The sequence below is a fragment of the Amia ocellicauda genome, chromosome 23, assembly GCF_036373705.1.
Source record: "Amia ocellicauda isolate fAmiCal2 chromosome 23, fAmiCal2.hap1, whole genome shotgun sequence".
Taxonomy (NCBI): Eukaryota; Metazoa; Chordata; class Actinopteri; order Amiiformes; family Amiidae; genus Amia; species Amia ocellicauda.
The window spans coordinates 12,130,385-12,202,473 of NC_089872.1; the positions used below are offsets into that span (position 1 = coordinate 12,130,385).

Below are 72,089 nucleotides of genomic sequence, written 5' to 3' on the forward strand. Positions count from 1 at the left end.
GTGTGGTGTCTTGCCAACCAGATGTTTTTGTAACCTCAAATAATATAAAATAGAGTACAAAAGGCCAATGAGTAAAATGAATTCTTACCTCCTACAAAGACAGATATACAAAGTCCCTTTTGCCAGTTTAAAAAGGGGTGGGCTACCTCACATCGGTGTAAAAAACAAAATAAAAAAAGTATAATTATTCATTTTCTGTAGACTGCAAACATTTCATTCAGCCTGCCAGTATCCTATTGAACACAGCTTTTCATGTACTGCTCATCAACACCTACTGACATCATCCACCCTGGGACCTGTAGCATCTGCAGCATGGAAACCCTTTGCATCCTTTAATTAAAACCGAACAGAACGATACAAAATCGACAAACGCTATGCAATAAGATTCAAATTGCACTACTTGTTTAAAAGGTGGGTTTCATCATTGACGGGGTTATGTTTGATCTACATGCACTGCATTCTCAAATTACAAATTAATTCAAAATTAATTATCTTCTACAGGGTCTATAGGAAGTATCCCTCAGGACTTTCTCATGTTGTGTTGTGTTGAAAGTTTGACACATTTGAAAGAAAACGCAAATAGACAAAATATAAATGTCCAGATACGTTGATAGGTATAAAAAGTATATATTTTATTTAAGCCAAAAAAACAAGCCTAATATAGAGGTATTAATTAAGGTATTAAGGATGATTAATGCCAACAATGTACCTTCAATTATACCAGAAATGACACATTCTTAAAAAATCCTTTCCAGTGCATAAAATACAAATCAAAAAGTAGAGTATTATAACTTTCTAATAACAAGAATAAAACGCCACATATTTTTGGATTGAACACATTACCTACATTCCAGTGTTTCGTTTGTTTTAAAGCCAAGATAAAATTATAAAAAAAGTAGCAATAATGCAGTCTTCGTGCCTCATTTTCGTCTCTTGATAAACTCTTTAGCTTCTTTCTTTAACTCTGTAACATCTTCTGTAGCACTGCCGTCAGACTCCGGCATATAGTCAGAGTCTTCATCGGTGTGGTCAAAGTCCTCTTCTTCTTCGTCATCTATGAAGCTGTCGTTTAGGTTGTAGTCATTGGGCTCTCCATCATCGTCATCATCACCATCTGCAGCACTCTTCTTACCTAGAGATTACGAACACCAAAGAAACACCACTCCACGTCAGCTGCGTCTCACTCGTTCACAGTGTCCGTTTAAGCACCAGGTTTGCAATTTCAAAAATAAATTGACTATAGTTTGAAATAAAGTCTGGTAAAATACAACATGTATACTCACAAAACAAAACAAAACAAACAAAAATTTGTCGCAGTCGTGACATTCCTTTGATTTTGTAGAAGGTGAGCGAAATGTTTGTTGAGTGATGTAAGGATGCTCCCATAGCCGATGTACATACACCCACATCACATAAGTTAATAATGTACAAGCAGCTGGGAGGCAATGCGCCTTATTCCACACTGTGACTCAGTGATGTTAAAATAAGGATCAGACCCGTAGTCCTTGACTTTGCTAATAGGAACGACTCGGCATCAGTGGTACTGTTTTCACTCCACTGCACTGCCTAAGGTGATTTTCATGTCAAGACCATGTTTCAAAAGTCTAGATTGAGTAAGTAGACAGAACCACAACATCAGGTTCACTTTAGCATTAATAATACTAGTAATACTACTAATAACAACCACAATGGTCTGGAGTATGTATTTTGCCTCTATACTGTTACCCTTCATCCTGTAATGAACTGAGAACAGTTGCATTAACTTCCCTTTACTGGACGACCGACATAATTAGGTTTTTAATTAGCTTTTCAAGAGTTGCAATATGAAAAAATTGAAAAAGTAGTTCATTCTGATTATGTCCTTCTTGAAAATATCAAAAAGACTCATCTGAAAGACCCTCATCTTTCTGCTTTTCCTCCTCTCTTGACAAATCCTTCCTGAGTCCCATAAACACCATTACAGCAAGTGTAAGCACTCAGACCATTGTTTTTTGGGATTCTTTTGTTTCATGTATGCGCCTCAATAACACCTACCTTTTAAGCGTTGCAGAATCTTAAGGTCAATTATCCACAGGGAAGCTGTTTTAAAGCCTCTTAATATCTCATGGCAATATCAGAACAGGCATTAACTAAACATGTCCTCCCACACTTGTTCACTCGCATTCAATGGCCATAATGCAGCAGAATCAGAGTAGCATTACATTATGTATAGGAATGGTAAATAAAGAGCATAGACTTTCATAAATGACAGGCACAACTTGACAACAAAGGCTAAGTCAGTGTGAACACCGTGCAACCTTTTAGCCAAGGTAAAAAGAAAAATCCTACTTCAGTCTACTTAGTAAACAAAGATCGACTCGCTTCCTACTGAACGGCAACAAGAAAATAAGTAGCATATTTTCAACACAAGAAGTGTTCTGTATTAATAAAGCCATTACCTCTGGTTCCAAGCATTATTCTGTAATTAATTAAAGGCAAATGATATTAACCTTACACGGATAGGAAAAACGAAAAGTGCAAGGCTATGCTTGGTAATCCCTTTGAGCACATTTGTACGTAATGCAATGTAAAGCTCAGAATACTAATCAGAAGATAAGCAGGAGACCTTTTCTTTTGTCAGGAGTTTTCATTTCCCCAAAAAAGCCAAGTAGCTTAATAAAGTCCCATTAATCATGTTGCGTTTTGCTAGAAAAAGGTCAACGTGGCGAAATTGGTTTGCGATTCCCAATCCTGGCAGCCTGGTCAAGGTGGTGTTACAATAATTGCATCATACTTCACAGACATGCTGGTGTGAGACGCCCAGGATTCATCGAGTCTTTAACCTTCTATCACCTGAGTACGCACTGAAAAAATGCCATCCTCATCTGGGATTTCCTTTTTTAAGGATTTGCTTTTCAATGCGGAGCAATTTAATTAAAAAATCTCTGCGATATCACTATAATATACAACATGCTAATATGGATGTTATGTGGATAAATTCTTAATGCTTTTTCATCATAGCTTTATATTTAGACATTTCATAAAACTGATCATAATATTATTGCAGCCGACAGGTACTAAGACAAGTCTCCAGAGAAAACGCATTCATATAAAGAGTTAAAGCACTTTCTATTGAAACTTGGTTTCCCATGACTACAGTTCTCTCTGGAGTTTGCCTCGTTTACGTGACTATCGCCACATGAAAATACACTGCTGAAACAGAAGATCCAAACCTGTACGTTTGTGGCTAAATGTGTTATGAGACCATAGGCAGGGAAGTACTGTATTACCGCATTTAAATGTCAGTTATAGTGAAAAATTCCTGCCCTCGATTGATTTATTACAGAGTTAGCATTCTGATGATCTGGAAATGCACTGAATTAAATGTGTAGCCCTTAACCACTGATCTATAGAGAATTGTTAATGGTGGTGCCCTTACCGAGACAATCAAGAAACTTACTTCTAGTTCAGTAATCCAGAGAAAATGACATTTTCCAAACTCAGATCTATTTGTCTTTAATATGGCTCGTCATAGAATATATTATAGGTTAGATTCTGCAATCCATGAATGCTGATGAATCCATATTGATTATTTTATGATTTCCATCAATCTCCACTATGGACAAGCATACACTCGGACAAGTGTCTCTGGTTTTGCATATTTAGCTTTCATTTTTTTAATCCTCCCAGAATATGCTAGGTATTTTATATTTTCATTCCAGTTTCCTGGATTTTGCGAATGTCAACCATATCAAATAATACTTTGATGAAAGAAAAAATTCAAACAGACCTTTCTGGGCACATTTCCGTCTGGATCCCCTTCCCTCTGTTTCTATAAGCAAATGTCAAAAGGAAATATGTTAATGTTTGAAATGGACATGGAAATGTGTCAAAACCAACACAAAGGTAGACTCTCTGTATGAATTAATTAGCTTTCCATAAACAAATCCTGAAGTCAAAAGGCATTATCACTGTCATTTTAGAGCAATACATGCACAGAATAGAAATTGAAATCAGAATTAATTATTTTTTAAAGAGACAAGGAAAACCTATAAGGATGGATGTCACTAAGGACAATGTCTGTTTGCAGCAACTAAGAAAAAAGTTTTAGTTACCTGGCGTTTTGGTGTGTTTGTACTCCTTCCTGTGCTGTGGATTTTTCCTGAAAGGCATTTCAATCTCATGAAAATGTAATTGTTTGCAACCACTTCCTCAAAGCCAGTCAACAGGAGGTTGAAAGTCATGCCTAAAGTCTCACAATGAGGCTTGGCCTCCCACAGCATTCAAACTGAAACCTGCTGCCCATATCAGGCTTCTGCAGTCCCTTTATGAGGGACTACAGAGGCATGACAAAATGTATTTATACATACATTCCTTTCTCACATCAGATATTTTCTTCACATATTGGGGTGAAACATACATACATTTTCTCCTGCACCCAAAATAGACATTTATTTGAATTATACTCTTATACAACTTCTATAACTTCTACTAACTGCAACAATTTATTAATAATAATAATACTATTCAGTTTAAGAGTAATCCCATACTTTTTACTGTGTGTTTTGTGATAAAAATCAGTGGCTGCTATAGGATTGTCTGCTATAGATCCTGTTTTGAAACTTATTATTTGAGGGGTTGAGAATATTTTCAAGAGACAGCAGAGAAAATGCAACAGACAGTGAAATCCAGTTTGTATGACAGGAGCGGCAGTTAAGACTAACTATGGACTAGTTTTAATGTATTTAGTTAAACCCACAAATGCTCACAGCAATAAAACCAAGTTATTGCTCTCATGATTAATTTAGCATTGAATACTTTATTGACTTTAACCAGAATCTATCTTTCAACTGCAAATGCCTATTCCTAAGAGATTGGTGTCCATGCCTTTCCAAAACAGCTCTTAAATAAAGGCAACACATCAAGCAAGGAGATTTAAAGTAAGGTAAGTATATACTATTTTGGATAACAATTATGCGTAGACCAAGTCTACTAAGACAAATGGAAAGTTGCAAATTTGAAGGTATGTATACAATTAAAACCGTAACAATGTAACATTCAATGTGTGATACAGGTAAAGGTAGGAATGGTCTTGCAGTTACATTTAGGTTGGTTTTAAGAGTAAATATTTCACTAATTAAGAAACTCATAAAAAATATTTTCCATTGCAAATCAGGCAAGTCTTGATATGAGTCAAGACAATAAAAACAATTATGCAGAAAATTTCACTTTAGTGCCCTTGTGAATTGTTTAATAACTAGCACAGTGCTCATAAACTCATCCGTTATACATTACAAAGCTTTTATCATATCTGAATCACACAAAGTTTTTATTATCTGTAGATCTATTGGTTCTTGCAGAATTTAATTATGTGTTATTTAATTACAAAAATCAATGAATGCTTTGAACAAGAGTCCAATGAATATGTAGCACTTGCAAAGAGGTATCTTAAGTCTTAATTAGTGCGATCTGTCATATAGGACAGATTGAGAACTAAATGAAGGCTCCTTCATGATGTAACCTCGCTATCCTTGAAATAGTGCTTGCCCCAGAGTGCCAGACACTTAAATAAATTGTCAACATTCAACATCAATGAACACTAATTAAATCACAGGTTTATTCATTACAAAGGGGACGAGTCGTGCCATCTGTATACATGCTTTGCTTTGTGTCCTTACCAAATGACCAAGTAATAAATTAAGCACTGTCTTTAAGCCCTGGTGGAAGTCAGACATACTACAATGTTCTGCGGGTCCCCAGGAGAAATATCTATAAAAAATGACAAGGACACGGTGACTCATAAAGCCACAGAGGAAAGAACGTTATTTTTCCAAAGCCCAGTCATAGTAAACAGCCATTTATTAACCTCCTTATTTTTTTTCAACTTTACCTCAGCTGCGATTTTGCTCAGGAGGAGATGAAATATACACTTATGTGTTTGTATTTTATATATAATGTTAAGAGGGGAAACCCCCCTCTCTACCACTTCTAATGACTTTCACACTCATAAGAGTCTGTGCAATCACTCGTCTTTAAGAGAACATCAGTAAAAGACTGAGAAAAGATTATACCGCAGCATGAAACTATTTTTTGAGTAAAGCAGAAAGGAAGTAATACACAACGCCACAGATGAACAAAGGAAGCAATGAAATAATGTAGCCACAGTGACAGTTACAGCCTTTAATTCCTTTAAAAGAGGGTTCAGAGGTTAGCAAAAGGCCATACATGATTACTGTTATTAGGTTATATCTATTACTTTCAACAAATCAGTCCTCATTTGAACAGTAGGACAAGCATCAGTCCTCCCCACATAAACGACTACCATTAAATCATCATTTAAAATGTCTGTTTTTTTTTTTTTATCTTACACAAAATGACAAATGTATCATTTTGTAAAACACCCATTATTCATTTTCATTTAATTAATGTATGCAAAGCATTTAGTAAATGCAGTGAAGAGCTAATCGTGTACTTTGAGTGAACTTCTATTCTTTTTTTCATTCCCATAAATGCATACAATTCCAGGCAGTGCTTATGCATTCAATTTGCCTTGCCTTTGCTGAATGCACTATGATTCTCTTCAGCCCTTTTGTTCCTTCACACTTTTTGGTATTATTTCAGTGCCTGCTGCTGTGTTGTGTGTGCAGGAGGAAAACTTTACAACAGGTGTCCTTACATCCACTTTTTGATCACATGTACTGATTTTCTATACTACTCCATGCGTCTTCCCCATGTATGTGATCGGTAAAATAAAAGCTTGTTAATGTGGAGCTCGTTAATGTGACCCTGATGTGCCCATTAAGACCTGATCTGTCCTTGCTAGATCCATTAAGAGAATAAGCACGAGCTTCTTTGATTCAAAGACGCTATGGAAAATGAATTGCTCTGCTGCTGCAAATAGGCTAATTTGAAATGGCAGTTTAAACATCTGTGGTTGCCTATAATTAAGAAAGCCCTTGAGAGATTAAAAATATGATCCAGCTTATCATAACCTGCTGAGATCAAATGTTGTTCTTCTTCAAATGCCATTCAAATCTTTACTCCTTTAAGGGAACATACACTAATGTATATTCTTGCCTTCATGCACTCACTTATGTATTCAACAACTGAAATCATGTGTTACGGATTCAAAAGGAGCACAGTGTGAATGTTAAGACATCCCGGCCCTGCCAAGATTAAGTTTACATTTGAGAAACTGCCTGCCGTTAAAAAAAAAAAAATAGCTTTTAAAATATATATGACAAATCAAAGTATAGCTATTGAGTCAAAGGAAGCTTTTTCTTGTGTTGATTTCATTTGTTTTTCTCACAGCAGACAGCTATGGGTTTTAGTTTTTTCCCCAAGTGCTACTTTTAAAAGTATTTCTGACAACATCCTCAAACCTGGAAAGGAAGTCGCACAGAACAGCCATTCAGAAATATCCCTCACCTATAACAGTCTGTTCCATATGGACATTCAGGCCTGTCATCCACCTCCTCCTCACTTGATGAGGACGGTTCGACGTAATCGCTGTCACCAGGGTGGCTGAACTCCTGAAAGTGCACTGGGTTTTTCCTAACAGTGTAAAAGAAGGGAAAACGCTAAATGATGGTTTATGTTGACAAAAGCAATTGGTTTAGTGCTGTTTACACAATATAGTCAAATGAGTCATTGTCAAATAATTCCGGTGTCCTCCTCAGAATTTATTTTTCATTGTCAGATACCAAACACTGTGAGCTGCTCTTTACCTGTAACACTCCTTTCCGAACAAACAGGGTTTTCTGGGCTGTGTCCTGCCAGCCCTGGCCCGAGCCGAGCTAAGGGCTGCGGGCTGGGACTCCTGTCCCCCGGTTGGCTTGGGTTTCTGAGACGGGCCTTCCTGTGCTTCACTGTCACTCAGCTCCAGGTCACTGGACCTAGTATTGGCATCGTTCTTCTTCTGACGCTTGATGTTGACCTCCTCATCCCCACTGAGCTTCCAGTCCACACTGTCCGACTCTGCACTCAGCTCCTCTTCGCCCACCATCCTGATGTCATCCGCGGGTGAAGAAAGAGCAGTCTGTGAACACAGTTGGATTGTTAACAGACACAGTGGTTATGCCAGTTAGTGTTTCTTTCACTAAAAATGTAAATGTAAGCTTTCCAATCTGCCCGGTCTGCAAAGAAGGTTTTCATTTGCAGACCTCAGGTTCCCTCTGCTAGAGAGCCACCTACCTGGCCAAGTCAATAAGCTCTAAGGTGTGGACTACAGTGTAATGGGTAGAGTGGTCTTTTCCTGTGCATCTTTATTTACATCCCCGGGACACTCCTGTTCTCAGGAATGCTTGGAAGGGGGAAGTGACCCAGTTAAGCCCACTTGCTCTTTTATTTTGAAATACAAAAAAGACAAGAAATATTAGGAAGATCTGTTTCACAGCAAATGCACAAAGCTGTTACTGTCATGTTACTTTTTATTTGGAGCCAATCACATTTTTTGTTATTGAGTTTTGTATGACTTTGTGCTGCCACTGTGCAGCAGCATTTTTAGAAGTCACCCTAAAACTTTGCTTTATGAGGGGCCCTCCCAAGAAGCAATTTTTCTGAAATGTCCTGACCAAACTTGGTGAGTGTTGATAATTATAAATTGAAGAGATTCATAAATCAAATGAAACCTTATATGATTCATTTGCTTGGTATTCAAAATCACTATTTTGTATTTGAAAATATAGATTTCGTGAGTTTCCGGAGTGAGCACAGGACACTGTCAGAGTGATGGTCACACATGTAATGTTCTATCAATTATTATAATCTTAAAATTTAATTGCTTTTGTCATATCGGATTAAAAGGAACAGCACCCTTGAAAAGCCTATTAGCACATGGCTATAAAGCAGAATAATTATTTAATTTGTCTACCAACAACAATGAACATGGTCTAATGTATTTTATTTATTATAAAGATATTACACGTTTACATTAACTTTATACAAAATGACTGAGGTTAATTTCCCATGGACCACTGTTGTTCTTAATAAGCCCACTAAGCCCAAAAACCATTGCACATTAAAAAAAGCCTTACATTAATTAATATTACTCAGTATACATCCTTTAAATTATTTAACTTAACTACTTATCTTATTTTCATTATGGGGACAAAATGGGTAGGCAGAGAAAAAATGATAGGGACTGCAATAACATGATGGAAGCTTGCTGCGAATTTTGTGTGGATCACGGATGGAAAGAGACTAATAATTTTCAAGAGTATTTTGAGAAGCTGTTTTTGCCAAACATGGGGCTGCCAAGAGTTTTAATTTTTGACGGTCATGCCTCAGATATTTCCCTGGCACTTCTGACCAAAGCCAGAGAAAATGGGGTTGTGCTTCTCCAGCTCCCATCTCACCTCACCCACATCCTCCAGCCACTGGACGAGACTGTGTTTGGTGAAGTCAAAAGTTGGTATGATTTGGGCCGATCCAATTTTCATATAACAAGATTGGCCGATACCGATATGTTTCTATTATTTATTGGCCTATAGAACGAGAGCAGTTCTGGGAGGGGGGACTGCATTGCAGTTCATGTGCATCATTCATATTTTGTTAAAAATACACAAGTAGAATAGAACAAATCGGATGCTTAGTTAGACGCAACAAAAGCAGCACCATCAGAGAGAAATATCGGTCAGAAATATCGGCCATTTTAAAGCAATCAGCCGATATAGTAATTTTCTGTCTTTTCGGACAGATACTGATCGGTGGCCGATCGATCGGTGCATCCCTAGTCAAAAGGTAATGTGTACTGCCATTCCTGTGTTAGCAGGGACACAATTTGAAAGGAGGAATTCCCTGTGAATTCCACTGCTCTCAAGCCAGAGAACATCATTGGTGGCTTTGAGAGCACTGGAATATTCCATGTGCCAGAGCCGGGTGCACAGAAAAGTGTTCACCAATCATGCTGCTTTTTCAGAAGCACCTGTGCAGACTTCCACAGCCCCAACAGCCCCGGCCCCGGCTCCAACCCCATCAAGCAGCAGAGCAAACTGCCTCTATAAGTGCAACAATTCCACGTGATGGAAATTAGTCTCAGATAATATAAAAATACAATTTTAATTGGTTAGGTTGGTTATTTGAGGTCTAAATTCAATAATCTATAAATTATTAAGTGCTTAATCAATACAATTTGACGTATTTACTGTTAAAACTCTTGTGGGCTTATTTGGGACACGTGGGCTTTAAGGGTACATATGTACCTTATAAGCCCACTCCAGACTTTTCACTTTTGCAATTAAATAAGCTAATTTAGTCAATTTATGTCCAAATCTACCACAAGTGTTTAGATGAGAGATTAATATTTAATACCCACTTTATTGGAAAGAAATTCACATATTTTTAAGAAAACATGTAAAACAGATTTTGGTGGGCTTAATTGGGTCACTTCCCCTGTAGACTGTAGATTCCAGACTAGGTGTCATGCTTCACCTCTGGTTCATATGGCTGTTTGGGAGTCCTGGGATGATAAAAGTAAGGTGCCTCAAGGCAGATAGCACAGGCCATGGGCATCTCACTGCTCACACTCGACTATCCACATTAGTCCAACTGCAAAAACTGCCTTTTAATTAAAATATGAAATTTCCATTTTGAACTCCTGAGTGTTAGGACTGTTCCCCTGTAAAATCAGAGGAGACAGTTCCATGCGCAAAGGTTTATTTTATTGTTTTATATATTTATTGATTTATTTATTTCACTATCCTTCTTGATCTGGCTTTTAAAGCCCAAGCTGAGAGCTTTGAAGACAGAAAACAGTTTAGCCCATCAATTATTTACAGCAGGTAACGTTGCACTTAAGAGCTGTGCTGTCAAGGGCACATAAAACAGGTCAGATTCTATGGTAAAAAGCAGCTTAATTTCTACGAGATTTTGAAGTCGGAGTTGTCGTCAACTGATTTTCTGAAATAAACAACATCCAAACGATCTGGCCCATTACTGATACAGGGCACTTCGCTTTGGTAAACTGCAGTAAAGTACACTATTATCAGTAGATACAAAACTTGATAGTCCTTTCCAATTAAGGCAGAATTAACACCAGTCCTGCCTTTACAGTAATTTAAAACTTGCAGAGGAAAAATACAAAACATAAACTCTCCTTTTAACTAATTTAAAGTACTGAATCTACCAGATCTACCTCTGACCTATGAGCATCACATATTTGTTGGCCAAAACTGTCTTCTACCTCATATTTTGTCTGGTAATGCTTGTTCATGGAAACTAATAAATTATACACAAACCTAATCTTCTTCAGCAGTTTAAAGGATTAAAGGAACGATGCATACATTTCACTGTATAATTCTCCTATAAAAAAATCAAAAAATCATCAGGTATAATTATGCCCCGAGTACCACTAAGTCTACAATTCATATCAATAACATCCCATTGCTAGAGCACTCCACATACTCACCCAAAAAAGACCTTAAAGAGAGTCTGGAAATTAAAATTAAGCTTCTAATTAATCATCATGATTTTAAGAGTGAAGGGCATGAAGATACAACACTCGCCATGGAATAATTTTGAGTGCAAAAACTACATATGATTACAGAGCACCTGTGTCTTATCGCTTCTGATTATACGGCACTCATTTCTGCTCAGTTATATTTGAATATGAGCTTCAAAAACTTAGCAGGTAAGTAAACGTTCTGGATGGAACCACAGACATATATATATATATATATATACATATACATATATATACACATATATATATATACATACATACATACATATATATACATACATACATATATATATATATATACATACATACATATATATATATACATACATACATATATATATATACATACATACATATATATATATATATATATATATATATACACTCACCTAAAGGATTATTAGGAACAACTGTTCAATTTCTCATTAATGCAATTATCTAACCAACCAATCACATGGCAGTTGCTTCAATGCATTTAGGGGTGTGGTCCTGGTCAAGACAATCTCCTGAACTCCAAACTGAATGTCTGAATGGGAAAGAAAGGTGATTTAAGCAATTTTGAACGTGGCATGGTTGTTGGTGCCAGACGGGCCGGTCTGAGTATTTCACAATCTGCTCAGTTACTGGGATTTTCACGCACAACCATTTCTAGGGTTTACAAAGAATGGTGTGAAAAGGGAAAAACATCCAGTATGCGGCAGTCCTGTGGGCGAAAATGCCTTGTTGATGCTAGAGGTCAGAGGAGAATGGGCCGACTGATTCAAGCTGATAGAAGAGCAACTTTGACTGAAATAACCACTTGTTACAACCGAGGCATGCAGCAAAGCATTTGTGAAGCCACAACACGTACAACCTTGAGGCGGATGGGCTACAACAGCAGAAGACCCCACCGGGTACCACTCATCTCCACTACAAATAGGAAAAAGAGGCTACAATTTGCACAAGCTCACCAAAATTGGACACTTGAAGACTGGAAAAATGTTGCCTGGTCTGATGAGTCTCGATTTCTGTTGAGACATTCAGATGGTCAGAATTTGGCGTAAACAGAATGAGAACATGGATCCATCATGCCTTGTTACCACTGTGCAGGCTGGTGGTGGTGGTGTAATGGTGTGGGGGATGTTTTCTTGGCACACTTTAGGCCCCTTAGTGCCAATTGGGCATCGTTTAAATGCCACGGCCTACCTGAGCATTGTTTCTGACCATGTCCATCCCTTTATGACCACCATGTACCCATCCTCTGATGGCTACTTCCAGCAGGATAATGCACCATGTCACAAAGGTCGAATCATTTCAAATTGGTTTCTTGAACATGACAATGAGTTCACTGTACTAAACTGGCCCCCACAGTCAGCAGATCTCAACCCAATAGAGCATCTTTGGGATGTGGTGGAACGGGAGCTTCGTGCCCTGGATGTACATCCCACAAATCTCCATCAACTGCAAGATGCTATCCTATCAATCCTTTAGGTGAGTGTATATATAATTAATGTCTCTCTCTCTCTCTATATATATATATATATATATATATACACTCACCTAAAGGATTATTAGGAACACCATACTAATACTGTGTTTGACCCCCTTTCGCCTTCAGAACTGCCTTAATTTGTAGTGGAGATGAGTGGTACCCGGTGGGGTCTTCTGCTGTTGTAGCCCATCCGCCTCAAGGTTGTACGTGTTGTGGCTTCACAAATGCTTTGCTGCATACCTCGGTTGTAACGAGTGGTTATTTCAGTCAAAGTTGCTCTTCTATCAGCTTGAATCAGTCGGCCCATTCTCCTCTGACCTCTAGCATCAACAAGGCATTTTCGCCCACAGGACTGCCGCATACTGGATGTTTTTCCCTTTTCACACCATTCTTTGTAAACCCTAGAAATGGTTGTGCGTGAAAATCCCAGTAACTGAGCAGATTGTGAAATACTCAGACCGGCCCGTCTGGCACCAACAACCATGCCACGCTCAAAATTGCTTAAATCACCTTTCTTTCCCATTCAGACATTCAGTTTGGAGTTCAGGAGATTGTCTTGACCAGGACCACACCCCTAAATGCATTGAAGCAACTGCCATGTGATTGGTTGGTTAGATAATTGCATTAATGAGAAATTGAACAGGTGTTCCTAATAATTCTTTAGGTGAGTGTATATATATATAAAAAGAAAAGGATAGTCTTGAAGCTCAAAAGTTCACAATATAACACCATTGACATAATGATTACATGTCCTTCTGAGTTATGCTTTATACATTATGTTTCTAAAAAAACAAATTATGTGTCATCCAGAAAACCATTTTATATGCAACTTGTCCAAATTGGCTAGTAAAACGGAGCTTGACAACTGCTATAAACGCTACAGCTGTCAAAAGCCTTATTAATACGTTTCAAACGCTTTCCCCGCTGGTTATCAGCTTGAATTAGAGGGTTTCATGACAGGTAACACAACAGAGTAGAGTGAACCTTTTAGTTTTAAAATAATGCATGAGATGTGGCCATGTACGTTTTTAAAAAGTTAAAAGCAAGAAAAACCTATAAGCTTACAATCAATCAAACGGTGAGGTGAAAACAAGATTTGTGGGCTATTTCTGGGACTACCCGTGCCATTATCTCTGCTCTGAATGACACCGCAGCTGCAAGATGGTTTGCTCCTTCCATTCATGACAGAATATTATCTACTGAGCATCACGTTTCCTGTCAGGCCTGTAAGGAGACATGGCGACTGACTTTGTTAATGTTATCTGACAGATGGTAAAACAGAAAACGTTTTTGTTTTTTGCACTATATTCCATAAGTTGTCATGAAATAAAGAGAGCAATGACTTAGGTTAAATCTTAGGTATCATCTTAGGTTAAATTCAGATACAGGGAGATTTCCTTGAATTGCTCCCCAGTCCCTAAAAGCCATCATTAGGTATAGAGAGACAAAATATACATATAAACACATACCAATTGAATTACCTGGGATTTATCTTCTCGGTCTTCACTCCTCTTCCGCTTTGCCTTTCTCCCGGGTGATGCCTCTCTAGTTTCCATGCCTTCTGATCTCTTCGAGTAGGGCACTTCACTCCTCTGTTTTGGAGTACCATTGTTTTTTGGTTGTCCAGTATTTGTTTTCCTTCCTTTCTTTGCATTCCCTAAAAACAGAAGCATTGGGTTTTCTATGACACGTACAGAAAGCCAAATCTTGGCCATTACCATCACTGCATCAAAGATCTGCTCTGAATTCTTTGTATTATTTCTCAATGGATTTGAACTGTCAGTACCCATGATGTATGTGTTGCTGTATATTTATTTAATCAATTAACCATACAGAATTCTCAGAGAACAAATTTAGAAGTTAGGCAGGTTTGTGCATCCATGAGGATTTGGGACTAACACGGCAGTTCGGTGATTTTGACCTTGTTGCGATTTAAGATTCAATGTGTTGAATGTCAATGGACCTGTGCTCAATTCTAAAAGGTTCATAGAAGAGAGAAATTGATAGGTGTGTCAGGTTCTCGGAAATATTGTGACCTTTAACCCAAAAGGAGGATTAGACTGATGCACTTCAGAGACGTTCCCCTCCACTCCTTCCCTGCGGATGTACAAACGTCCCTTCTATTGATGTAGCCTAGCCAATTATTGATACTCTATGCAATGAGGGGACACAACCGGAAACAGTGGTCTTTTCACCTGCAACAAAGGCCGCAATATACACTAACAAAAATCATACAGAATAATTTTATCCTAGAAACAAAAATAGCTAAAATAGTATTATTAACTAAGAGGACAGGACATGCAAAGGGTACATTAAACAAGTGAGCGGATATAGCCTATGCCATTGTTGCAGAGCCTGGACTAACCAAAATGGGAGCTACATTTTCCATCTCAATTTCCCTAAAAGCATCGTTCCACAACACTGGATGATGATCATAACCACAGCCTATCAGGCCTTTAGATTTGGAAGAAACAGCACACTATTGAAAGGAAATTACCAAGAAAAAAGTATTTGATCAATGCATACTACCTGTGCCCACTCGGTCACGAAATACAAAAATGACACAGAAACTGCAAACAACACAAAGACGCATGAAAAGATGGACCAGGCACATTGCAAGAAGGACAGTACACAAGATGGACAAAATAAGTTATATAATGGATCCATAAAGACCTGGAAGACAACCACATAAAAGAAGGGAATATTAGATCAGAAGCTTTGCTGGCATGTTACAGGAAACAAGTGATTTCTGATGGTTCTGATATAAACTGCTCCTCTAGGTCACCACAAATGAATGAAAAAATAAACGAAGAATTAGCAAACCTCAGAGGAAAGACTCCAGAGTGCACAACTAGCTATCAAGTACAGAACAATCGCACATTGCCCTATTCATGCACCGTGGTAAACTACCATTCAAATACATTAAGCTATCAAATGTATAAGATGACTTGAATGACTTTAGTCCATTAACATTTGAGAAAAAACATTCACTTAATTAAGACTGGGCTCTGGTACTTTAATAAGAAGCACATTAATGTATATGTTTGCCCCCTGTTACCACTGGCAACACATTTTGAAAACATTCCATTGCTATTATCCTCGACTAATAATGCTTAAAACCCTATTATGAGATGCATCCCTATACTACTTCAGCAAAAGACTGGACTGAATTTAAAACTCCCAAGAGCTTGTAGATGTATTGTAATTAAAGCCATTCTGAATGATAAACTCCTGTGGGTTTCCACCATAACTAACTATACTAGAGGACCGCTTTTTCCCTTCTGTACATTTCAGAATCAGCTTACGTTTCTCTGGGGAATCCCACACTTACAGAAATAAGTCTTCAAATTCAGACTTTGATTTGTCAACTTCAGAATCACACAAGATAATTACTGGTCTAATTACTGCTTCCAGAGTTCAGCTCATTCTTTTTCTATTCATTTTTAATCCTTGGAAAAGTGTGCATCTCAAAGAGAATTACTCCAATAGTACTAAAACTTCATACCACGTGAAACAAAAAAGACAGTTGTAACACAAAAAGAAAACAAGAAAATAAAAAAACTACTGTCAACTGCTTCTTTGTCTGTTGTTTTCCTGCAACAGCATCTTCTGTCAGTGTGCCATATCGCCTGCTATGTTCATCTCTCACACTGTATTATGACACCAGCCACTTTACAATTGTCTTGACAATACAAGCCCTTAACCATATAGACATGTGCAACCTCACATTGTATTTGTCACTGGGGAAATGTCATTGTCAGTTTTTGAGTGACTCCTTTATTTTCTCCTTGAGAAATATAATGAGGAAAAATAAACAAGTCTCGTGTCATTCACTTATAAAACTACAAAAACATCGGACTGACAAACATGTCTTTAGAGTGTCCCATTCCAATAAATTGATTGTCTGTAAAAGCTAGAAATAAGTAAGTCAGTTTACAAATGTGCCACCACACATAATGCCTCTTTATGAAAAGCTCCAAGGAAATGCAGTCATGAGAGGACACTAAGTGCATCAACAAATGTATTGTTAATCATATTTAAACAATTAACCTGAAGGTTACAAATAAATGTGCTTTCCTATAGAGCAACACACAAAAACAATATTTTAATTTGCAATAACTAGTTGCCTATTCAATACATTTGTCTACAGAATACTTTTCATTTAGTTATCGGACCTCGTCTGAAGCTGCTGTGTTAATGAGTGCTTTAGTTACTTCGCATTAAAGTGCAAGCCTTATTCCAATCATGCACTTTGCTAATGTGCTTCATGAACAGCCTATATCACTAATCAGTAATGAGGAGCTTTGTACTGACAACCTCTGAAGCCAGAAAGGAAAATAAGCCCTCAACTCTTAATTGCAGCTATTAAAAACTTTACCTCGAAGCTTCAACTCCTGTAAAATGACTGTACTGTTTCTCTGTGCTGTTATATCCGGGAAAGGAAAAAAAAAACACAAGGATGAAACTAATTCAGAAGATAATGACCTGTCCAGAGACCCATGTAATTACCCATCAGCCCATTAATAAATCCCATAAAACACATCTTGAGAATTATGGCATGATTATGCAATGTAAGACTAGTGCCAACAGCTTGTACAGACATGCAGGTATTCTCTTTATTGACCTTTGCACTAATGTCCTAAAAGAACATATTCCTTCCTGGTCATTAGCACATTTCTAAATGACATAACTTTACTCTTTCATGCTTCCATACAGTGCTGGCGGACCTAACATAGAAAAAGTGAATTTAAACCAAGTTGGCAGTGATTATGTTGCAATACTGTGAAAGCGCTGTGTAAAATCGATCTCCAGTAACTCTAGTAGATATTTACTGAACTGGTAAATGCATGCGCTGTGCTCTGTGTTAGTTACAGTCACGTCTAGCAAGCACAGCTTAACAAATTCTCCAAACTGAATCACTGAACATAAGTTCAGATTCAATTCAATTTCACTTTGGAAACCTTACATTAGATAAATGTATTGCTGGTGATTAAGAGCATTTTTATGTGAAGTAAAGCAACGGGTTTTATATAAATTGAAGACACCTGCTGTCCATTTACAATCTTACAAAATATGACACCGTGAAAATGTTCAACAAGGCCCATTCGCTGCCTTGAACCCATGCAAAGATTCATGATCTTATTAATATATTCACTCGTAAAAGCCACAGTGTGTCCAAGCTCCATTCGCAATGCACGTATGCTCTTTTTACTGCAAATGTATTGAAAAGCAATTAAAAATAAACACATTACACCTTTACCCTGGTTGGGCGCACTGTTTGTATTGTTGTTCTCCTTAATCCCTAAATGCATTATGCCTTCCACAAAGAAATTATCAACTCACTGCTGCTTCAAGCACATTTAATTAATTGTAATCCTACCTGGGGAAGTTTTACAGCACAGCAGCATTTGAAACCTTGCCCTTAACCTGGTGCCTGTTGGCTTGTATATTCTATTAACGTCCAGAGGAGGGGATTTATGTCACGCACTCCCAGGAACAGTACAGACACATCCCTAGGGCTGGAAGTTATTAGGGCATTACTTCTGATCAGTGAAGACTTGAGCAGACGACACAAGACTACAAACAGCACAACATCAAATAAACGGGAGCAGCTCGACGAACAATCATTTAACTGCTTCCCACCCCTCCTTTGTCTTGTCTTATTTTTCTGTGTTTTTTTTTTCAGCAGGAAAAGGATGTCAATCTGGACAGCTACTTCACAAGCCCAGCAATTACCATGTTTTTCCAGTGCCTGCTGATTGAAAGTTAATTGCAGTTTGTGGCTCATCTTTAATGGACCAGTGTCACATTATGGTTCACAACCATAAGTGTTGGAAAGGAAAAAAAAACATTGGCATTGATTGTTGATGATTTCCCTGCTCCAGATATCTATTAAGAAACACAACAACAGAGAAGTCGTCTCAGTCTCTTCGCTAAGCCACAGACTATAAACGTTGATGATTTGAACAAAGCATGTTGTCAAGATTCCCAGAAGGTGACAAAAGCTCAAGTACCATTGGAGCTTTTCCCGCTTCATTTTAATCTACAGCGTACTTTTCATTAACTGCAACAATGCCATCAGCTTGCTAATCTACCTGGCATTCAAAAGCCAGCACCAGTATACAGTAAGTGCATTGTGCAAGTAAATCTTAGCAACCCCCCCCCCCCCGACACACACACACTTATTTCAGGGTTCTGGTATTAAAGAAGACAAAAAAGGATACAATACGGGCTTAGCTACAGCACAAAAAGGCAAGAACAGAAAAACAGGGAATCTAAGTCAATATATTGTGGTATTAAGGATGGTATTAAGTCAATTATTTTGTGTCAGGGTCCAGATTTCTTGGTAAAGGTATAGTCAAGGTCCAGACATTAGAGGGGGGGAATCACACCTTCAAATGTCCCTTTCCAACAAACACACACACAAAATTCTGTGAATTAGTAATATGCCTAGTTGCTTATATTTAGTACATTCATTAGACAAAGTACAAAAATAAAACATTAAAATAAATGTACATGTTAGTATTAAAATGGTTTCAGACCACTTTTAATTTTAATTTGTTAAAGATTATTTTAGGCATATAGATAATAGACATAATAGATACTTTCAAGCATTTTGTGTCTTATTAGATTCAAGTCTTTACCATTTCCCTTTGTCCCACTGCGCACTGCACAAAATGAATGTTGAAAAATGAGGGCAGAGAGGATTGAGTAATTTGGGGGCGGGGGGGGTCTGGGGGTCCTCCCTGATAATATTTTGACAATTGGAGACCTGAAATGTGCAATTCTAAGTCATAGCTCAAAATCTCCATGAAATCTGGCAGATTTGGACTCAAACATATCTTTGCTTCACATCCACATATCACCAGCAAACAATCACATATCAACTGACATTGTGCAGCAAACTAGACGCGGTTCCTGGTGCTTGTCAATCACAGAGATCTATCTCGGTGGAACTCTGTAATTGAAAGGGGTGAGGATGCACAACTCTCGATTTTTGCGCCTGCTAGAAATATGTCTTCATTGGAAATCAGCTTTTTCCGCCGCTGATGCAGGAGTTTCTAGGTGAATACAACCTATGGTACCGTGCCCCCCCCCACCGGTCATGTGTGCGCACTTTTATATTTTGGAGGCGATGTTGAAATATTTCCACACGACAAACGATCTGCAGTTTAGCTGTTTATTTATAGAAATCAGGAAAACAAACTAAATACCAGGTTTTTTTTGGGGGGGTGGGGGGTTTTAGCAGTACAAAGTGATGCTCTTGCCCTCATCCAGAATGTGTACAGAGTCGCCCCAAACCGGGAATCTGCGAGCAATCAACTAACAGGAGCACAAGCTCTATATCCTATTGGCTAATAACCAGGAAGGGCTGCTACTAGGTTCAACACAACAACAAGCACTGAGTGCAAAATAACCTCCATAACATTAAAAATAAAAATAATAAAAATCATGATAAGTTAATTAAAATTATTCTCGCGGTCGAGTCAAAAGCGTCTGGCGGTCCGGATTTGTCCCGCGGTCTGCCTACTGACTACCCCTGTATTACGGCATTATCAAACCTTTATTGTAATTATAAAACTGTGGCTGAGGACATAAACAGTGTAGCAGAATGGTCTTAAAGATGTATTTTAAAACTGAGTTTGAGTAATTGAAGTTTTTTAGTATGAGCAATCACAGCTAGTTGGAAACATAACAAATAGAATGTAAATAAAATGTTTTCCATCTTCCTGTCCAGCTGTAAAAATAACAGGTGACTGACTGCAAGTGATGTTGCCAGTGGGATTCAGATGACTGGCGGTATTAAGAAAAATGCAAGATAAGAAAAAAGAAAAAAGGGAAAACACGAATGAAAGAAGAGAGCGCTAACGTTAACTGAACTTAAAAACCCAATGAAAATAGATGCGGAAGACCAGTTTGGGAAGAGTTCCCACTGTGATGCATGCATGCACATTTCAAAATTCAATGCAGAAGAACAGATGTCCTTCAGAGATAAGAACATTATATATATAAAAAAAATGAGAAGCAATTGTGTAGAACAGGGTATTCTATTTGCCTTTTCCTCTGGCACTATGCTAAACATCCATCTCAAGTCACAAATTGAATGCGTCGGAAAATGTAACTAATTTAAATTTCAGAGAAATAACACGCAAATCGGAATTGAAATCATAAACCATTCTCACTCCAAAGTAGCAGCATGGCGATGACTGCTGAGCACACACCGATCACAGCTAGCTGAATTTAACCCTGTAGTGTGGCTACAGATATGAGACTTCATATTTTTGTATTTTAAAAGAGCTTTATTTGAATACATTCACCAGTAAAACCAATAGAATGGACAGAGGAATGGAGAACATTTGGGTTTTATTCCTTTAAAAACCTGTTCCAGTAAATCACATTCATGGATTTTCCACTCACACGGCTGTGTAAATCAGCTGTTGTGCAATTATATTACATTGGAAAAGGACCGTTCTCTAGGGCTGTGCGAAAAATTCAGAAGTGCTATCTCAAGGGACAGGAAAGCCATTAATCAAACACTGAAATTATCCAGTTTTCCTCATAGCTTTTCCTGCAGAAGCAGACATTTCAATTGATTATTTTACCGTTACTCTGTTTCAAGCAAATTATTAGTTAAATTAGTTGCATGTAGATAGTTTTTTTTAAATAGATTAAGATACCTGAAGTCTCCTCCCCAATCTAAATGGTGTAGCTTTATATCTCTTACACAACAAAAAAATAAAAAGGAGCTGAACGATCCTCTAATGATCTGAGCAAAAGAAAATGCCTGCTGTGCACTGGGCTTACTCAGAGTAATGCATCTGTCAACAAGTGATGATCTCCATTGCTGTTTGAATGGCACTAGAATCTGACAAACTAAGTGTATAATCCTCCTTTCCTCACAATGAAGTGTCCCCAAGTGCTTCACAACATAGTCCCTGCCAAACCAGCAATTCAGCACTGAAATGCAATCATCTGTGCTATACAGTGTGGCAGCCCACATCAGACAGAGGTCTGGGGATGGACAGGGCAGAGCAGGTTCTGCTGGACACTGGGTTTCTGTACCTGCTGGTGTGGCCGGGCTCGGACCTCCTGCAGCTCCTTGGAGCATCCAAACTGGCAGCACTCGCTTCCTGTCCACAGCCACCTTCACACATCCACTTGCTTCTGTAGGGCTTCCCTGTAAAAACACACCTGCTGTACTTGTATCGGTTTGTGTTTTGTTTTGGTTACATGTTCAATTTGTCGGTCGCATGTGGTTCAACACATAGTTAGAGACACTCTGTATTGAATGCGTCATGTACCGTTTATCTAAGGCCATTCTGTACAAAAAGGCAGCACTCTGTTTCAGAGAACGTATCATTCTGGAGGCTATAAGGCTAATCAGACTGAAACTTTAATTGCATTTCTCCACTCTTCCTGTCCATAAGAGGCGGCAATATTGAGTCACACATTTCTTTATAACACACGTACCAGTGCTTTAATTGCAATGCTTTCTGAGGCAGGTAGTTCGGTCTTATCACTCTCTTCCTTCTTCTCTGCAGCTTCCGAAAGTTCCTGCGTTACTTTTAACGTCTCATCGCTCAAACCATCCCTCCCAGCCTGAGGCCCCGACTCTTCACATGTTCCCGGGGATACAGGGGGTGTTTCTGCTATGGACACTTCCTCTAAGGGCTGGCTGTTTCTGTAATTAATGACATAGATAGGTAGATAATCATCGAAAAAAAACGAAAAACCTGTGTACTGTATTCTCAAATGTATTTATATTATTAAAGCTAATATTTTGGTTGTTTAACCTTCATCAGAACTGTGACTAAGGTCTGATAGGTAATCATTCTAAAGTTAAATTTGTTTGTTGTGTTAAAGATTGAATCAGCTGACTAGGAAAAAGGGTTCCAGGGACAATCCATTTTAATAGTTAAACTCTATTTCTCAGAAGTTTGTTTATCTGTTGGTAAGAAACCCTTCTGTCAATTACTTTATATTCCGCACTGTATATGTGTCTAATAATGAGGTGTTTAGGACAATATACATGCTTATAGTACTTTCAAATGATCCTATCTGACATGGAGAAAAATGCTACGATTTCTATAATTGAAGCTGGCAAATGTTCTGATTGAAGTGAGGCGGGAAAATGGCCCCAAGGAGGATAACCATAATCAAATATCCTATTTTAATTTCTTCGTTTAACAGAACTGCATCATAATGCATCATGGGTTTGATCTCGTTTCCCTCTCTGAGATGTCAATCATTTCAACAAGTTATGAATTCCCTGCTGGCTGCAATATTTTGTTTTTTGTTAACGCTGTACCACAAAAACATCAAAGTAGATCAAAGATGTAAAAGCCGCCACGGGCCCAAGTCAGTACTACTCTGTTTCACAAAGCAACATTTCCCTGCAAACCTTTTTATTATTAATTATTCACTTCTGAATCAACACATATAAACCAAAAAAACTATTTACTTCAGAAGCACTCAGCCCATGCTTTCTTCATCTCATACCAAATATAAATCAAATAGTTTACTAAAGATTAAAAAGATGGCATTCAATGTAAGGTATGCTATTTCCAGTGAATGCGTTTAAAGCATCATCAAAGAAGAGATCTTTCCAAGCTTTAGATACCTACCATTCTTTGCTAGTGAAAAGGAAGGCAAATTATTGTCTCTACCATTAGGCCATACCTTTCAAAACTATTCACAATCGCACATAATAATAGGAATAATGAGAAGTATGGCCTGTCACATGCACACTGAAATTAAATCTAAAATTAAAAATAATGGCACTCCTGGGAAATTATAACAATTAAGCAAAACAGCTGGAGATTATAAAAAAAAAAAGCTGAACATTGTTCAGGAAATACTTTTTTTGTACGAGCAGTATTCGTGAATTCACACAGTACGTCTATCACTAGTGGAACACTGTTTTATTGGTCAAGCTGGTCATGTATGCGGATACCTCTGAGTGCAATCCTGGTTGGTAGCAATGACCTTGTACACAAATTTCCCAGGAAGAAGGGAAAAGAGGTCGCCGGAGTGGAGCGGGTGCCATTTATCTTTCTCCAGAGGGCGGGGGAGGTCTTCAAGGGACGCCTGATAGAAGCAGGGGTTCAAGTGGGTCTGTAAGGAAGGAAAAGGAGCAAACCTGAATTCAATCTTCATGATCCATCATGCTTTCTTCTGAAGGATGCAGTACAATTACCCATTATGAAAAGCAACAGGCCATAGGTGGATGACGTTTGCCCTCTACAAAGTAATCTTTCAACACATTTGTTCAACAAGTACAATAATCATCTCCTATGAAGCGGTTTACCAAAAGCTACAGAATATTTCCCATGAACTGAAACATTTTTCTCAAAGAAAAACACTCCTAGTGACCTCACACCCACAGATAGATGACTTCCCATTCAAAGAAGACCTAGTCTTTTGAAATCCTAGAGATCAAGGTCAGTGATCTTGAGGCTCAGCTTACTGATCTGTGCTGTATTAATTATATTATTATTATTATCCAATTTCTCAGCAGTAGTACTTAAAGTAGGAGACTCGATTCTTAGAGGTGTAGATCACACAGTGTGCTCTAGTGATAAGGAGACCTGCATGGTATCTTGCCTGCCTGGTGCTCAGGTTGCAGATCTCCCTAAACTAACAGGCTACTGGCCAAAGCCGGGGGGAATCCACTGGGCATGGTCCACATTAGTACCAATGACAGAGAAAAAAGTAGGACAGATGTTCTGCAAGACAAATTTAAAGAGTCAGAAACAAAACTAAAGAGCAGAACCTCCACGGCAGTTTTCTCCAAAATACTTCCGGTACCACATGCCAGGCCATGGAGACAGGCTGAGATTAGAAAGTTTAACACATGGTTGAAATCTTGGTGTAGGGAAGAGGGTTTTAGATTGATGGAGCATTGGTCTTTCTTCTGGGATAGATGGGACAAACTGGACAGTCTACATCTAAACAGAAGAGGGGCTAATGCATTGGGAGAGCTTATGTGCGGAGTAATTCAGAATCTTTTAAAAACTAGGGACCAGGGGGGCAGGGAGCTCTGACAATGGGACATGTTCCACTAAACTGCTAGTAGGAAAGTCCTGAAATGTTTGTACCTCAATGCCAGGAGTATAAGGAACAAGATGTTAGACCTAGAAGCCACAGTGCTGGTGTGTGAATATGATGTTGTAGGAGTGACAGAAACATGGCTTAAAGAAAATGATGGGGATGAATACAAGTTGAAGGATACACACAGTTTAGGAGAGACAAGCAAAATCGAAGAGTTGGTGGGGTAGCATTGAAATGACATTGATGCAGAAGAACTCAAATCAGATCCTAGTAACAAAACAGAATCTTTGTGGGTTAAACTTTTGAATAAAAGATCCGGCGCATTAGTGGTAGGAGTGTGTTACAGACTACCCAACTCAGATATTCAGAAAGATGTTGCATTGTACAGTGTAATCAGGACTTGCATGTAGCAAGGATGTGGCTGTTATAATGGGCGATTTCAAATTTCCCAAACATAGACTGAACAGAAACAGAAATGGTTGAGATGGTAAATGACTGCTTTCTAACTCAATTTGTCAGGGAACCAACCAGAGAGTGTGCATGCATTGATTTGATCTTTTCAAATGACCAAGATAGAGTCGGAGGGACACTAGTTAGAGAACCAATGGCAAACTGTGATCACAATATGGTTAGCTTTGAGGCATTCTTTCAAAAAACAAGGACCAAGTCTAAAATAATAGAAAAGCAAACCTTGATGGTATGAGGCGGCACTTAGAAGAGGTAGACTGGAGCACACTGGATACAGATTCAGTTGAAAATGGATGGTTATATTTTAAGAATATACTACTTGAGGCTCAGGAGAAATTTGTACCAAAACTTAGCAAATTGAGGACCAAAAAACATTGGCCAAAATGGTTTAAAAGAAGTATGCAAAAAAATATCAAGAGAAAGAAAATGTTGTATAGTGCATATAAAAGGGATAGAGACAAAACAAAATACAAAGAATATGTTGACTCTGGACTATATGGACTCTGGGTTAGTTAGCAAACTTGTCAAATTTGCAGATGATACTAAAATAGGTGGCTCAGCAGATACAATCTCGGTAGCACAGGTTATTCAAAGGGACTTAGATAATATTCAGTTGTGGACAGATGAAATTCAATGTGGACAAGTGCAAGGTATTACATGCAGGTAACACAAATGTCCACTATAATTACACTATGGGAGGAATAGAACTAGATGAAGTAATGCATGACAAAGATCTAGGATCTAGGTCTACATGGACTCCTCACTTTCTCCATCCAAACAATGTGGGGAAGAAATAAAAAAGGTAAGGGTGTATTGAATGTTAGGGTATATTGTCAAAAAGTGCAGAAATTAGACAGTAATGTTCAGACTGTACAATGTACTAGTTAGAGCTCATCTGGATACTGTGGACAGTTCTGGGCTCCACACTTCAAGAAAGATATCGCTGCTCTAGAGGCAGTTCAGAGGAGAGCAACCAGACTTATTCCAGGTCTGAAGGGAAAGTCCTACTCAGAGAGACTGAGGGAACTGAACCTTTTCACCCTGGAACAGAGGAGACTACGTGGGGACTTGATCCAAGTCTTCAAAATCATGAAAGGTATCGACCATATCAAACCAGAGGAGCTTTTCCAGATCAGCAGGGACACACGCACCCGGGAACACAAATGGAAATTGGGCTTCAAGGCATTCAAGACGGAAAACAGGAGACACTTCACACAGAGAGGCGTCACAATCTGGAATAAACTACCCAGCGATGTGGTAGAAGCTGAAAGTTTGGGAACATTTAAAAATAGACTGGATAGGATCCTTGGATGGACACCAAACGAGCACGATGGGTCGAATGGCCTCCTCTCGTTTGTAAACTTTCTTATGTTCTTATATGCTCGGATTCGAAGTCCCCTGACAACAAATAACAAAACCCACCACAGTTCCTTCAAGACCGATTTCTCTTGGTCCATAAAATCTGTAATCATGACTACTGCTGTACATACAGCCAAAGAGATGCTCAGTTGATTGATGAAAGAGGGATGGGAGTTAAAAACATAATGTATCTGAATGACAGCAGCATGTTAACTCGGGTCAGGTCCTGGGATGGCGGGTGTCAATCACATGACAGCAAGCAGCTCCAATATAGCACCCAATCCTAAATTTATTCCCTCTTTACTTCACACTTTACAAAAGACTGACATTTTAAAATGTGATATTATCCTTAACAATCAGGTTTGATAAGTTGTATCAAGGTCAATACAGTCAGCCATAATTATGATCCTTAGCACTGTACTTAAAGTAAGAATAAAACCCTTCATAGTTGTCATCTGTGTAGCATTTCACCAGCCATAAGTACAGCTACATGATGTTTATTACAAAAAATGTACTGTATTTCATTTTACATTAAGTAACCTTTGTTATTTTAACATTCAGGGAGCAACCACAAGAAAAGCTTTTTATTTATTTAGAACTAACTTCATGTTTTATTTTTACATTAGAGATCACTGAAAGTAAATGAATATATTAAAATTCAATAAATAAAGTGATGAGAAAAGGCATTCTCCAGAGAACTTCTCAGGGGAAATTTTCTGTAACTTTTTCTTTACACATCTATCTTTTACTAATTTATTTTGATGATTTGTTTGCGTATGTGAAAATCATTTTTTTGTGTGCATAGATCAATGAGCAGCTCCTACCCACAGTCAGAGCTTGTTAAAATACAGGGAGTCTGGGCATATTTTCGACAGAGCACAAGCATTAATGTCGACACTGATAATTAATAATCATTCACAAGGTTTACAAAACATCACGCAGTGTCACTATTCATTTTTTTTCAACAGGTAATTTTTAAGCCAATCTTGCATGCTGGCCCTCCTCGAAATAGCTTCTAAACTCCTAATTCAGCACCACAAATTGATATTGATTTCAGCAACTCCTGCCAAAAGCACCTCATTCAATGGTCGAACAAACATGCACGTATCCATTACAAAATGAAGCATGTTTACCTCTACGTATTGTAAAAGGTTCCTTTGGGGGCTCTCATCAGGAAAACAACTTCAGCAGCAATAAAATAATTCAAATCTGTCTTTAATGATTTAAGAAACTATGCATAGATGTGTCACCCTCAGACATACTTAATGTCATGTCACTGCTCTCCTTAACATATGCTACAAGTCTCCAGATCAGTATACATTTGTAAGGACTGGCTTTGACTTCATCTAGATGTTCCTATTCATCATATGCACTGTAGTGAAATCATATATGTACATTGGATTTTACTAGCTTGCATCTTTGAGGCCTCTTCAGTTAAATACATATGACCTTTCAATATGAATTACTGGATGTAATTACTGGAGGGCAAGGAGCTGCATCTCAGATGCCATGACCTCAGATGGGATGTTAGTTAGGTTTACTACCTACAGCATTCAGTCTAGGGTGTGAATTCCCACTCACATTTGGGACATAACTAATTAAGAGCTTTTTTTGGGATCGCTAAACAGAGTTGCTATGGGAACTGAATGACACAACAACAAAACAATACAAACAATTAACCAAGCAAAATAAATGTAAATGTTTTTCTAGTAGAATCACTTTAACTGCATAATGCAAATGGAGCTATGGCCTATTTGACATATTTCTTTGCCTTTGGGACACAAAACTAATTCCAGGAAAATGTCAGATCTAAAAAATAAAATAAAAAACAGTTATAGGTGATATAAATTTAAAAATGTAAAAGCGTCTCATGGCATTTTTGTTTTCTTTATTAAGACAGCTGCAATAAGTACACATTAAATATTAAAATACCAAAAGTGTTTTCATATTTTCATTGATGAGGTGAAGTAAGCTCTCTGTGGGTATATTAGTTCCTCTGTGATGCAACTCCACAAATACAATGCATGCGTTTAGATTTCACTGTATCATTTACACTCTGGGAGCAATTGTAGAGTCAACTCTGCGAGTGATTGTGAAGTAACCTGCCTGACAATTTAGCCAACTGAATCATTTAGATCTTCATAATGAATAAACATCAGTGTTACAGTGTGTAAAACGAACACACAAATAACTGCACTACTGAGATAAAGAATAAATACAAATAAGTATAATAGTGAAATACTATTTGAATGCATATTTTAAATAGCCAAAGTAATGTTTACATAAAAATAACATTCATAGAACATTATATGCGAGTTTACATATGTAAAGAGAAGACGCACTGAAGTTTAACAGCAAACAAAAACCCTCCAATGTTGAAAAAGATCAGTATCTCCAGTTACAGAATTACAGTCTTGTAATTCACAGTAAACACAGAGCTCAGGTTTGTGTTTACACTGAATTTACCAAGACAGACGAAGCTTCACATCTCTGGATATGGTTGGGCCTCTTGCTATTCCTATTGAATTAGGTATAATACGATGCTATTATACTCAGTGTTAAACATTTCCATTTGGAAATAAAGCAGTATCAAAGAATAATGATTCCAAACATTTGGCTAGTTGCTAGTCAAATTAATTGCATGAAATATACAATTATCTCTGTATTATATAACCATTATTCACATACTGACTTATCATAAAGCAGTTTATATTTAAAATGGATAAATATAACGTTTTTTATAGTAAGCCAATATCTAAAGAGAACAGCATTTAAAAGAAAAAATAAACAGGTCTCCTTCAAGAGCACCCTATGATCAATATGTTTTGCATCAGTAGATGCTTTATGCTCTACAAGTCAGGTAACGGAAGAGGCCTTGAAATGGTGTGTTGCTGGAACATTACAATATTAAGCCAAGCTACTGTTGATGGATATCCTCCTGTCCGCTGGAAAAAGACAATATTTAATGTTCGACACCTTTATTAAGGCTCAAACATGAACATTAAATCAAATCGCCAATGAGATTCTGGCAGTCATATGATTCTGAAAGTCTTTTCTAGGGTTGTAAGTGAGAAGATGGACATGAAAAACCTGTTTTGTTTGTGAGGGACAAAGCTGCATCAATACACTGCTTATCCAATCAGACTTCGGCACAAATTTGATCCAACATCGGCCATAGTAAGAATGGATTCCAAGATCCGTGTGAAAATCAGGTGGCCACGTTGGTGATCCATGTTTATCCAGCAAATGGTTTGACTACAAAGAAAATTTGTACTCATCATTAAGAGCTCGATGAGTGCAAGCTTGAGGTCTATTGTTCGTACGTAACAAAAACATCAAGATATCTTATCCCTTTTGCATCTACAAAAGGAACTCAAAGAGAAAGAATAAAAATGATTAATTTGTTGTGAACACTAATGAATGACTAATTACACTTTTCAAGCTGACTAATGGGTTGTTAATTCAGATAAATTCCCAAGATATGCCTTTCATAATTTTCTGTCAATAACAAACATTGTATATATCAATACAGCACCATTATTCAAAATTAAAGTCACAGTTGCTGCACAACACCATCTTGTATACATTTATACAACTAATTTTATTAAACCAACAGATCAGAGGAAAATAATAAGTGTAAAGAGAACAAAGAAAAAGAAAAAACAAAACTCAGTCTAAATAATTCCATATGCAGGAATTTAGTGGGTGGAAAATTAGCATTTGTTGATCAAAATAGTGCAGCAAACATTGCCAAACTGCATAGAGACAATCAGTGGAAACGAATGTCATAAGGGGGTTTCACTCCAAAGAGCGCAGTAAAAGCAGAGGGGTTATAGCACTGTATATGGGACAGCAATTTAAATCAGACAATTTAGGACATATCCAATATATATGGAAGAGTGAGACCAGGGCGATATGCCATTTCTCATTAGCTAGATGCAGGATTATAAATGTTTTCAAACTCATTTGTAACTTGGAACATATATTGAAATATATACTATATATACTATATAGTATACTATATACTATGCTATACTTACAGTCCATTTCATTATTAACTCTGAACATAAAAACTTAACAGAACTACAGGTATACTAAATTTGATTTTATTTTACTTGTTTTTTTTCTTATATATATTATTAATGGTTTCAAAGCAGCCTTGATCCATCTCCCTGTACTGAATTAATATATATATTAATTAGGATACATTCCAGATTAGTTGTCTCCTATTAGCCATTGTATCCAAACCAACTATTCCCAGACAGTGGTAATAAATAATTACATTTGCCTTAACATCCCTGGTTTCCTGGAACCTGGTCAATCGATTAATTAATGCTTCATCAGGGTCATTCATGAAAATGTGAACTGAATGCCATTAATGTCACCTGGTAATCACACACTCAGATGATTCACATCATCAATACTGCTGCTATGAAACAACAAGCGAAAAACATCACAGGGACCATGAACCCTAACAACGATTTTGAATACTGCGGAGGCTAATTCAAAGCAAAAAGAAATCATATTGAAACAAATAATATTGAAAAGGAACATACTGGTTTGATTCGCAGTTCACCATCCGCCACCTCCAGTAGTCCGTGATTTCGAGACACTCTTTTATCACTGACCTGGAAGAATAAAACATAAGATCTGAGACGGCCACACGCTGTCAGTTACAGATGGCAAGTATAAGCCAGGAGGATCAGGAAAAACAGAACATTACAATTAATCAGCAAGTCGGAGGAGGGAATCATTGTGATCAATTAATATAATTGTCATTATCAATCACAAGAAGGAGAAACACAATGCAATTTGAACTTCAATTATGATAAATACATACAAAAACTAAAATGTAATTCTTGCAGTGAAAATGTATTCATGAAGTTAACATAAATCAGTTTTATTATGTCAAAGCAAAGATTCCTTATAGTGAGACTGACAGGGTTCAGGGTTAGGTAAGCTTTACAGATAATAACAGAACAGGAAAATAATCAAAATGTACAGCAATAAATTAGCATATTTATCTTCATTGGAAGACACAAATCATGGCACTTATTGATCTGGTCTAGAGTGTATTAGTCCTGTGCCTTGATTTATGATACCAAGTCATCGATTAGCTTTACCTATATGACTTGTGGTTTGTGAAATATACTCGTGCTACAACTTATAAATCATTTTAAAGAAATCAAGATGGCAGACACAGCCTCAATTACGTCATAGTAACAAAACTCTGGGAACCATTCTAAAACAGGTCTGTATATCAAAGAAAGAGAAGGAATCTGGTATGGATTAGTATCTTCTACTCGAATAGAAGATCGTTTGAATGTCTCCAAAGCCCAAGGAACAGAAATTCCCAAGGGGATGTAGATCAGATCTATGGATTGAATACCTTTCTTCATAAGAGCCAACCTATGATGACACTAGGAATTCATGTTGATGCACTGTATAGACAAAGTAGGGAACCAAATTAATCATCATGGCATCATATTCAACATTAAAATGAAAGAACTCTTTGTGGTTTACTTTGTTTGAGAAGAGTGAACAAAACATATATAAATCCATATTACATTTACATTTGAACTTCTTAAATCGTTCTGTAGTCTCGGATTATTATGTGAAACACATCAACTGGTGACTTTGAAATATGAGCCAATATTGTTGTAGAATAGGAAAACATTCATTCATCAAATCCATAAGGAGTGAGTAATGCAGAAGCAGCTTGGCAAAATAAATAAACAGAACTCATTCAGTGAGCTACAAAGATGACACTTATAAAACTTATTAGCATACTGATAGTATAATGTCTGAACATTATAACGCCTCTCCAAAACAAAACTTAGGAGTCTGCTATGGCATCTTTTACCAGTCACGTAAGCGACTAACTGTAGAAAAAAGGGAAAGACATACTGAATATTTCACTATAAGCATTATAAGCAAACGTCTCTAATATGAATATGGAATTCAAAGAAGTGTTTTTCAATACATCAAGCAATGCACATCACACACAGTTGGGAAAAACTTTAGCTGCCTACAGTCAAATGAAACAACTTTGCGATTACGCGTCTGTTTGGTGTTTGGTGGGAATTCACATAGGCGTGATATTCATCCACAGAGGAGAAAATGTTGCCAAGCACGGGGATAGTCACCAGAATAAAGGATTACAAATGGATTTCACAAATTCAGGTTGGAGAGTCACCCTGAGCTTCCTTCAGGGTAGCGACATATTTTCTTTTTTGGGGGGATTTGCCATTTCACAGCTTACATCATTCGGTTTCCACATCCACTGTTGTATGTAGTTATCCACCTGGCTGCTTCTTCAGAATACACCTGCCTAATGAACACATCTTTATCACATATTTGAACAACAGCTCTTGCAAGCTCTTCTCTTTTTCAAATACCGATGGGTGCTCACAAACTTGTTGCCTAACCTTAATGGATCTCCTAACTCTCACATGTCCCTAGAATGAAAAGTACCTGCAAACCCCTTCATTTGTTCTACCCTCTGTTTCTGCTGTTACTCTAGCACTTCGGTCTCTGACCTCTGTCATACGATTTGGCACAAAACTATAAGAACACCATTAGTCCGGCTGCTGTAGCACCACTCGGTGCCAAAAACCCAATTGCCCATTACTTCCTATATCAGCAAAACTGGTTGAAAATGAGCAAAGGTTTATTAACCACAAATGTCAGACTCACAGAAGTAATCTGTGAAAAAATCCAAACAAGTGCCTGCCACAGAGGAAGGTAACAAGATCATTCGGGAGTGCAAATTACTTTCACACGTCCAAAGAGTACTGGTGCCCATTAAAACCAAGGTGTGTGAACATATTAGCTTAATAACATGTTCCATTAAAAAATAATGTTGAGGTTTTATTACAGCCATATTCCTGACACTAACACAACAGAATATAAAATGAACTGAGCAAATAAAAAATGTAACTACACTATTTAAATTTTATTGTTATTTTTTTTAAGTAAAATATATGTTTAGAGCATATTCATTAACTGTGCTATGGATCACAAGTGAATAATAAATGCGTTTTCAGCTGTCCACAGAGCACTTAAGTACCGAAAACAGCTGAATTTAGCACTGGTTGAAAGCAGAGTCATTGTCACTATTGATATCTTTTGCCTTCCGCCTGAAACAGAGTGTGTTTTGTTGGACACCTGGCACTAGTTTTGACTCCTGCTGGGATTGTAATTGCCGTGATCTTGATTCATACAGCTTATAGCTCAGAATTCATTCAGAAAGAAATAGGCAGAGTCACGTGCTGTCCTGGAGAGAGAGAGAAAAACATGTGTTTTCCAAATGGCAATTGCACACTTGCTGTTGACAACCACTACAAATATCAGACACATTTTGTTCTTGGGCACTGCTTGATACTTAAATCCTTCCACATGATTCCTTGCTGCCTTTGATTACACAGTGATGAGAAGCTGACCTTGTACTACGCATTTCTTCTAAACAAAAACAATAACAGAGGGATCACACGGGTCTGGTTAAGCAAATTGAAAGAAAATGTGTAATCAGATAACTTGTTGTCACCTCTTAAAAACCACAAGCTTTTAAGCTGTGTGATTTTGTTCCAAATTGCTAGTGATACACAACAGGCATTTCACCCTGTTGTTTACACACACAAAGTGGAGGAGGACGGCTGACATAGAAATTAACTTCAAGTCAGAAAGTAGACTAATTAGCAGCAGTGTTAAAGAGGAGGAAAAATACATCTTTCCTAACAACATTTTAAATATATATATTACACTACTGAGAAAAATGAAAGGGCAATCAAGTAGCATTTCTTGTACTTCAATTATTAGTAATAAACAATTTGTGTATTACTAAGAACAATCTAGTAGTGTATACTTTAAAAACTCTTCACTCCATCAGATTCAATTTCTACAGTTTTCTCTAGGTTGAATGTTTTCAATAAAGTTTGTAATCGTTAATAAGTATGCCTAGTTTAAGTAACAATACGTATTAAACTGAATAAACCACTAAATAACAGTTTAGAATTCAGGGATTACTTTTAAGTTAAGCACTGCAACATTGTTGTGTCTTTCTTGAAAACACTGAAGCAGAAGTGGTCCATTCATACCTATTAGAGTATGAAAGCAAGCCCCCCCTCTGCGTTTGTGATTTACATTCAGCAAATCCACGAAACAAAACAAAAAACACCAGCCCATCAACCATACTAGGCACAGCTCCAAATGTGCAGAACACATTTCATTAGGACCGTTTTCAAGGACAGGGCACTTATTAGAGGCCTGTCCAGAATATGAAACTAGCTAGCCCCGGGAAGCAGAAAGACTGGAGGACCCTCTGGACAGAACTGCTCGCCTCCGCACTGATCATAGACCCTTGATTAAAATAAAGATAAAGGCTGCCTTCATGGGAAGTCCTGCACTACGCAATTTAAAAACACTAGAGTTAGGCAACATTTCCATGCCTGCAATCATATTTCAATACATTTGCTGTCAATTGAGCACTTTACTATTATTGCACTGGTTGACTTAATTTACAGGGCTTGTTTTAGCTGATTCCCCACCCCCACCAACAACATTATTCCACACACTGACATATTTCTATGAGATAGTGTTGGGCCATCTCCATGTAAATTGAGGCTCAAACGTCATGACCGAAGTTAAGGTGGTTCTTGTTAGATTTATTCTCTGTGTTACTGGGTCTTGCTTAAAATCAATAATTGTTTTTAGAAGCACAAAATTTACTATAAAATAAATATTAACGTTTTAGGAAGTAATCTGAAGTCATTACATTGGGCTTTATCATTCTAAGGGCCAGAATTTTCAGGTTCAATTTTATAATAATAAAATTGTGTTGATCCTAAAATTAGAAGACTTGCATGACTTTTTTTTATATAAAATAGAGCAACCTGTTTATCTGACAAGTTCAGTAAGAAAAAACTAGTTTCCAAAAAAAACAGCAATCAGTTTCCAACTGTGCAGAGACATTATGTAAACATAGTACATAGTAATTGCATTTCTTGAAAGCAAAGCCTTTGTGTGGATCTCAGTACAGCATTAAAGAACCTCAGCCTGGAATCTACCTACACAAAGACGGCAAGACTTACAGATTTATTTTACTCTTAATGTGGCCCAGAAATCTTGAAATGTAATCACCCTGGGGACACCTCCAGGTCTCAAAGAAATCAGACTAACTCCAATGATTTGCAGACCAGTGACATTGCCATTACCCTACTGATTACTCCTTCACTCCAGGAAAGCAGCAGGAGAAATGTAATTTATGTGTCTGCTCAGATCGGAAGATGTCTACTTGATTGTTAAAACAAACTGTCTAAACTTCATAATACAATCGATACAATCAAGGTTTAGGCCACATGACTTCCATTGTGAGTGACTGATCTGTCAAGGGCCCACAGAAGAATCATAATATTAAAGATGAGTTGTATTCAATATAATTAGGTTATCTTTCTACTGAAGATTCCTCTATTTCAGCTGAGATCGGTAGCAATCTGCTCTTTTTCTGCCTGGACAATATACCACGAAACACAGGTCCCAGAGCTAAGATCTTAGATAGGACTTGTGGACTCTCCAAAGAAAATAATATAATGAACAGCCATTCAAGATAATTCGCCCAATATATCTTAATTTTTTTGTATAATGTCACCAGTTTTTTTGGTTCTTGTTTTTTTGCAATAACAGTGCCATCTAGTATTTGAGTAGCAGTAAAACAACCAAACAAAAACATATTTTAAGTTTTACTCTGAATGATACATTATTGAAATTGGCGTGTTTGAATTAATTAATGGAAATAATATATACAGGGCAATCATAGTCATAAACTTATTACATTATCCCAATCTGATTATATGGGATAATTACATGTGATACATTGTTTTACTGTAACAAACACAGAAAAAGCTCAACTCTACATTGCCATGTTACTAAAATGCATATGCTGCCCCCTTGTGTTACAAAACCACAGCAGTATAGATGTTGATGATGACTATAATGTAGAAGTTAAAATAATCAATAGAAATCCACTATGCAGCTGTTACAAGTCAGTTGTTTGATCAGTGGGTGGGGTTTGATTTAAGGGTTGGTTGATGTCATTTAAAATCGTTTTCATGAAATATACTTATATCAATAACAGATTTATACAAGTGTGCTTACCTGGAGAAAAGGACCTCTTCCAATCACAGTCTCCCCCTGCGGCAAGGGGATCAAAGCGCCCCCGTCCACCGGCTGCAGCTCAAACTGAGACATGTCCCCTTGAATGAATGGCACAACACTTTAGATGTTTATGGGTCTACAAACCCCATCCAAACCTTTTGAATGCACCCCCTCCCCGACAATACTGAGCACTGAACACTTCAAACGCATTAAAGAACAAATACAATGCACAGTGCAATAAGCAGGGAAATGTTCAATGTCCAGCTCATGTGTGTTGAAATGGGCTTATCGGCAAATACCGATGCATTAACTGAAATATACAGAGAAGCGGTGTGATCTCTTCTGACATCCGGTTCAGCTAGTGAATGGTAAGGAATATGCTGTGTTGTCGTTAAAAAGATCATTGCAACACAAATGTGCCCCTAGTTCCCATGATGTGGTGAAGTGCAAGTCTGCACGCTAGAGCAATTCCACAACACACGTACATTTCTGTGATTATGAAACGCAAAGTCAGTCCAGTCTTTGCCTGAGCTAAAGCCATGCTATTGCATAAGGTATAAGCGCTTGCACTTTTGTAAACATGCTAGTGTTATTTTTACAACATATGTCATGAGTGAAACTAAGCGTCCACGTCTGTACCTTTCGTGTAGTTTCACTGACAAACGCCAGTTCAAATCCTGCCGCTGACTTCCGGTAATCTACCGTGACTTCCGCCGATTGCGGTGTGAGACCGCATGCGCCGATTGTCATAGGGGCTTCTGGGAAACGTAGTGTGTTCACCCGGAGGATAGTAACGGCGACAAAGAGTGTATACAACAAATAAACTACATTTCCCAGATATTACTGCGTCAGAGAAAAAAGGGCAATAACAATGGCGTGTTGTTTTATTCACCACGAATATCTCTTCGGTCAGTCAGAAGTGCATCAACGTGTGACGTGATTTAAATATGAACAGATAGGTAATATATCACATTTTTATGTGCAAATGTGTTTAATTATTACCGGGGTAGATGTATAACTATGTGTTTAATTGAAAAAAACACACCCACTTCTTAACATATAGTGCACTTTAATGGAATGGACTACGTTACCCAGAACCACCTGCTCGTAAGACGTTACGCATGCGTTTTCGTGCGGTTGGGCGGTGTGATGACATCAGGTAAATAAACAAGACGTTGAACTGGGATTTAAACCGTCAGCTGTCAGGAGAGAACAGATTGAAACCACGTTAAAGGTACAGATTTTCAAATGCCTTTTTGCAGTTTATTATTTGCATTAGCAGGAAAACAAAACAGGACAATTTACAAATGCAAAATTATGAATAAACAAGATAGGTATCATCATTGCTAAATCAGGAAATGTATAGCCTAGTATAGTATATGTTGCTTTTTCAGTTTGCTTATATAATATATGTTTCTGTTTTGTTTGTGTGTTTCATTTTGTTCAGTGAATCTGCACAAGCTTAAGCGTGCGATGGTATCAGCTGTGTTTCCAGACAGTTTTGCAGACAGTATCGTATGCATGATCGGTACTGCAGGAAGAATGAAAAAATAAGACATGCAAATAATACGTGCAAATTTGCATAAATTAATGCAGACGTGCAATCGTCACAAATGCAAAACACTGACTGGTGAACATACAGCAAATTAAGAGACCACTCCAAGTTCAGAAATCAATGTTAATGTTAATCAATTTCCAACACATCATCCAATGCAGCAGTAGCAAGAGCAAATCAAGAACAAAAACAGTTGTTGCAGTTTGTTGTGCCAATGTGAAAATGACTTTTGAAACTGGATTTTTCCAAACACTCCAAACCCAACAGCCAACAAGAGATCTTGGTGTTTGTTGGGGCAGTGTGTAAGGGCCTTAGTGAGTAGAAAGAAGTTTACACTGTTAAATCGTCATAAATCATATAGTATTAATACAGTAATTGTTGTATATTACTGTGTTTGTATTTAGTAGCATGCAGTTGGCCATTAAAATACACTCCTTGCACATATGCATTTGATAATATTGTGAGGACTATCTCCTACAACTTGTGTGTCCTGCTTTTGGAACAGGTATCCCACTTAATTGAAGAGACTGGAGCCCTCAAACTATGCAATATCCAAAAAGGGTAGAGACACGTGCAGTTTCTCTGAAGGAGGCCCCCAGCTGATCTCAAGACAAAATCAAGCATACAACTTTGCAGAATATTTCCCTCCAGAGTTAAGCCTTAAGATTTTTAGCAAACTGGACATTAAAAGCTTGTGTAGCGCCACAGGGACATGTAAACTGTGGAACCACATTATTGAAAGCAGTGACCGTCTGTGGAGAAACCACTGCATGACTGTGAGGGCTACCTGTCAGAGAGAGGTGGACGGGGACAGAGGAGTTGGCTTTTCATGGAAGGTTAGTGTTATCGTTCAACAAGTTTGATTTAAGTATGATCTGGATGCAGACGTTATATTTATGTTTGTGAGAAAACAACGTTTTCTTTCTTTCCCCAGGTTATCTTAGAAAGAAACTATCGAAAAGGCTACGTGAAAAAAGCATGGCTCTGCGGGAGCTACAGCAACATACATTCTTCAGACGAACTTCCCGAGAAGAGCATGTACCCTCTAGATGCAGAAACCTGGGGAGAAATTCTGGAAGCCGAGCTGGAAAGATAGAACCTACAGATTGGGTGAAAATATTCAGCAAACAGAAATCACATTGAAGCACTTATTAGCTGAAAAAGAAACTGATAGGGTTTTTTTTATTTCCCCTTTTTTGCACTTATTTTTTTGTACATATTTTTAGTTATTAATACTGACAGTCTATTTTTAAAATTGTATTTTATTATTTATCAAATTGAAAAGGATTTCTAAAAAAAAAAGAGAGAGAGAAATGGGTGGGGGGGCTTTGAGGGAGAGTTTTGTTAATGGTCAGTACAGGAAGATAAATCTGTGCATGCCCCTGACCAGTTCAATTAAAATATGATAATGGAAAACATGTTGCAAGCCTCGTCATTGTACTGCAATAACACTATTATAGGAGCAAAATATTGACTAAAAATCCTCAGTACACATTTTTCTTGTTCCTACTTCATTCCTCCAGTAGTAATTGTACAAGTAGTACACTGCGGTATTGAAACCAGCAGGTGGAGACAGGACACAATAACTGGACTGGGGGAGGACTGTGAGGTGAGTAATGTGTCTATGATAGATAGTACAGCTATAACCAGAATCACTCACATCTTTCGTTTGAAACAATATTATTCAATTGTCTAGAATTAATTTGAATAAATATTGTATGTTAACCTATACTTACCAATTAGATCTATTTCAGAGCTTATAATAAAGAAGCGGGTATTTGTCACATACGTCTTTCTGAGTGCTTATAATAGAGCTAAGACAACCTCCATCAATGGACCATCATTTTGTGTTTGTAATTCACCTTTTAAAAGGGGGTCTGAATGCTACTCCGTCATTAAGTTAATAACTTCTCGCAGCAGTTTGAGTAACTGATGATTAATCGGGAGCTCAAACTGAATAATATTTCCTTTCAGAATTCAGGAACCACTAGTAATATGACTTCTGTGGAATTTCTGAGAACAATTGTAGCCCTCTTGGTATGAACATCCTTTTAAAATAAATTTAGTGCTAACATGTTTTCAGAACGATAAGTTGAGAGCCTGTTTTCAAGACACAAGAGGATTGCTTTGTTTTAGTAACAGGAAGTTGCTGTGGCAAAGAGATTTCTCTCCATTGTCCTGCAATTTCAATTATCAGAGGAAATAAAAACATACAGTGATCGTTACAAGCAAGCTTAATTCTCATAGTTGTACTATTTCTACATATTTCAAGGTTGCTTATAATGTACATAGTACTGTATGTTCCAGTTAGCTTTCCTCTGACTCATAATGTAAGCTGTAATAAACTTTCACACGTGGTTTTTACCTCTCACAAACATATTTTTCAACTTTCTGCATTACTTGCATAAAGCATAATGAGTATTGTGCAAGATCAGAGCAGGTTTTGTTTGTAACACAATTTATTTTTTAACTAATATTACATAAGGTAATCTATAGGTGAGAGGAAAAAAACAATTGTGCCCAGAACTATCAAAAACCTGTCTACCATCGATATGCTGCAATCTGCCCAAAAGTGCATGAGTGGAATTTTTGTAATGAATCTCAAAATGAATGATTAACAATGTAGTTAAAATCTTTTCAAAGTGTCTTTGATCTTTTAATGTACAGAAAGAAGCAATGTCTAATTAAAGTGGGTGCTGCTGTTTTCAGTGTTAACACCCACTAGCATTGGGTGTGGTAACAAATGTTTCACTTCCTGAGAATTATACATTCGTGGGCCCAGTATTTGAACAGTGTTATCAAAGTGTAAATCAAAAATAAAACCATAACATGTAGCCAGCATTGCATATCATTATCAATACCGATTCATATTGGTTTATTTTAAAATATAATATTTGATTAGTTATATTTATACTTGGATACTCGAGTGGAGTAAATAAAATCGTTTTTTGAAATGATACAGACAACCTTCCAGTAAGCAAAAAATAACTAATGGAAAACAGTAATCTCCATTGAAAAAGAGGAATACTTTAAGTCTTTATAAATAGAGGAAGCTGCTTTCTATGTGTTTATAGAAACAGTTCACATCAGACTTTGTGCTTCAGTCCAACCAAATGTGTTGAGCTTAGTAATTTGTTTTCAGTAAATGGGAGTATTAAGAACACTTGATATGTAGTATTTGTATATGATTTATGGGATTTTGTTCTCATCTTTGAAATGTGTGTATGGCTGAGATGTGTGTTAAGTATGCTTTCACAGAGCTCAGAAACATTCAGAGCTGTTGATGAAGGAGAATGAGTGAGACAGACACCATTTTGAATGAACAGGAAATTAACAACATTACTTTTCAGTATTGTGCTGCAATTCCCACAATTATTTTTTTCTAAATGAAAAACACACTGTTGAATATACAAAAAGCTGTCATTTTCATTTAACCACTCTTAAGTATTTACAGTATTTTAACTATCAATATCAGTTATATCAGCATTTGTGGCAGCGATTGTATACAAGATAACAGATTTCTTGCTAGGTCTCATTATTATTATTATTATTATTATTATTATTATTATTATTATTATTATTATTACTATTATTATTTATAATAATAATATAAAGCAAACCCACATAAATAACTAGTGCTAGCCTCCATTTATGCAGCTGTCTGTGGTGAACTCCTTTGGTGCAACTGAAATTTTATTACTGTAGTATTGCTGATGCAAATGCATAAGGCCACTGTAAAATCGAAACCCTGTTCGCAGCTGAATCGTACTTCCTGAAAACATTCTCACTTTTCAAATGGGTATATTCCATCTCATGTGGTTTTATATATATATAGACACAGTGCATTTTAGAAAGTCAACACCACCTTTCGAGATTTTCACATTATTACCTTATAGCGTGCAACGGAAATCCGTTAATATATATATTTTTTTAATTTACCTACACATCCTACCTGCAACTTCACAGTCAAAAATATATTATTGAAATTTGTAGAAAATGTATTCAAAATAAAAACTTAAATGGTTCAGTTGTGTAGTCATGTGGCAAAAAGTTCGTGGTCTGACGAAACTAAAATTGAACTTTTTGGGCCTAAATGCAAAGATCACCATCCCTACTGTGAAGCATGGTGATACAGCATCATATTATAGGGATGTTTCTCATCGGCAGGGACTGGGGCACATGTCAGGATAGAAGGGAAAATGAATGGAGCAAAATACAGAAAAGTCCTTCAGGAAAACCTGCTACCCTCTGCAAGAAAGCTGAAACTGGGACGGAAGTTCAACTTTCAGCATGACAATGACCTGAAGCACACAGCCAAAACTACACTTGAGTGGCTAAGGAACAAAAAAGTAAATGTCCTAGAGTGGCCCAGTTAGAGCCCTGACCTAAATTAACAGCAATTTAAATGTCTGAAACTCTGAGGCACTGACAAAAAATGTGAAAAAAGTTAACTTTCTATAGGCACTGTATATGTATATCATAATGAGATGTTGTAGATAAAGATAATTGGAAGAATCAAAGGGAAAAATTCAAGGACTTCATCTAGGCTTGACAAGGGCTTGCGACTGCTGCTGATAATTATATTTATAATAGTTCAACATACAAATGATAGGTTATAACAATCCTGCACTATAAATATTCATGAACGAATGTCTTTGTTTTATGTACAAAGATAAAAAGAAGCAACCCAAGGCCGATTCTGATTAAATGTGACATTTCTACACGGTGTGTTGAACTCTGACACTATTTGCCCGTCTTGGATACAATCTGAATGGCCTGGATCCACTCCTTGCGCTCCTCTGATGTTGCCGCTTGTAGAAAATAATGTGTTTCATCCGATGTGATGATTTCAAAGAGATTTCCGTCCACATCATATTTTTTTGCTGAAAAAAATGTTCACAAACATTGAGTAAAAACACACACATATAAACAAAAATGCAAGACATGCCTTAAACACTTATCTAGGCTTGCGATACTTCCACAGTGCATTTCCTAAATCATGTGTGGCCACAGGGTAGGATGGATGACGTATTACTATAGCTAGAGTAGCTGTGTGACAAAACATTGAGTCATATCATGTCAGAACTATCCTATAGTAATGTGGTTGTGAAATTTATGTGGGGAGTGTGTGAGCAAATGATGACCTGTAAAATGATCCCGTAAGCATGCAGGATTGCTTATATGGCACATTTCTGAGACATAACACGTATAACAAAAAACAAAAAAACTCAGCCTCATACTAGTTACACATTGGATTATGTTTGAACCTTATTTTCTCTTTTTTTCTTTTCTTTTATGTGATTTCTTGTATTAAACCATGCTCCTACCATCTGGTACATATTCCACTGCCGTCACCACCGAGCCACGCAAATGAATCGCACCCAGGGGCTCATCCTCTCCCTGTGACACAAGACAAATCTCAGATCGAACACAATAAAACCCCAACCTGTTCCTTAAAGGAATTACAATCAGTATCATCCTCATTCTGAAAATGTCGACGTTTCCATTTAGAAAGGGATGCGGTTATTTGAGCGGCAACTATGGTTCACTGGTCTTAGTCTTTTCTTCTTTGAGTTCTGCTTTCAGAAACAAGGATGCCCAGGCCAACTTTCCATCACAAAAACTAGGAAAAAAAGCCACAGTGAAACTCGTTGCTTCGGTACATTTCCCTTTTGCCACGGATATACAAATCAAGAAGGAAATGTTTGGGTTCAGTACAGATTTGATCTATTCATTGCTATTATATCTGTTTTTATTTATTGTTGCAGAAATCAAATTATGCATCGCAGCTGTGAGACATACGAAGGCCTAGACCAAATCAAGACTTCTGTTTTCAAAAGTCACTTTAGATGAATTATAAATAGGAGCGTGACAGGATGCAAATTCTGATAGGGACCGCACCTACCTTGGTAGGGTCATAGTAGTGCATGTAAGCAGGATCGTCTCGCAGAATAAATTTCCGTACTTTCCAGTTTTTCCTTCGATGCCCCTGTGAAGATGAATTAAAAACATTTGCATAACCTGTGCCACACTGGTGATAAGTATTCTTGACAGGTGAATTGTCTATAGTCCTAAACTCATTCATTCATTTCTAGATCGCAAACACTTTTGTAAACACTAAGCTTTATAGACACATAGACAACAGAGTTATACACTTGCTGGGAATGTCAATCTAAGAAAATATCTATGTACAAAACTGATATATTTTCCTTTTCCCCAAATATATACATAAACAAAAACCCAAAATAGAGGCTCCACCCAGTTTTTTAAATTACAATGTAGGTTGTCTGTACAAAAGACACTGGTGGTTTCAATACCAAGTATGTGGGGGGTGGTGGGGGCATTCAGTTCAAAATGTTAATGCCCTGCATAAGTAGGCCAAACCTAATGTAAGAAATGTCTCAGGTTGTCTCAATGTCTAAATTTTTATATTGTTTTAACTGGTATTTATCTGCCACAACCAACACGACTCCTTTTAATTTCAGTCTCTGATGCACTTACCAGGCTAAACATTAACACAACCCCCAAAAGCGTCAGTCTTTCTTTACCTGTTTCAGCAAACACCCCTGCTTAATAACGGCACCTCTGAATTCTTCCTTCAAAACCACATCCTCATCACTTGAGTAGCCTTCACAGAAGAAACCGCTGTCAGCCTGTGAGAAGCGATAAGTTAATTAAAAAGTGTGCTTCTATGCTGCTTCAGTTTTAGACATGTAGAACCCATGACTGAGTCACCACACTTCTGAGTAGGTAACCTTCAGTGGGTAAAATTAAATTACCCCTACAGACGATTGTGGTTACCTCTGCTTACCTCTGCTTAGATCACATCTCTATGCTGCAAGAATATACAGCATATATATATATATATATATACATATATATATATATATATATATATATATATATACATATATACATATATATATATATATATATATATATATACGTTGATTTAAAGGCCAAACTCTGACCTGGTTAAATGAGATCATTTGTTTTACTGCATTTTTGGAATTTTTTATGTGCCATATCACGTATACATGATATACATGTTATATATATATATATATATATATATATACATATATATATGTATACGTGATATGGCACATAAAAAATTCCAAAAATGCAGTAAAACAAATGATCTCATTTAACCAGGTCAGAGTTTGGCCTTTAAATCAACGTCAGCCCCGGTCCACAGCTGGGAGGAACTCACAAAGTAGTACAGAGCGTCAGGTTGGTCGAGGAGGACGCACTCCGAGACGCCCTCAGCAGCTCCCTTGGACAAATCTCCCGCTGCCTGCAGGTAGCCCTCATTGAGAAGAGCCGTGGCCAGCATCAGGCCCTCGTCCCGGTTCCTCGCCCTATTATTGGACATCAGCCAGTCAACAACGGTGCTGCCTGGGAGGAACAGAGGAGTAAGTATATCAGCTGAACACAAACAGTCTGTATCACCAGTGTGCTGTGGGTAAGTGCATTACCAGTTGAATGAATGGCAACCACTTCTGCTGGGTTTTAGATGTCATTTATTTGTTTTGTATTTTGCGTCTTATCTCCTGTCTCTCGTGTGGTGGAAGAAACTAGTAATGAACCCCCCTCAAAACCTCCCACTGTCCAGACCACAGAGTGTACATCCTCCAGTCTGCCCATGCCTGTCTGCAACCACTGATAATCGCGTTGTTCCTATCGCACGCCACTGCAAGTTTTGTTGCATATTTTCTGGTACATTTAACTGAGTCTACTTCTACATTGCTCCTTCACAAATGGCTTCCCCTTTACATTTTAACTTGGCTATGCTCTTCTGTGTTAGCCGATTCTGAGCTGTTATGTCTTCTCGGAGGATCAGAATGTTATGACAGAGAGAACTCTGGGAGAAACTGAGCGGCAATGTCCCGCCATCATAACGCCCACCAAGGAGGTTGCGATGAGAATTAGCTTCCCTTGTGCACTCCCTGCCCAACAGCTATGAGAAGCCAGGCTGATATCACAATCTCTTCCCTTCAGTTCCTCTCTGTCATTTACAGAACGCCAGGCCAGGAAACTGGACAGAATTCACGTACCAGTGAAACAATGATTGAAGACTCTTTTGTCCTTCTCCAGTTTCAGCTCCTTCACTCCTGAGTCTTGGTCTTTCATCGAAGTGTACAATTCCCTAAAAGAGAGGAAGGTAGGCAGATCCTCAACACGCAGAACTGGTCGCATTCGCAAACAAAGAATTGACCCAAGTTGAGAGAGTTTAATGGCAGGTGCCCAAACATTACCCCAAATTGATGGTTTCAGGCAAACGGATAGATCTGCGTGTCGATTTTCTGGCGAATTTCTTCCCTCCTTCAAGACAGGTGATGGCCCTCTTGATATCTTTAATCCAGGCCTCTCTCTCCTGCAGGTGGGTGGCTTGGAAAAAGTGGTCCTGTTTTTTGGGAGTGCTGATCTTGAACACAAGCTGCAATAAAATGGAAAACCAAAAAAGCACATAAGAAAACGGCAACAATATCTGGGGCCTTGCAGAGAAAAATTAGCTTTAAGAGTTTGTGTTTGAATATTATGTTCTTGTTCATCTTGTAACAAGTCTATTGTGTTTTGCTGAAGAATTTCGGCATAATAGAATGCGTAATAGAGAGCGAACAGAAGTATAAGTGTATGAGAGGACTGTGTTTTTACCATTCTTTTACCAAAATCCTGGCAGGGGCTCAGCAGCGTGGCGCCTTTTAATGGGACCATGCCTTTTGGACTGGAGTCTGTCTTCTTTTTGTAGAACTCAATCCCATCATCTGCCAGCACCACCCATACCACCTTCCAGGAGTTAAGGACTGTGCCCTGTGTGGAAAGAGCCAACAATGACCGATGGGGGCGGGTGGGGAATAACAATGGACACATCCTTTAAACCGTTTCAGAACCATCATGTGCTTAGATCAAGTACATAAAAAACAATCTGTGGCAGATACTTCCTTTTGCAGTATTTCCATAATTTGAATTATACTGCTTGATGGGGAGCAGGATTAATTATCAGATAAAGGAAGACAATATTTAAATCAACACTTTGCTCTACTTTGCCATTTAATGTTATTGTGGTTAATTTACTTCCTTTTTTAATTGTTTTTCTTTTTTGTTTGTGGTATACTGCATGCTAGTGCTCACTGAATGATCTCTATCTATAATTGTAAAGCTGTGCAGTGTTTTTGCTTTGTTTTGATTTTAGTTTACTGTCAAACCATTTTATCTATAAGGGTTACAAGTTTCCATATTTTACTTAAGAGTCAAGACAAACCTACCAGGTCAAACATTAAATCTCTTTAATTCAGACTGGAGACTGGGTGGTACACACAACTTTTGTGTTACACTTGGTTTTGAGCCTTTACAGTGCAGAAACCTAATATAATTGTATCCACCCTTCCATTTAAGACATTCATATGCAGTATAAAATGTTTGCTACTTAAGATTATTGTAATTTGTATGATAAATTGTCCTACTTTATAAATGGCCACCGATCCCCCCAGTAGTAATTTATGGCTTCTCGTCCAGTATGAAACACAAATTGACCTTTTATTAGCAATGTTTGTTTGACATGATCACTGAAACTCTACCAGTCTACTATAAACGAGTCTAAAGCTTACTTGATGAAAAAATAAAATAAAATAAATACATACATAATAACGTATAACTGCTGTTAGAAAGAAACTAAAGAAAATGAGGAATAAGGAAGTGCATTAAAAATAAACAAGGTAGCAGCTTATTTTAGTGTACTCAACAGTAAAATTACATCTGTCTGAGACCATGCTCTGATCCGCAGATTTGATATAGTTCTAAGTGATAACTATATATATACAATGTATTTATATTTACTCTATTATAAATGTAGTTACTCCATTATTTAAAATGTCTGTTTCTCTATTTCTCTCTCTCTCTCTCTCTCTCTCTCTCTCTCTCTCTCTCTCTCTCTCTCTCTCTCTCACGCACTCATTTTTTCAAGATTTGTATTTTCATCTTTTTCAAGTCACACATTTCCAGCATACGATTGCAAACGCCTGAATAGAAGCGACACACCCCACTTTCTGTCACTGTAGTCAGCATCTATAAGTTTATATTTAGGGTTTCTAAAACTAAATCTACACCATTTGTTGCAGTGTTATACTTAAGTTTGTCTTCAAGGGTTTATTGGTTATCTTTAGCTGTTGTGAGAAGGTAAGTTCATTGTTAGCCACTTTCCACATGATGCATCCCTTCCTATGTCTAAAGTATAAGTAGCAATGTATTACTACTCCTACTGGACAAAGTTTCCATGACAAATAGCAGATCTACATACATTGGGTTTATAGTCTGTAGTTGCTGTTTGTGTTCGATTAGTCCATACCTTCAATCACAATTCACAATTACGCATCGTGTTCTTTGGCATATGTGCAAGACTGACACACCACCCTTTCCCATCACATTGTGATTAGTGTTCACAATGTGTCACAGATGGAGTGTCCCAAGACACTGATTGGAACTCTGCATTGCCCCATATTTATGCGAGAGTGGTGTGCATTTGTGCTGCCCTAGTCATGGTCCGGTGCCCCGTCCAGGGTGTTAACCAGCCTGATTCCCTGTCTCCAGCTAACCACAGCCTGATACTGGATGAAGCAGTTATTGAAATTCAGTTGGATGGAAGAAGAAAAAGTATAGTACTGTAAAATAAATCCTGCAAGGGATTAGTACTCTAATAATGCTGTTAACAAAAGCATCAGCAGAGTTGAAAATCTTATTGACCCCTACATACCCACTTCTCCTTTTCTGAACTTTCTGAACTTTCAGGACCTTCCCAGTAAACCCCCTCAAACTAATGCAGTCTACTTCCAGATCATACTGCATTGTTCTGTCGCCAGGAAGACAACAAGCTGAGAGTGAAGAAATAGGAAGAAAACTATGTGGTGTTTCAAAATACATGGCTGGAACAAGTGGAACTGCTGGTCAATTGTATGGCACACTTGCCACACCCACTAAGCTTTATTAACTGAATTAGGAGTGTGTGTGTCCTTATTGATTTCAGCATCTTGGAGCCATATAAATGATTGAAAACCACCCACTGTGTTGCCACTTGAAGGGATGCAAGTTGGTAGGTTCAATATCTCAATTCTCAATCCACAAAACGTCTTTCTGATACTTTCCTAACTGTGTTGCTCTGTCCATCTGATACTTCCCCTACCTATACCCACAATCTGAAACAAAACCTATCCTATTATAATGATCTGTATTTCAGTAGGCATAGCAGGAACCCCTAGGGCAGCACTTTTACTATCAGAAAGAAGGAAGGAAAGTACTGAAAGAATTTAGTTTTAAAGGCTTCGTATCTCTGCATCAAAATGAATTAATTTAAAACGTGAGTCTAGCACAAGTAAACGTATGTACAATTTATGCACCCATATTTTCAAGTTGTTTTCCCATTATGTACAATTAAATAAACAAACTGACAGCAGGATTATAGCACCTCCAAAGCATCTTATTACTGAAACAGAATAACATCGCAATACAAACAAATGCAGCAATAACATTCAACCAACATGCATTAATAGACTTAATAGTAAATTAACCAAAGCATTGTTCTTCCCTTTTTATTCTTTTACCAGTCAAATTACAATAACTATATTTTAAATTACTGCTAGATTGATTTGTGTCATTTTAAATTGAAAAAATATCAACTAGAAACATTTTCTTTTCACTTCAGTCTTTGTAAACTGTTTATCATTTTTAACTGTCAAATCTTCAAACCCCATCTCACCTTTTTAACTAAGTAGCCCTCTCTGATCGTTTTTGGCTCCATCTTCCCACTTGTTTCAATGCAGGTTGCAGCTTTAAGTTGAGGCACCTACAGCTGCTACTGCTTAAAGATGATTACTACGGACTGACTCACAATTTCTGCTTCAGTGTGAGGATAGTTCCTCAATCTGTCAATCACGTGATTCTGGGGTTTGTACAGTTTCCTCTTTGCCTCTGCTCATACTGAGTACAGCTGGTCAGTCTTCACGCTTCTCTCTACCTTTCTCATTCTTTCCATAAGAGATGGTATTCAGTTTCGCCCAATTTGTCTTTGTAGCATCACAGAAAAATGTTTAGTCACAGGATTATCCACAAACAACTATCGCCACAAACAACCTCTGATCTAATTATGTCAGGCATTTGCAACTTAAACTCACTTTACAGGTATTGTTTGTGTCGTTTTGAATAGCTCTTCCTATACGCAATGACAGAAGAATGTGTCCAGGCCATGGACTTCGGAGAAACTTTGCTTGTTTAACATTTTTAGTGAGCACATCATTTGAAAATATCCATAACTTTCTGCAAGGGGACAGCTCTAGTTGTCAACATGATATAATCTCTGCTTTTATGGTTTTGAATACTTTCAAGATCAGGCAATCATGTACATGTGCAGGGTAATTAACCTGGCAATAAAGGGTTATAATGAAAAGTTACACAGACATTTCATAAACCCAAATACAACAAATTACATAAATACCACATCAGAATGAATTGAATTAACACAAATTTGAAACAAAAAAAAAAACATAATATATGCCTTTAATTCTTTTTATTCTGTGCCTTTTAAAATCTCCAGTAAGGATTTTAAAGCAAGCCTGTTAACACTAAAGTTTCCAGCCCCAATGTTGTACACAGTGCTGCTCTATGGATAATTTAGCTTGTAGGACTCTTTCCAGACTGTTTTTCAATATGCAAAGGACCTGCTGAAGGAAACTGTAGCATAATTTCCTTCAGTGACACTATAGTGACACTGTTTGTCACTACAGAGCTTTTATCCATTGGGATTCTGAGGAAATCCATTTTTTATAATCTTCACTTCTCTGCTGTATGAAACTATTTTTGATACTACTTCTGTGTTCTGTAAGATATGATATGTAATACCATGAATTATGGGAACACTATTGCTAATCAGATTTGATTATTTTTAGTATTTAAAATAAATAAATATGGTCTATATATACCAGTAGCTCTTTTTTAATGATAAAAAGTCCCATTAAACATTTTATAATATGATACTTGCATGTTTCTTTATAAAATAATATTTTTTCTAAAAGAGCATACATTGATCTTTTTTTGCTGAATGAGAATAGGAAGCACATAAAAATAATTAAGCAGTCTTTATGTAAATACTGTATATGTAAATACTGGTAGGTAAGTAGGTAATAATAACTGAAGTATAAAAATAATCAGTTCAAATCCTTCAAACATACATTAGCAGAATCCTGAAAGTAGGGCTGTTATCTGGTAATTGATGCAGTTGCAGTAGTGAAAATATTCTATGACAATGTATTTGCTCTCTGAAAGAAGTAAAGCAAAGCAGTAAAGCAGGACAAGGTAGGAGTATTCCAGTTTGTCATGGAGCCTAAGGTAACATTTCTTGGTCCATTATTAAATGTTTATAACGAACAAATATTGAATAAAGAACAGATAATCTATTATATGTGTGTGTGTGTGAAAATTAAATGTTTCATTTGTAATGTTTATAATCATCTGTATTGTAGTTATTACTAAGGAACAACCTCTTTTTGTTTTTAGAAATGTTGTAAACTATCATAACACAATGGCATTTACACTGAATTCCATACTAGACTAAGAACAACACACCTTTACCAAAACTGGTATTTCATTACAAATGTTCTGCTTTTATTGTTTTCTTGGATACTAATGTTATTTTTCTAAAAGGAGAATCCACCCACTACTCAAGACTGTAATCCACATGCCTCTGTGTTGTTTCCTTGTGTGATCTGCTCCCAAGTCTATATATAGTAGTAGTTTAAAAAAAAAATATATATATATATATATATATATAATCTGAAGAACTATAGGCCCTGCTTCCCATGCTATACAATTTTATACAAAATATATTAACATATCGGATTCATCACACACAACCAGGAGAACAAGAAGGTTTCAGAAGTGGATATAACGAGATGGATCATATACAAGTTGTATACAAAGGAGTATGTGAAGGAGACACAATCTTTCCAAAACTCTTCACAGTCACTCTTGAAGAAGAAATTAAAATACATTTCTTTATTCACATTTTTTTTTTAATTACTCTCAAGTTGAATTACTTTCAAGTCTTGTTAATCAACTGAAACAAAAATTGATCATTTTGGATATTCAGACCAATAATACGTTTGGCAAAAAACCTGAGCCTGAAGTGAGACCATCACGCCCCCAGTGAAGCATGGGGTCAGTACCAGTATGTATCCTATTATGGAAATATTTTGGTGAAATTAGTGTGTTTCTATAAATAATGGGTGAACTCAAAACAGTCATGCATATCTCAGCAAAACACACAGGAAGTGGCTGGATAACTGTAACAGTTTCAAAGGTTGTACTGAGTTATGGTTCATATAAGGAAATCAGTCGATTGAAATAAATTCATTTGGCCCTTATCGCTGGTGGACATTCCTGCAGTCCCATGCCAATCGCACGCTCCCTCAAAACTCGAGACATCTGTGGCATTGTGTCGTGTGACAAAACTGCACATTGTAGAGTGGCCTTTTATTGTCCGCAACACGAGGTGCACCTGTGTAATGATCATGCTGTTTAATCAGCTTCTTGATCTGCCACACCTGTCAGGTGGATGGGTTATCTTGGCAAAGGAGAAATGCTCACCAGCACGGATGCAAACACATTTTGAGATGGTGAGAGTAACTTCAATTCTGCAAGGAACCTCCTCTTTCCAATAATGGCACTTACACTTCCGTCTGGTCTTTCAAAACCCATACAGAAGCAGAAGGAAATGCACCTACTTTCTGTGTGCTCTTAACCAAGTTTCCATATGAAACTCAACGTGGGAACAGGGTTACAGGCCTGCTTTTACAAATGTGCAGCTGCAGCGCCGCCTGCTGTTTTTCCTAATTAATTATAGCTGTAAGGACAATTATTTATTCTGTAAAGGGGAAAATACTTGTGTATTAGTGTCTGTGCATAAACGAGGTTGAAATAGCTATGTTCACCCTTTGTCATAATACTGCTCGTATAATATAGTAGGGTTATCATTAGGAGTGCAGAGTAATAACAGATGGGCACCACTCCTGAAATCTGTCAGCACCTGACCAGCTTTAATCTATGGCTTTAATCACTGCAACTTTAATTGTCCCTGATTTCATTTTAAAGTAGCCTTTGCACTCATCAGACATGAAGTATGTGGTCTGTGCCTTACATTCGCCACCTTTAAAATGATGAATCATTCATATATAATGTTACTATTTATGCAAACATGGTGATGCATTTTTGTTTATTGGTAGGTCTGTCAGTTTTGCAAAATGTTGACTAGTGAACATGAACCAAATTCGTTGATATGAAGTTTTGTTGTCTTTTTTATGTCTTCAGCACTCTGGACAGAGCAACCTCATGCCATGAAACCAAACTCCCAACTCCCTCCATCCATGAACTGTTTCTCAGATACTTTTAAATTGTGCCCCTATGTATTATATCATGAAACTGTGTACACAAACACAGCTATAGCAATGCAAACCAGATGAAAACCTCCTACCAAACCAATTAGCCAGGCAATCTTACCTAAGAGTGGCCATATTGAGTCAGAAATCGTCTTAATTGAATGTGTGGGGGTTTTATAATTGGCTAGTTCCCTGAGACGACCTGTGTGGCTGATCTGAGCAATCACACAAGGATAGTAGGGGCACAGAGACTTTTAATTGCCAATGTGTCTCTGCGTTTTCCTCCGGTGGGAGACACGTCACAATATCCTCCTACTGTAAATTCACCCTCGCCTGCTGCTCCTTCTGGCTGTCTCTGTAATACCAGGCAGCCCTATATAAAACTGGCGGTCTCTTTAATACTAGGGAGTCCTGTATAAAACGGGCTTTTTCTTTAATAGCAGGGAGTCCTATATAATATTAAAACAGGCACTATCTTTATGAATCATGGGCGACGTTCCCCAGCTCATTAAGATCGGCGTTGCTCTGAAGATACAGCCCAATGACGGGGCGGTGTATTTTAAAGTGGACGGGCAGAGATTCGGCCAGAACAGGACGATCAAATTGCTAACGGGGTCCAAATACAAGATTGAAGTGGTGTTGAAGCCCGGAGCAATTGAAGCCATGTAAGTACAGTGTGATATCTGCAGCAAGCAGCAGGCCTGGGCGAATAGATGTGTCAGCGTTTGTGCTGCTGCGATTCTAAATATATCATCATTGTCTGTCTGCGTTGACGCTGTGCAGTTATCCTTGTCTGCTCACATCCCATTTTCTGTGTCGCGCATACAAGGAGGCATGTGTTTTAATCGATTGTGCATCTGTCATGCTGCATTAGCTGATCTTTAGAAGGTGTGTTTTAATTGCAGATCCCCAGAAAAAGCACTAGAAACACCTTTACTAAAGCACCACCGTCTGGTGCATGTATTCCTTGAATGAGCAGATTGGACTGTGTATATTAATGAGACAGTATAATAAGAGAAAGATGTCTGTTTTTATGTGTGTGTGTGTGTTTTCTTAAATCAAGCACAGATCAAACAGAAGGCGCGGCCAGATTATTGTTGGCCCAAATTGCTTGCTAAATCCCACAGTCCAGATTAAAACCTCCACCATTACTGGCGTGCTTATTTTTTTTACTACTATTATTATTATTATTATTAATATTCCCGCCGGAATGACCTCCTTTTTTTAAAATCTTTCCTTGACCAGCGTGTGCATTTCATTGCGTTATCATATCCCTAAATTAAAAATAATCTAAGGGTATTGGGTCTTGTACATCATGCACTAGAAAAGCTGGGCACTGTTGGACAGAAATCGGGACACAGGATTGCAGATAATAATTTGCTCTGGTTTTTGCTAATTCGTGCAGAATGAATTCGTTCCTTCATTGCCGGGCTCATTGCTCACTGTGCAATTGAAATGTCTTCTAATGCATTATCCAAACGATTCATTGTAATTCACAGTTCAATGGGAATAGGTGGAGTGAACTTCCCCCTGGAACAGAAATCTAAAGACCCCCAGTCTGTCATCTACACGGGGATCTATGACACTGAAGGCGTGGGTCATACCAAAAGCGGGGAGAGGCAACCTGTGCAAGTGAACATCCAGGTATAGTCAATGCAACATCATCCAAACTTTTATGATTATCATTATGATTATTATTATTACTACAGACATACAGAAAGTAGCACACAGTCCCATTGATGCACCAAAAACCTCTTTGGATTTTGGATCCTTTTCCACAGCAGTGGACTTGACTTTTGACTTTAAGATGCCAGCTGAACCACTGTGTCCCCCTGCCTCACTGCATCCTCACAACCCCCCCTCTATCCATCACTGAATAACTGGATGCACACATTGTCCCTGGGGCTTTGCTGACCTTTCCCTTAGAAATGCAGGTTTTGTCGATAGAAGGGTGTGGTTTCCATTCACAGTAATTCGGGGAGATACAAATTGTCCAATATCTATTTTCCATGGAAGAAAATCAAGCGTTCATTAAGTGTTTACTGACTATTATGAAGACACATTAACCATTATTATGCAGATAAACCTTTCAAGATTAAGGAAACATTCAACATGGAGGAGAATGTAGAAAGTGTTTGTCATTTACCAGTAGAACAAAAATAACACTTTGCCTTTCTTGTCATCATCATAAAAGCATGTCTATTAAAGGATCTTTCTTTTTACTTTGTATTCAGCGGCACTGGACAAAATAAAATATTGATTGCTCAGTGTTAGTCCTTGCTGAATTGACCCACTCAGAGTCATTAGTTAAATGAAGCTGATCATACTGCGGGTGTTTGGGATTCATGTCATTTTACCAGTAGCTGTGTGTGCATATATTATCAGGGTGACTTCCACAGCTAGGTTTTGCCATCCAGGGAAGCATAAACATCCCTTACAGTTACATTTCCCTTGGTTTCTGTTAGATTTGAAACCAGTGATACTGTAATAATGTGATCGTTTTAAGGATTCGGAGATCTGAAAAGGGTTTTCATTATTTTAAGCTCCCGTAAAGCATGTTTCTTGCTTGGTTGCTAATTATTCAAGCTCACAGCAAGGAAACACACCCACAATGGACACAGACGGCCATTGCGTTTAGTGAATACGGCTCTTTAAGCCTTTAAGACCAGAAAAGCTTATCTTGCTCTTTGCCACCCAGAGCAATCACGATGTCAAATAAGTCTGACGTCTCTGTGTCAACAAGCTTGTATTTCTGTATTTTTAATGGCAGGGTTTTGTTTTCTACAAATTCATTTCTTTGCTGCAAAAACTCTTCAGAGCTGTGGATTTAACCTGATGAAAACTGCAGATTACTGCCAGCACTGACCTCACTTGGGCATTATTGCCGGGAGCCAGGAGTTCCTGGAATTTACTCCCAGATGAGCTTTACATTTGTTGTGAAACTCTTCTAGTCTTCTGTATTTCCTGACTATGTGGCTGTAATGGATGATACAAGACAGAGCTGCCATTTCTCATCCCACTTGTGTATTGCCTCATGGGTTTCTATGGCACAGTAGTTACAGAAGGAACTCTAATCAGAAGAAATTATAGTGCTAGCTTCAATGTCTTTCTTTCTTTTTTTTTTTTTGGTCTTTTGTTTGCAGTTCAAAGACATTGGCACCTTTGAGACCGTATGGCAAGTGAAGTACTACAACTACCACAAGAGGGACCACTGTCAATGGGGAAACAGCTTCGGCAGCATCGAGTACGAATGTAAACCCAACGAGACGCGCAGCCTGATGTGGATCAACAAGGAGATGTTCATTTGAGGTTTACTGAAAAAATATGATATCAATGTTAATCACAATCAACAACCTTGAACTTGTGTCAGGGCTTTTGACTATCAGCCAGCATAAAGCCTTACCATAGGCGTGCATATCAAAAGAATAAACCCTTTCTCCCGGTAGAGTAGAATTTTGTCTGTTGTAGCATTCAAGTGTGTGCTGAAGTTGGCAAGTGGATCTGAGATGTGTCTGGTGAAGTGTTGTTGAGTGGTCACTGTGATATGTCTTGTTTTTCCCCATATTAAGTATTTGTGTTGGTATCCTTTGTGTACAATTTGTATGATTTGTCTACCTCTGAATAGCACAAGCAAAGTCTGATCCGAAAGGTGTTTACAGCATTCTAAGAGGATTCTGACCGTATTATTTATTGTTTGCTTTATTTATAATGTTTTCATTATGTTTTCAACAATCGCCATATCGAATTATCCTGTTGCTTTAGCTTATCAGTGTTGTTTTGTTTGTTTTGACTGTTGTTTGTTTGTTTGTTAGTTCCAGTTCTGAAAAAAAACGAAATCAGCAGTGGTTAGGTGTAACTGAGTGGCAACATGCTTGAGATATTTTTTGTAAAATGAAAACTAGTATTATGTATGATTTTGTAATGTTTTACTGTTTTGGAGAAAAAAAAAGGTTGGTCTGAAATTAAAAAGGTGGTCAAAACTGTCTAGAAATCAATATGCAACTGACACGGAATACATAATGTGGTGCAATAAATGGAATTCACCAGTTTTTTGTCTTTGTTTATTTATTGTTAACCATTTTCCTTGGAACAAACAATACCAGTTTTTCACCTACAGGTGGTGCTAGATGGGAATGTAAATTATTAAGGAACATTTTGAATTGACTTTGCTGTTTTGTGTTTAACATATTGTATGATAACGATGAGTATAGCAGGGACCAATTTATTGTAAACACATTTGCCAAACCTGAAATATGAATTTGTTATATATGGGTTTAAGAATGTGCAATTGAACAACTGTGCATTACTAAACTGATGAAGTGACAATTGTATTTGTAATTTGTACATTAACCCGATGCTTAAAAAACAAAACCTAAAAATATATTTTGATGTAGCTAGTTTACAGGTAATTTATATTAAGTAGACCTATCTAAAATGATTTTGTCATGGTATGGACACAAACATAGAGACTTGCTGCACACTGACAATCCAAATTGTTGAAAAATGGCACTAAACTAACACCTGTAAAATATCTGTGCTGGCTTACATAAGAAGGTCAGTGGGATATATAAACTGTGGTATAGTTAACTCCAACAATTCAGTCTTTACAAATGTTGGTGGTCAACAATCCATCTTGTTTTTCCCTCTCTGTTTCATAGAACATATTTCCAGTGTGAGTACCATCTCAAAGCACTTTACTCAAGTCACATGCATAGTGGTACTATCGTCTCTTCCCTCGAAGCAGCTGCTTAATTTACCAACATGTCCGCTGAGACAGCTACCCCAGAATTCCTGGAATATCACCCTTGGCACAAAACCCCACCAGGCACCATTGTGTTCACCAGTGGGGTCATGATTGATGGAGCCCACAGACGTGTGTAATATATTATGACAAGCAGCAGACGTATTCTACACATGGCCTTTAGTACAGAGCACTTTCTTGGCTAGGCAATGCAAAATGTGAGTCTTGTATATCTGGCTAATGCCCCGGCCTTGCTGTGATTTCCCAAATGGTGAATATCTACTTATAAGCAGATTTTGCAGGTCAACCAATCACTCCGGTTCCTACTTTTGGTTTGTTTGGTTCGTCTTTGTCAATCGTCCTCAAGTATTAAGAGTTAAATATTGCATACCTGACAAACCAGAGATACACATAAAAATAAGATGTAGTTCCCTTGGATTTAATCCCAGAAATATTCTCGTTTATGTCCTTTGGAAGAGAGACAGCAATGCAATGCTGGGGAAATAAAACCTTCGGGGAAACTATAAGCATATGTTGATATTTTTAAATATGGATTTAGACTGGATTAGACTGCTTATTAAAAACATCAACAGTTCAGTTATTAGAAATGTTAGAATGCTTTATTCCAAAAGAAAATTCTCATGATGTTACATTTCCTCTGTAAACAATAAAAAATAAGTGTCGTATTTAGTTTCTCTATCACTTTTATTTTGAGTCTCACTTTCTGATAAAAAAAATGTTTGTGTTTTATAAATGCAATTCTGCAGAAAGTGAAATACTCTCAAAGAGATTTCCTGATGGAGTTCCTTTAATGCTACACACCATAAAACTATATTTAGGTATCTGCTAAGTGAAAGGTTACAAGTGCTTTTATAATAGTAGGGTACCAGGAGAGACCGTATTGTGCTGAAGCTTTGATGTTTCTCTCTCTTCCCACAGCTGTAATTTTCATTGCTGTAGGCACACACGAATGGCATAAGAATGGATGTTTTACAGGCCTCTTCTGCTGCTAATCTAGCATAATGTTCTTTCTTTATCAGCGCCTTTTGAAATCTGAAATCATCACTGAACATCTTCTTGAATCTCACATAAGGTTATGGTTTTCCTTTTTTGAATCCAAGGTGGGATAATTACCTCCATAACACCTAAACCGTGCGTCAAAATGATGTAGGTCTTAATAAATGACTCTTCCCTTTTTTTTGACATTGTGCTCTATAGTATTATAATTTCTTGCAGGACATATCAGTAGCCAATGATGTTTGGTAAATTTCCAATCTTTCCCTGAGTAAGACTAATACTTGCAGAGCTTGGCTCCTGTTTAAGGAATTATGTGACCGCGAGATAAGTCTTGGCTCATTGCAGTCTCCAGATGGGACTGGGGAGCTTTTTGGAGTTCTCCCTGCATTCTTTCATCTGGTTTTGTTTTTCATCCTGAGACAACTGAGTTTGTCATATTTGGTCACAGTAGCTTTTGAGACATGAAGGTCCCAATCAGGGGGTGCTTTTCAATTCATGGACATGTGTGAGTCTTGACTATAAAAAGAACCTACCCCCTCTCAATCATCCTAATGAAATTAGGCCAAACAGTCTTGTCACATTTGAATTGTAATCTATTAAGAAGTTCAAAACAATCTCTGCCCTGCCTTGAGAACAGCTCCAGTTGACTGCTATATAATCTTGTTAGCTCCAGGACTTTAGATGACTACATAGTAAAAGATCCCAGTGAACAACAACATGAACTCAAATTCAAAATAAATATTTCAAAACAATACAGTTGGGGAAAGATGTCTTAGTCTCAGTTGAAAAGATACGAGCCACCCTTGAATTAAAACTAGATTCAATGGCATTTCAAATAGAGTTGTTTTTTGAGCTAGTGACATCTTCATATACCTGTGAGGTTTTACAGGGCAGTGAGAATTAATTTAATTGAGTGGTATGCAGTGAGCTTGAAAAAAACTAGACTGCATTTATTACTGTTACCTAAGAGTATACATTGACATATTCTCCTGCCAATGATTTAGCATTCTTAATTATTCTATATTAGGATTGAACAATAATAATAATAATAATAATAATAATAATAATAATAATAATAATAATAATAATATGCCACCTTTACAACATATTTGACTTTTCTAACAGTGGTATAGCTGTACAGTATTTAAAATTACAATGGTTACATCTTGGTTTGTCAAACGGATGTCTGTTTTAAATGTATACCGCTGTTTAGCTCAAAGTATTTCACTTTAAATCATATACACCTTGCATAAACAGCTTGTAGTTAAGTTTCTCTTAACTCATTATTTTACCACTTTGCTGTTTTGTAAACACTCATTTATGCCTGACAAGTATGTTACTCTAGTAACCCGGGAGCCCTTCAGTTTTGAGTGTATGTCTGTAACCAGCCGGACTGGTTTTCATAATTAAAAGATAAATAGTTGTTAAATCCCAAAGTAAATGTTCATTTCACCAATACTGAGCAGATGACCCAACTGAAGCTTATGAACATAATAATGTGATATCTTGTCACCCTGGATAAGGGTATCTGCTAAGAAATTGAGTAATAATAATGATAGTTTTCAAAATGATATATAAAACCCCCATACCTGCATTTTGAAATGGGCTTTAGATTTATATTAGTAAGACCTCTGTGTGGTTAAGAGATATCAGACAACTCTGTAACAGAAACTACAAGTAAATTGTTGTATTAGCATAACTAGTATACTTCTTATAAAGGTTCTAGAATACTTAATTTAATGAAAGCATTTTAAGTTTTAAAACACTGTTGATAGGCAAATCCATAAAGAAACTGTTTTGTATGTGCTATGTTATGTCTGCTAAAAGAAACTTAATTCATAAGTGTTAAAAAGGGGTTCACTCTAGACTGAGGGAAACCAGAGAACAACATGACAACATAGTATTGCAAATGTAGAGATTCATCCAGGGGTCAGATCATAAGGTGCCAGGCCTATGTTTATTTATGTATTTTTAAATGAGGCTGCCTTGTTCAAATATTTTTATACGATATGATTGTGGTGACTGCATGTCCCAGTTTTCATCACTTTGTCCCAGTTTTGAATGTATTATCTCAATATCATAATAAAAGCCCAAAGAACCTTCAAGAAACTAACTAGAAGTAATACAGGTGAAAATGCTTTAGCAGTCAAGACTGTGCACATCACAGTACCAAATGTGAAACTTTAAAATGCAATATTATTAAATATTAGTAAATCAACAGATTTGCACGGGCTACTTTACTGTTTGGTTATTTTACTTGCAAAAGGAATAACAATATTACATATTTTAAGTTAAATAAATTAAATTGAGCACTAAAAAACTTGAGAACTCCATCAGTTATTTTCTCAGTGAAGCCGTGCATTGCCTTTCAGTCTTATTTTGAGAAATACTTATCCCACTCCAGCTTAAATAATAAAAACGTTTAAAGACATTATAAAAATGGCTAGTTCTACAATCAGGAGAGCTGCAGTATTATTTTACTAGCACATATGGACAAGGCATATGGAAAGCAAGGGAGGCCATAGAGGGGATATGGGTGGGGGTGGTAAAAGCATGATACAGTTAACGAAAGAAAAGAGCCTTGAGCTATTAAAATGCAAAACCCTGGTGTTATTCTCTTATGTCTGTTAATTGGACTTCAGTCATCGCTAGAAAATGACAATAGTTAATCTCAGCACACCATGTTGCTCTTCCGCACTACCGACGACGCCAGGACGAACGTAAGGGGCGACGTATGCAAATTAACCGACGCCGGGACGCAACGTAAGAGCCGACGTATGCAAATACACGCTCCCCTCGCCCGGGCTGCAGTTCCCGGATGTATTGTACTGTCGCACCTCCCCCCCCCAACCACCACCTCCTCCTCCTCCTCCTCCTCCTCCTCTTTAAGCTCCACCACCAACCTCCTCCGCTTCTTCTCCCCTCCCTGCGGGTCTGTCCGAGCCACTGCAGTGAAACCGTCATCGGTAGAAAGAGAGAGAAAGAAAGAGAGAACCAGCCAGCGAGCCTCCCTCCCGACACCGAGAGCTGCCCATCGAGGAGACCGCCGCTGAACTGCGTCGCCCCCCCCAACCCCGTGTCTTTGAAATCCAGTTGTACCGTCGTGCCAGAGAAGACATTTCAACAACCGACCGGCAATATGGTAAGGACGGCTCTTATAAAATATATCCTCTCTGTATACACTCGCATCTTCATTTAATAGCCCCGCAGAACGCACACCAGTACGCGCCCACGCCACGGCAGACGCATTAAAAACACACACGGAGTTGCCGGTAAAGCCAGACACGCAGCTCTTTTGGAAAACGAGCAGGATTTGATAAAAAAAGACGAGAAAAACCACCGTGCTGGCGTAATAATAACACAAACATGTCAGGCTGGCCCACTTCCCCGACTGCTCCTGCTCCTGCTCACCGTATTCAATCTCCAGCAGTAGAGCTGCCCCGCAGTAAATACACTGCTGGTGCACATTTTGCACAACTGTACATTTTAATGGCGCTAGTTAGTAAGAGAAGGGAGGGGGGGGAAATGAAGATCGGAGCATTGGAAGTTGCCCAGCTCGATATTTCTGAGATCATCCAGGGGGCTGATCGGGGTTAGAAATGCTTTTCTCCCACGTTTGTCCACAAAAGCCCCGTTTCCAGCTGGTGCATGCCTGTCCAGAGCTGTCTACGCTGCAAAGGGAGGGCGATGGCGTGAGCTGTGCCACTACTGTGTGTGTGTGTGTGTGTGTGTGTGTGTGTGTGTGTGTGTGCGCAGTTTTTGTTTTCGAGGCGATCGTGGTCTCCTTCGTGTGGAAATGAGGAAACCCGGGTGTCCCAGCTTGGTAAAACCACCAGCTGCTTTATCCCGATCCTTGGGAAAGAAGTTTGGATCTGGTCTTTTTGCATGGGAGCTGGTCTTTCTGTCGTCTGGGAATACGGGGTTGCGTCCATCATTATTTTCAGTCTACCATAATCATCGTGGTCTCAAATAACGCCCTACATTTCTCTCTCTCTCTCGTTCACTAGCAATGCAGCGTTTCTGTGCGGGATGTAGATCTAGTTTTATATGCAAGACTATGTCATGAGAAACGAGCTCTTTTTTTAGTACGGGCCTCGTCTAGCTTTGTCATAATGTCAGGTATGTGTAGCCACCAGTATTATTATTGCAGTGTGATCAAAATGCACTGCGCAGGAACAGACTGCCTCTATGAAAATGAGTGGTTGCATGTAGTACTCTTGAGGATATGTCGTGCATTATGTAGGAACATGCATGTACAATGACTGGATTGTTGATGACTATAGAAACACGTATGCCTTTTTGTCGGTGTCATGCACTTCCCTTTCCTGCGACATCTAAGACGGGTTTCTCCTCGGGGTGGCTTTTGCCTCTCGCCCACACTCCTGACTCCTGTTTTCATTCATCTGGGCTGCAATCATTAATTTGCCCTTTCCCAAAAGAATCGGTATCCTAGACTCCTTGAACTCCAGATCATAATTTGTCATCCTATCCCTCCATGTCACTCCCGGCAGCCTCCACTGAAATTTCCCCTTGAAACCTAGCAGCCCAGCCAGCCCCCACACCACCCCTTTTTGGTTTTGCCTGGTAGCTGGCCAGTTGCTGCTTCAGTGTAGGTCTTGTCCCATAAACAAAAGAGAAGCACCACTAAAATGGTCGTTTAATTCCTTGATTTTTTTTTTTTTTTTTTAATTTATTTTATTTTAGGACAGGGTTTATGTGACAAAACATAAACATGCTTGAGTCTTGTAGTTGTAAACATGTGGCATTCTGCACAAACAGTCTAATCAAACTCATTTAAGGACGAGATGGCAATGAAATTCAAACCCACTTGTTTTTGAAGCCCTAAACTAAATCTTAAAATACCCTCAACATAATTAATGACTTGGTCAAACCAGGTTATTGATGCTGGGGATTCGTGTGAATTCCCTCCATGTTTATATAGCGGTCACATTGAATAGCTTCAGCCAAGGAAAGCATCCCATTTGTGTAAGTATTGATGCAACTTTGTTTAAATCTACTCTATGCAACTTGCATTATCTTTTGAGTTACATTAATCAACATAAATACTGACACATATATAAACAAATGTTAGTCAAGCTTGTTGTGGCTTAGAAGTTCTTTGGAAAGACATAGCAGCATATTGTTCAATTGATTAATCATATAATCTTGCTCTAGTTCAGGATGACATAAGATATTTTCAGAAATATATGAAAGTGAAATGTTTTCTCGGGGGTGTGCATTCCTACTATGCTGAAGACGTCTTCAGTAGGGGAAAACGGTGGCATTATACAAAGCATCAGCTCCGGATACACCCGTTGATTGTCTCCAACTAAATATTAATTAATATTCACCTAAGCAATAAAATGTCTTGTAGATGGCAATGGCAAGGAAGAGTTGAGTTGCATCAAGGGAAGAAAGTAAAATGAATAATTGCTGCATAAATTATATTTGCCCATATCCTAGAGGCATATATATATACTTTAAAAAGTCATTCTAAACAAGAAATCTAATGTTGCATGTTGAACAGATTAGCAAACCCTGCTTTTGCCAAGCTAACCATATTTATAGATGTGTGTATATAATTTTTTTTTTTTTTGTTCCTCTGTTTCATGGTACTGAAGAATTTAAAAAAAAAAAAAAAAAAAAAAAAAAAAAAAATATATATATATATATATATATATATATATATATATATATACTAATTTGTAATGCTTAATACTTGAATTTTGTTTGGCACAGACCTTATTATACTAGAACACCCCCCAGTAAGACAACTTAAACTACCAAACCTCATTGAAGCTATGTATAATTACTATACTATTATAAAATTTTCCCAAAACGATGCTAGGACAATTTAACACAATGTACATGTAATTTAAATAGCTGAGGGAGTCTAGTATATCCTTCAACATATGTTGACAGGATGTATACTACAGATAAACAGATGGTCACACCTACAACTGTAGAATTTATCTGCATATTTATGTACGAGAATCAAAATATAAAACATTTCCTACAAAAGTCTAATGCTTAATTGTGTGGTGGGGGTGCAGTTGAGATTTTTCCTTGCAGTTTCTAACACCAATCCTCAATGTTGAAAAGGACAAGGAAACTAAGCAATATATGCATATAATAAAATGAGAATAGAAATTCTGCCGTTAAAATGTATGGGGGCTTATTAGCACCAAAATGTACCTTATTTAATCTCTCGACAACTTTATAAAATATTTTATAAAAATATTACATAAAAGTAATCCGAAATCTACTTTTATTGCAATATTTTGTATTTAAGAAACAAGATGTGTTTGTATATATGTGTGTGTATATATCCGTCTCACAATCGGCCTCTGTGGATCCACTGCTGGACTAAGGCCTCCACAAGATGTTCTTCCCATCTTCTATGTCTTTTGTTATCTGTTCCATCGCTTCCTTTGTCCATTGTTGATCTATATGTGTATATGTCATGGGGGGAAAAGTGCACCCGCAGCCAGTCATCTTGTGAAGTCCGGGTCTCTGGGCTTATTCTGTTTCCATGACAACCTCTGTAAACGAATGCAGCGCTTCATGTTCAGCAAGCAGGTCATCCTATCAGTGACACCGTTAGCCAGCAAGCACCCTTGCCAGACGGGCATCTTAGTTTCGGCACTAATGACCCATTTGGCCCGTCGGGTTGTGTGGTATCTTGTATCACTGATTGTTTTGCATCGAGTTATTCATAGTGTCTAATGTAGAACACTAACTTTAACTTCAAAAGTGTGAACCTGGACATTTACTACACCCTATCTTTTCAAGTTCTCTATCTGTGAACTGCAGTCTTCACACTTGCGAATGTGTCATACTAAGTTTGCTCATAAAATAAATAGGAACTTCTGCCTCTCTCGGTGCAAAATTCAGATTTATAAACCCATTGAGTGCCAAGAATGTAGTTTCTTATGGGTTCCAGCCACACAGTAGTAGGAAGTTGCTAATGATACATTTGAACTGTATTATTTTTACCATAAGGTAATTATCAGTAATCAGTCTGTGAAGATTATTGAAATGGAGTCAAATCTACAAACATCATTATATATGAACCATTTATCATTGCATGGGTTTTGCAGCCTAATGTGTAGCTTCTGAGGAAAAAAAAAAAAAAACTAGTTTTAATCAAATTTAAGACCTGATTGAATCATGTATTCCCGTGGACCCTTTGATGGATTCCTCTGCCGCAGTTCTTGGTTGCATGTTGTTAGAGCTGAATCGGTAGCCAATCACTCAGCATGAGAATTGTCTGTTTTAATGGCTTGGATACACATCTCTTGATATGGGATCTTTTGAATACGAATCTTTAACTGCTTGGTCTCCCCTTCCCCTTGTATTCATGGTTAATTAATCTGATCTAAAACCTCACTGTCACAGGAGGCTGTTAAGTATTCATGCGTTTCAAGGACTGAAGTAGTTTCTTCCCTCCTTTCTTCAGGACTTCATGTGATTTTAATTGGACTCATGAGTTGTGATGGATTTGGGGCAGTAGTTAATGCATTTGCTTCACGTTTTTTTGCAAGCAGAATTGGCATAACATTTTGTAAATACGGTGAGCTGCTCCAACCTTGCGATGCTTTCACTAAGCCCGACATAATTGACAGTCGATCTCGATTTAATTATTTAAATTAAGTATATTTTCTAGCCAATGCTCTGGTTGGGCAGCTTGCCCTTCTGTTGACCTGTCATGTCATGGCAAGGTCCTCATGTTTGACATACCTGTGCCAGAGATCTGCTCAGAGATTGGACACTAGTTGCAGCTGTTGAAGAGGTCTGTAGAGTAAGACAGTTTTGCCTTTTTAAATAAGCTCCTTAATAGGATGGGTGGTACAATGTTATACTGCCCTAAAGACTACAATATCAGAGGGTGCTTATTTCTTTTGTGAACAACTAAAAAAAGTTATTCTTGGCTAATGCACTATTGTACAGATATTGTATGTGCGAACTCACAATATTGTTTAAATGTTGTCAGTGTTTTTCTACCTATAATTCTGCGTTCTTTTGCAGACATTCCCCACTGCAGATTACATAATGAAGAGGAAGGCTGAATTAATGAAGCTTTCATTTCCCTTTTCAGACGCCTACTACATATCATTAGCCTAAATTCTGTTTGAAACCCTAATTAATTAAAATAGTTGTTAAATACTTGACTAGTTGGACGTTTGAGTTTTTAATGCAAATATACAGAAATATTCTTGAAGTGAATGTGTAAGTGCTACCGTGGCATAATTGGATACCATTCACAAATCAATTTTCTTTTATAGGGTTATATAACTTTTCTATTGCTTGAAGCCATTTAGTTTATGAAAAAAAAGAAACTTCTCCAATGTAAATTTAAAAATAGGGCAGTTTAGGATTCTATTATCAGAAATACTGTACTACTGCTGACAAAGTCAAGGCACATAGAGTACATTTCAAGGAACTGCCATTTGTTCTGTCATATTAGTACAGAGTTCCTCTACATGTTGAGCACTAATGCCACTTAAAAGCTTTACCTTTTATTATATTAGCGTTTTATGTAAGAGAGCTGAATCACTTTTCTGCCTGTTGTCTGACGCACTATGTTTTATACTTCCAGGGAAATTGCTGTTCTTTCAGTTCATGTGAAAATATCATATATTGGTTTCTGGTTTAAGGTCAATGAATCATTGCCTGGTACCTACCCCCTTCCTAAACTGCTCCTTAATGCTGTACTACAGTAACTCTACTTCATGGGAAAGCAGGTCAGCAGTATAGACTTGTTTAGTTTTACATCTAAAAACAAAACTTGTTTAAGAGCGGCAACTTATCTTACTAACTGATAATGTTTGGGGTTTCCTTTGTGCGTGTGTGCGCGCGACAAGCATTGATAGGTTGAAAGGTGTGAGGCAGTTTCTTACTGACTAAAGCATATGGTCACCGTTTCTTAGATTTAAGCAAACTAATTCAAGTATTATCGAGATACCATTGCCAGACAACCAGGACTTGTCCATCCGTTATGCTCTTTAAATAAATAAAGCCAGTAATCAGCCCCTTTGACTAATTTTAAAGAAGTTTCATTCATCCACAGAAGTATTGGTGAAATTAGCCCATGATGTAAAAGTCTGACATTTTTTGTCTAATGTAATCCAAGACCAATGAAGGCTTAAGAATAATTAGGGGAGAAGAAAAGGAAGTTACAGCTTAGATAGCATTCAGTGTATTTTTTTCTTGTTTAGTCTGTGTTAAAACAGGTTAACATTGGATACAGTTGGAAACAGAAAACAACAACTGGGGAATTATTAATATAATCCCTAAATGATCCAGCCCATTTGTCCAATAATTCTATTTAATGAACTTGTGATGTTGGGAAATAGGGTAAACCCAATGCCCTACATTTCTGAAATTGAATTAATATCTAGTACACAATCATCAGGGTTGTTTTAGACTTAAGTGCTAGATTTGTATTGCTCTTTAGCATGTGTTGGATTTTCAGCAGTGCTGTACAAAAAGTGCCTCAAATGTGATTATTAATGAAATATTATTTTGGCTAATGCATTTTACTTAAAATGCAATGGGTTAAAATATATACAGTATATAATAAGACATTGATTTTTGAATGAAGATTACATGATTTCTGTGCTCGTTGGAATATGTTAGGTTTAATTTCCTTCACTCTCCTTTGAGAAACCATTTTTGTTTGGACAGTGATAATCCAGTCCTTCTCATGCTTAAAATTGGGTTTTCTGTAGAAAATGTTAAAATACAGCAGCATTATCACTTACAAACCTCATGTGCTCTGTAGTAATTAGGTAGTTTTAATATATCTTAATCCCTTAATTATGAATATCTGAATGAAGGATTAGTTTAAGACTCGGCATAAAATGTTTTTGTTGCAAGTCAACATATTGGTCATTCTATTTAAAAAAAAATATATATATTTTTGTGTGAAATTGAGTTTAGAAAGAAGTTGGCCATGTAAAGGTTGAAGCGTTAACCTGACCTCACACTTGCAGTAATCCTAAATCCTGCAATCCCCTTTGCCTTATTTCATTATCTGTGGGACCTAAAGTTAAACCAGCATTGACCACTGGTGCAGTTCCAATACTGTACTACCTGAAGTTTAGTACTTGTGTAAACTTTTAAAGGTAGTGACATGTAACAGTTCTCTACTTGTTTGTGGCACTTTGCGTTTGACACATTTTAGTACTTTTTGAAATATCCCTATGCACATAAACATGAACAAATACCTACCTCTTTTAAGTCATTACTGTAAAGAAGCTGAAATCTAAATACATTATACCTTTCTTAATCCTTAGCTTTGTTTTATTAGATCTTTTAAAGATTAGATTGTATATCTTAAGCCAAGAACAAGGTAGCCTTCTTTAACTCCCTCTGTTCATATTAATACATACTGTTTCCAGTTGTAGTTGATAATTACTATTTGGATACATATCTCGGGCTCCATGTTGAGTTTGACTTGACTGAACAAATTGCAGATTTTTAGGAAAAATATTGAATCGTACCGTTTGTTTGAAATTGTAATGGCATTTCCACTTTGTAGAACTGGTGTGAACTTTTTTCCTATTACCCTAGTGTATCGCCTATTAAATGTAATTGACAAAAATAACGGAAAGGCTAATCCACAAGTGCAAACAACTGTATGACATCACCTGTGTCAGCTTCCCATTAAGCATGCTGTATTTAAAAAATAGGCTTCTATGGACAAACTCCAAGGGTGTAAATAAGTTTCTTTTTTGTTTAAAAGATTAATGGGATATAAGCTTTCTAGACATTGATGAACATAAGTCAGATTGTCAGTTAGTAAGAGAGGAAAGGTAGGGTGCAGGTGCAAGTGAATTACTTCAGTTTCACATTTATTGGGAAATGGTCGAAGCCACACTGTGATCTCAAGACAAGGTAGATATTTTTGTTCTGTTTTTTTTTTTCTACAAATATATTTATGGGTAAAATGCCTGTGTGTTCTTTTAATGACCTAGTGAGTGAAATATTTCCTTTTTTCAGAGAGAGAAACGTCCTTTTGTTTTTCCAAGCAGGGCTCTTCGCAATTCACGGCAACGCAAGTTCCAAAGTGGCATAAGACAGGGAAAATTGGCAGCTAATAAAATGCTTTCTCCCTCTTCAACATGACTACCTATGGGACTGTGCTCCACGTTCAGCAGAGACACTGTCAGTTGAAACAATGAGGGGTGTGCAGAGTGTAACTGAAGTCTGTCAGAGAATGGATAGGCTACATGCTGTGCAGCACGGGTGGTGCAGCAGTTTCTGGGATCTTATTATGCATTCAGCTCTGCCTGGATGCAATGTGCCAAGTAAGCTATTCATGCTGGAAGGCCGTTGACATATTTAAGTCGGGATTTCCCTGGCCAGAAACCCCATGTTGTCTTGCACAGCTGACAGTGCGCCACTATCGAAGGGAGGGCGGTATAAGTGCTGCAGATAAATCACAGTAGGAGGAGGGCTAGTGCACATCAACCAGGTCCGCTTGTCACCATCTCAAACGCTGCTCGGCTTCCCCAGCTCTTCTGAATTAAGTGGGGAAACTGAATGTTTGCTTTGGACAATATTGTGAATTCTTCAGTTTTTTCCTACATAAGACAAATCTCTACATGCCTCAAACAAAAGGTCTTTATTTGTAGCTTTTATCCTTTATCGGTAGTTCATTTAGAGACTGCGTGCAGCTCCACAACCTCATCAGTGTCCTATAAATGGCTCTGTTGTCTCCAAACAATCGTGCTTTGCTTCATTAGATTTTTCTTCACATGCCTGTGATGCACTATACTGTAATTTATGGTGTTGTATGCTGTATTTTGACTGTTGGTTTAACCTTCCTACATGCAGGTAGATAGCACAATGTGGACTTCATTAGCACCTGATAAATCTGAATTATTAACAGGCTGCTTTATCTCAAGAGCACCAGAAATAGTTTTTATTTTGCAAAGGCAGCCTAGACTTTTCATTCAGTTTATTTTATAAAGGCATTGTGATTCACCCGAGTAAATATAATTAATCTGTTTGGCCTTGTATTGTGTAACAAGTATTCAAAATTGGTTACATTATTTTAGAGAGCTTATATAGACTTGTACAAATCCACTGTTCTTGTATAGTAAATTACCAGCATGTGTTAAACATAATAATCGGTTTGGTGATTTCTCTGACATGCTGGTACAGGCCTGGTCTTCCCTCATACCATTATAGACAACATACCACATAACCAAGCATTGCAAATGTGGATAAAACGCATCAATCCAAAGTGACTTAACTGCTTATGAGAAAATCTTGGGGACTGAGGAGCACATACTCAATTGTGTGTGTGTTAAATCAGTGAATTGTCATGTATTCACATTTTTCATAAAACCATTAGCCAGGCACCTCAAAGAGCACTTCAAAACAGATATATATATTCCATATAT

The 72,089-nt window shown here is 37.6% G+C and overlaps 5 protein-coding genes across 8 annotated transcripts in view; 3 read left to right on the plus strand and 2 right to left on the minus strand.

Moving 5' to 3' along the window:
* Positions 1-611: 611 nt before the first annotated feature.
* On the minus strand, positions 612-37,649 carry aplf (aprataxin and PNKP like factor). Of its 4 annotated transcripts, none has more exons than XM_066696861.1 (12): positions 37,581-37,649; positions 36,942-37,039; positions 31,346-31,417; positions 23,866-24,026; positions 22,383-22,593; positions 21,975-22,089; positions 14,393-14,568; positions 7,707-8,017; positions 7,408-7,533; positions 4,095-4,141; positions 3,770-3,811; positions 612-1,132 (listed from the first exon to the last, which is right to left on the minus strand). In XM_066696861.1, the coding sequence occupies exons 2-12, from the start codon at positions 37,032-37,034 to the stop codon at positions 921-923; spliced, it is 1,566 nt and encodes a 521-aa protein (XP_066552958.1). In that variant the 5' UTR covers positions 37,035-37,039; positions 37,581-37,649; the 3' UTR covers positions 612-920. The 4 variants fall into 4 exon arrangements, with proteins under 4 accessions (XP_066552958.1, XP_066552955.1, XP_066552957.1 ...); XM_066696858.1 differs by having other exon boundaries at positions 14,381-14,568; XM_066696860.1 differs by lacking the exon at positions 37,581-37,649 and adding an exon at positions 37,427-37,574 and having other exon boundaries at positions 14,381-14,568.
* A 1,365-nt stretch (positions 37,650-39,014) lies between these two features.
* On the plus strand, positions 39,015-39,910 carry fbxo48 (F-box protein 48; the record flags this gene model as incomplete). The annotated part of the gene is made up of 2 exons (XM_066696774.1): positions 39,015-39,332; positions 39,431-39,910. Coding segments are annotated over 2 exons (480 nt in total), but the record flags the coding sequence as incomplete, so codon positions are not given.
* A 1,218-nt stretch (positions 39,911-41,128) lies between these two features.
* Positions 41,129-50,562, minus strand: plek (pleckstrin). The gene is made up of 9 exons (XM_066696814.1): positions 50,249-50,562; positions 47,155-47,310; positions 46,755-46,936; positions 46,554-46,645; positions 45,710-45,894; positions 45,045-45,149; positions 44,402-44,485; positions 43,824-43,896; positions 41,129-43,379 (listed from the first exon to the last, which is right to left on the minus strand). The coding sequence occupies exons 1-9, from the start codon at positions 50,288-50,290 to the stop codon at positions 43,240-43,242; spliced, it is 1,059 nt and encodes a 352-aa protein (XP_066552911.1). The 5' UTR covers positions 50,291-50,562; the 3' UTR covers positions 41,129-43,239.
* Positions 50,563-54,203: 3,641 nt separating this feature from the next.
* Positions 54,204-57,965, plus strand: cnrip1b (cannabinoid receptor interacting protein 1b). Its single transcript, XM_066697034.1, has 3 exons — positions 54,204-54,583; positions 55,418-55,562; positions 57,062-57,965. Exons 1-3 carry the CDS (start codon positions 54,405-54,407, stop codon positions 57,224-57,226), a joined length of 489 nt encoding a protein of 162 aa, XP_066553131.1. The 5' UTR covers positions 54,204-54,404; the 3' UTR covers positions 57,227-57,965.
* A 4,556-nt stretch (positions 57,966-62,521) lies between these two features.
* The window catches only part of LOC136718824 (calcineurin subunit B type 1), a 22,615-nt gene continuing 13,047 nt past the window's right edge, over positions 62,522-72,089 (plus strand). The window contains exon 1 of the mRNA XM_066696574.1: positions 62,522-62,818. Within this exon, the coding sequence (XP_066552671.1) occupies positions 62,816-62,818 (3 nt within the window). The 5' untranslated portion in view covers positions 62,522-62,815. The remainder of the gene's footprint in view (positions 62,819-72,089) is intronic.

Coding starts and splice junctions, on each gene's coding strand:
- plek (XM_066696814.1), bottom strand. CDS start 50,290: ATGGAGCCAAAAACGATCAGAGAGGGCTACTTAGTTAAAAAG. Junction 46,937..47,154: donor AGGATTTTGGTAAAAGAATG/GTAAAAACACAG, acceptor ATTTTATTGCAG/CTTGTGTTCAAGATCAGCAC. Junction 44,486..45,044: donor AGGGGTGTTTGCTGAAACAG/GTAAAGAAAGAC, acceptor TCATCTTCACAG/GGGCATCGAAGGAAAAACTG.
- aplf (XM_066696858.1), bottom strand. CDS start 37,034: ATGTCTCAGTTTGAGCTGCAGCCGGTGGACGGGGGCGCTTTGATCCCC. Junction 22,594..23,865: donor AACCAGGATTGCACTCAGAG/GTATCCGCATAC, acceptor CATTAATTACAG/AAACAGCCAGCCCTTAGAGG. Junction 14,569..21,974: donor GAGCCCGGCCACACCAGCAG/GTACAGAAACCC, acceptor TTCTGTTTTTAG/GGAATGCAAAGAAAGGAAGG.
- cnrip1b (XM_066697034.1), top strand. CDS start 54,405: ATGGGCGACGTTCCCCAGCTCATTAAGATCGGCGTTGCTCTGAAGATA. Junction 54,584..55,417: donor CCCGGAGCAATTGAAGCCAT/GTAAGTACAGTG, acceptor TGTAATTCACAG/TTCAATGGGAATAGGTGGAG. Junction 55,563..57,061: donor CTGTGCAAGTGAACATCCAG/GTATAGTCAATG, acceptor TTTTGTTTGCAG/TTCAAAGACATTGGCACCTT.